This window comes from Adiantum capillus-veneris, chromosome 21 (genome assembly GCF_014529385.1).
Source record: "Adiantum capillus-veneris isolate H3 chromosome 21, ASM1452938v2, whole genome shotgun sequence".
Classification (NCBI taxonomy): Eukaryota; Viridiplantae; Streptophyta; class Polypodiopsida; order Polypodiales; family Pteridaceae; genus Adiantum; species Adiantum capillus-veneris.
The window spans coordinates 85,069,547-85,141,635 of NC_140951.1; the positions used below are offsets into that span (position 1 = coordinate 85,069,547).

Sequence of the window (72,089 nt, forward strand, 5' to 3'; positions counted from 1 at the left end):
GAACCTTATGGTGTAGGGAAAGGTCTTTGACTGATCTTTCCCTGGAATGAGGGCGACCACCTAGTGACCGGCGAAAGCCAGGAGCTAGTGGTGGGAGCTCTTATTCCAAGGGAAAGGTTAGTCAAAGACCTTTCTCGGCTGTCAAGTGTCCTCGGGAGGGGGGCTAGACCTAGACACTGTCGCTCAGAGGTAAAGACTAGAACTACACTACAGGATTGTAGTATAGGCGAGCATTTATACAATATAGCGCAACATGTTCAGGAGTCACCGACAAGATTAGGACAACTGAGATGGCAGCACCTTAATGCATTCCACCCACTTATTTGGCACCATTGAATTGGAGAGGGCGGAAACTGCATTTCGATTTGCTGACGTGCTTGAAGTCTCATGGTGCATGCAAAATTTTTGGTGAGAAATGGAATGTGGATGAAGGGCCAAGATGCTTAGTCCCCCGACCAATATTCACAGAAAACTGGCCTAAAGTGTATTTATAAAGGAAAAAAATTGAAAACTCTCGACTAATTTGGAGGGTCGTCTTAATGGAAACCAACTAAATTTGGAGGATTTTAGCGTAAAAACCGATAAAACCCCTAAAAGCTGAGAGATTTACACTGCCCCGACCGAGGACCTTGACGGAAGCCGAGTGAGATATTTGATGCCTTTTGGGGTGGTGGGGGCAACTTGGGATTGTTAGCACAAAACAAAACAAAGCTTCTGGAGACAAACGTTGGCACTGCCTTTCACTTGGACTGGAGAGAGAGAGAGAGAGAGAGAGAGAGAGAGAGAGAGAGAGAGAGAAGGCAACAAAGAATAAGAGAGACTATAGATTATAGAGGAGAAAAATAAAACAAATTGAAAGGGGTGCTCCATTGTACAAGGGCTGAAATTCCCTCGCATTTACCCTCCCTTTCTGTCAAAAAGCAGTGCCAACAAGGGTCGTCACTAACGCGCAAACGGCGGCACTTCCTGTTGTGAGAGAGAGAGAGAGAGAGAGAGAGAGAGAGAGAGAGAGAGAGAGAACCAATTAGCTCGCTCTTGTCTCTGCAATCCTCGCACTGCTTCTATTGGCAAACTTTTTTTTACGCAAGCGCTATTTTTATTGCAAATCAGTCCTATTTTTATTACCAAGCATTGGAGAAGATGAAAATAGCCTAAAAGCCAAAAGGTGTGTACAAGATTTGATAGGCACCACGCCTATATCACTATTGCCTGCCAACAAATAGCCTAGGCCTAGGCCTACCAAGATTTAAACTTTGCATTCGAGGGAGCCCACATGTAGCCATCGTGATTTCAGCACAAGGGCAAGCTCGAAGACTCGAGCTACACTTGTGCCCCCACTTCCCCGTATCGTGGAATACCCAAATCTGGGTTTCTCTCTCTCACTCTCTCTCTCTCTCTCTCTCTCTCTCTCTCTCACACACACACACACACACACACACACACCTTGGAGATTTTGCAAGAGCACTAGCCTAGCTCTCTGACAAGAGAAGCAAATGTACCTCTTTTGTCCATCAGTTTGACTACCTTGGATTCATTGTGTCCAATGAGGGAATATATATTGACCCAAAAAAACTCAAAGACCAAGCAGAGTGGTCTCGACCAATGGAGATCCAAAAAAACTCAAAGACAAAGCGGAGTGGTCTCGACCAAAGATTGTCAAGAAGATCCATGGATTCCTTAGAATCACCCGGCGGTATAAAATATTCATCAAAGATTATGCTAATCTTGTTGCACCCCTAACTAAGCTCCTCAAAAAGAATAGCAAAGTGAACAAAGCCAAAGGTTTGAGAAGCTCAAGGTAGCACTGACAACCGCACCAATTCTCAGTCAAAATTTGAGTTAGTCACAAATGCAAGTGGGTTAACCATTGGAGCAGTGCTACAACATAAAGGGAGACATATAGCCTATTCTTCAAGAAAGTTGAAGGACTATGAAAAGAATTAAGCCACACATGATATTGAATTACTAGTTGTCATTCATGCCCTAAAGCTTTGGAGACAGTATTTATTTGGACAAAGGTTTGTGCTCAGCATAGACCATCAAAGCTTGAAATGGATTTCCGCCCAACCTAGCCTCAACATGAGGCAAATGAGATGGATGGTCACCCTAGTAGTATATGACTTTGAAATCAAGTACACAAAAGGAAAAGATAATATAGTAGCATATGCCCTAAGTAGGAAGTCCTTTTTTGGGGCCATCTCCATGACAGATGAGTTACTACTTCAAAAAGTCAAAAATCAACTCCCAAGGGATGAATATTTTAAATGGATCATCCAAATCATCTCTCAACCAAGACATTCAGAAAATCATTCATGAGTACCCACTCTCAAAGGGTTGCCTACTCTACCAATTTTGAATGTGTATTCTTGATTGCAAGAAGATCAAGCAAAAATCCTCTTTGAAGCCCATGATGCTCCATATGCAGGTCACCCCGATTATGCAAAAATGCTAAATTCGATCCAATAAATTTTCTTTTGGCTTGTTTTGAAAAGGAAAGTACTCTAATACTTGACTCAATGCCTAATTTGTTAGAAAGCTAAAGCTGAAAGGGTCAAGTTGCTCGGTCAGTTACACCATTAGACATCCCACAAAATAAATGGGAATGTATTGGCATGACTCTTGTAGCAAGCGTAGCTATTGTTCAAGGTGGTTATGATTCCATCATGGTGGTGGATCAACTAACCAAAGTAGCGCATTTGATCCCTATCAAGAAGATTGCTAGGGTCTCCATCAAAGATTTTTTTTTGACTTCATGAACTTCCTAAGAGGATAGTAAGTGATAGAAACACCAAATTCACTTCAAAATTTTGGACAAGTTTCTTTGAAGGCATAGGGAAAAGGAAGGCGAGAATTGCGAGTGAGATATTTGATGCCTTTTGGGGTGGTGGGGCCTACCACGGTTTAAACTTTGCATTCGAGGGAGCCCTCGTGCAGCCATGGTGATTTGAACACAAGGGTAGCTCGAACTTGCCTCGAAGACTCGAGCACCACCTACAGTGTTAGGATTTGATAGGCAACTCAAAATGTCAAAAGACAGGTATGTAAGAAGTATGCTCTTCTGGATAGAAGGGAAAAATTTAACATTGCCTTTCCAATGACAGAAGAGTAAAAAATGTCCCCTTACTTAGCACATAAAACTTAAAGAACAAGCATTTTTTCAGCACTACCAAATACTTGTTCATGACAAAGGCCAACAAAGATTCATAGCAACATTCATTTGTACAAATGCAAATTGAACGTCAAGGCATCCATCTTCCATACAAGAAACAAGTAGACTCTATTGGAGAAACTAATCAATTCTTACACTATCCGAGGCTAAAGCTTAATAGGGGGCAGACTGAGAGCCTTAGAAGAGTCCGAAGGTTGCTCGCAAGTCTCTGCTCATGAGTCTTCGTCTTGTCACAAGACCTTCCAACTCTCTCATGCGTTGACGTAGCAAATCCCACATTTCTTTCCCCTCTTTTACTGCAGTTTCTTGTGACCATCGACACTCGATATCTTTCCAAATCCCTACAGGCACCTACACAAAGAGGCTGAGAGAAAAAGTTACACTCCTGGTGCTCGCGCCACGGCTTTGGAGTCTGGCTCGTTCAAAATTTTGGGTGAGCACTAAGTCGCCCATTTCCCATTAGGTTAAGTTAGAACTTAGCAGTGGCCACTGGCCCATTTCCCAATAGAATTTAGAAAATTACCAAATTATGAATGGCTTAACCACACACCCTGATCCCCCTCATCTACTTTTAATTCCTGTCAATATGTAAAAATGCGAATGTGAAAGCAAATGTCTCCACTCCTACCTTTGGTGGGCCTTGACCTCAATTCAAGTCCAGGAAGGGATTTCCTAAGGGTTGCCCTTCTAATGACACGAGAGTGGGATTAGCATCCTTCCATGAGGATGGGCATATTTTGCCTTCTCCCTTCAAAACACCGGTGTTGCCTTAAAGTGGCCTTCATACGAAGGGCTCGAGAGTCAAAGAAGGGAAGAAGGGCGTCAAATCCTAACACTGACTGGTCCACCTGTGTCCCCACTACCCCGTATCATGGAAGACCCAAATCTCGGTCGCTCGTCCTCTCTCTCTCTCTCTCTCTCTCTCTCTCTCTCTCTCTCTCTCTCTCTCTCTCTCTCTCTCACACACACACACACACACACACACACACACACACACACACACACACACACACACACACACACAGAGCTCGCCAGATCTGTTCTGCTTCCCCTATTCCCTCAGCAAAAACCCTTATGCAAGAATGCCCGCCAGGAATGTGCGTAAACTGCATGACGCTTTTGTTGTGTGTGTGTGTGTGTGTGTGTGTGTGTGTGTGTGTGTGTGTGTGTGTGTGTGTGTGTGTGAGAGAGAGAGAGAGAGAGAGAGAGAGAGAGAGAGCCTCTTGATTCAAGTTCTCTGAGGAGCTAATGTGCTTGCTTGTGTGTGTATGTATTCCTGCCCTCCAGGGTTTCTTCAGTCAAGAAATGGAAGCTATGTGTGGAAAAGCAGACCATGTCGCACATAGATGACATGTGGGAGATAGCAAGCAAGTTCTGTGGGTTAAAGCTATGGATGCCAGAGCTTCTAGTGTGAGTGGATGGGAATGAGAGCGAGCCGGGGTGCATACGCTTCTGTGCAGGCACTAAGTCAAGCACCAATGGCAGAAGTTTAGTGTGGGTGAAGGAGCAGCTCTTGGAATGGGACCCTCATTTAAGAGAGTTCTCTTACTCCATTTTGGACAGTAATTTGGGTTTTGAGAACTACACCGCGTCTTTCTCGGTGTCGGATCCTTGCAACAATGGGCATGCTTTGGTCACATGGAAGGTGGAGCTAAGTCCTGTGCTTGGCTATGATGAGGAGGAGTTCTTGCTCTATATGGGAAGAGAAACATCATAAATCTCGAACGTGTCTCCTGCTTGCTATCTTCCCATGAGAGTAAGTGAAGGGAGAAATATGGTACAGCTATGCTTGGATGTGTGTTTTTTATGTGTTGTGCATGCTAGTCCTTGTTTGAACTCTTTGTCAAGGCCACCTCCGTGTGCGCATGCACGTGCGCGCATGTGTGAGTGTGTGAGCTAGAGTGGTTGTCATCATGGTTTTCTTTAGAGGAAGGTAGAACAAGAGAGTGGTAGCCTTCTTAGTTTTTTGCCATGAAGATGCTACCCCTTTGTTAGAAATTAATGTAAAGGATTGTAAAAATACAGCATTCAGCGTTTTGCATCAGGTTAAAATCGCCAAATCACATTGGGGTGATTGATATGGGGGAGTCTTGTGTTGCCTTGGTCGGTGCTCTAAAGCACTACACAAATATAAATTATACAAATCTTGCGAGGACTTTTGTTAGCTATCTAATGTGTGTCCTTGTGGTAGGTAGTTACTGCCCAAATTGATGCTTTATCCATGTAGCATCCTCCATTGAATGGTGTTTATGTTTACCACATTTATCATATTTTTGTTGAGCGTGGTGGTAGTCACATTATGATACAAAACTTTTTCTAGGTTTACATCATCTTCTAGGAGGAGGAATATCAATCTTGTGCTATGGAAAGATTGCATCTAAATGGGTGCGGTATATTTATGTAAAAAATAAATTAGAGTACCTCCCCCCCCCCCCCCCCCCCCAAAAAAAAAAAAAACACATCACTGATTAACACCTCAATTTTAGAGGGGATCTATAGTTATAAATTTGCATCACTTGCTTACGATGATCACAACCGTTGATCTTGAATGTGAACTTGATGTAAATTAGGTGTAAGCTTGTACAATTATGAACTTGCATGTAAACTAGATGTGAACTCTCCATGCTTTGTGTACTATATTATGGTGGTGTGAACTTGATGTGAACTCGTTGTAAACTCCAAGTGAACTCAGTGTAAACTAGGATCGTGGCAAGCCAAAACTACGCAATATAATGCTACCATTTTTCTTGCTTAACAAAACGCATGCACAAGTGTAGTGGTAAAGGCATTCGTTACGCGACGAGAAGGTCGTGAGGTCAAGTTTCACCCAACTCATATTTTTTCCTCCAAATATATTGAACGGCCCACTATCAACAAATGATTAGGGATCTACGCCCTCCAAAAAAGGAGGTGTCAAATAGTGCCCCAACCCCCCCTTTGCTTTCTTTGGGGTGTTTGATTTAGTTCAAACTCTCTAGACAAAAGAGTGTAAGTGCGTTTCGGTGAAAGGGTAGTCCTTTTGAGGACTTAAATTACCCTTTCTCTTGCTTTCTTTGGTAGGCTATCAACTAGTGTGACCTCGCTCTATCTACCTTGCACTTTAGAACAGTGGGTCCTTGCTACTTCTTGCAACCCACAGAAGTCAGCTGCGCACGCACACACAAGCATTTTCTCTCCTCTTCCACCGTCCGCTCTCTCTCCTAGAGGCCTCTCTCTCTCTCTCTCTCTCTCTCTCTCTCTCTCTCTCTCTCCCCCCCCCCCCTCCCCAAAAAAAAAAAAAAAAAAAAAGACTTCTTGCACTCTCTCTTTGTCCATGTTCTCTTCTCAACCTTCAAACTTGTGTCTAGAATTCCAAGTAAATCCTGGACGTCTTTTGGGAGTGATCCTCCAACTTTGACTTCTAATCCGAGATGCAATTTTTGTGACTTTTTTCTTTTCTACAGTTGAACTTTGACCATTGACCATCCATTTTACAATGCAATGGAAAACCCCATGCCTAAACTTGCAATGTAAAATAGTTTTCTTTTGAATAAACCAAAAGCCCATTTCGTTATAAATTTGGTTCAAATCCACTCTTTTCCCTCGTGCGGGGAAGAAGAATGTTTCTATGTCCACACTCCTTTTACACAAGTGGAGAATGAGATTCCAAACCCTCATTTTCCTATAAAAAGAGGTTGCCTTCTTGCACTTGAGGGCATGTAGAGAGCTTCCAAGCTAACCCTACCCACATGCTACATATTCACCATGTTTTCACTTGGTCATTGTTTGATTTGGATTCTTCTACCCACATGCTACATATTCACCATGTTTTCACTTGGTCATTGTTTGATTTGGATTCTTTTGTTGTGAATGATTGGCACACTCTTTATGTCGGCATGACATGACGGGACCAAAAATAAATGGATGGTAATGTTTTATTTGGTATAAAATTTTGCTAACAATGATTGTTAAAGGATTTTCAGTTTAATGTTGTAATAACCCAAGATTGTTGAAAGTAACTTTTTTGGCATGGGGGCCAAGTGGGTAACTGTGGGCTTATCTTCATCATCCCACAGGGTAACCAATGTCAATCGGGGTAGTTGCTTAGGATTGGGCCCAACTCCTAAGTAGGGAATATGATTCCTATCTCAAGATGCACAGTGGTGCTAGGGGTTCACTAGCAGTCTATGACAGAGTGTGGGGGGACGCCTCCTTGCGGCGTGCACCATGAACTCTTGTAGTGAGGATGTTGTACTCCTCTACGGAGGAATAACTCGGTGCATTAAGGGCAACTCAATTGGGCCTGTCATCAATGGAGGGACTGTGATTTGTATTTATATTTTCTAATGATGACTATGGTTTGCTTTGTATATAATTCTATGATGCAAATAAACTCTTTTAAATGTCTGCACTGCATAAAGGGTAAATGAATATGTTTTAAGGTATTGTGAGAATTGAGTCACTTAAGGAATTTATTGCCGTATTCTACATATGTGCAAACCTATGGTAGTTTAAAGACTCACAGCTACCTTTTTCTCATTGGAAAGCGGGTGGTAGGGTGGACCCAAGCACAAGGTGCTTTCCTTTAAACAATTTTCGTGAGGCAGAATCTTCATACGAGAGAACTAGCTTGTATTCGCTCAAGTCTAGGAAAGATCGGGGATAGACATTCCCTACAATGTATGCGGATGGACTACCACTGGGATACTTTCCCGACTGGGGCTTGTGGGGTATGAAGAGGTATCTTATAGGTGGTATCAGAGCCTAAGGTTTAAAAGAGACAAGTATAACACTTACGAAATAAATTTGCACTACCTTTGTTCGTTTTGTGCTTAGATTGCAATCACCTCCAAATGAGTGAAGAGATGCTCAAACTAGAATTTGATCACTTTGCTACTAGGCCATTCGAGATCTGTAGGAGTGTAGCTCAAAAACTAATTAAAACTTACCTATCATTGGCTTCCAAAGGCATCCATTCGAGATCTGTACGAATGTAGCTCAAAAACTAATAAAACCCTGCCTATCATTGGATTCCAAAGGTATCCATTTCTTTTGGTCTCCCTCTGGTCAACAATATATATTTGCAAACACTTTTTATTGCTACGATGCAGACTTGTGTATGTTTCAAATCCTAGAAAAACTTAGATTTGTGCATCACTATGTATTCCTTGACTTTGAGACCTAAGGAAACGTCTTTGAGATTGTTTTTCAGGACATTTTTGGGCTCTGTTGTTTTCTTTGCTGCAGACAGCTTACCCGTGCACACTGCAGATAGCAGTCACATATGAGGTGTTACAAGATCGGGTTTGACTCCCATGTACAGGTTGAGTCTAGTACTCCCACAGGTGTTGCCAGTTGCAGTTGAGTGGTTCTTCTGCAGTATTGTGGCTTGCATACATGGTCTTTGAGCAGGTAATGCTCTATGTATGCTTATGTGGTGAGAAGTAGATTTTGTGAGCAAGTGCAGAGGTTGGTTGTGGATGACATGTATGGTCACCTGTGGTACTCTTTGTGAGCATTTGTTGGACACAGGTTTGCAAAGCTTATGCATGTATGTTGAGTGTAGTTTGATGCGCATTGATTGCTCATTGTATTGAGCTTGCAGGACAATGGTTATTTTGTGTTGATAGCCATTGTGCATCGAAACTCTGGCGAAATTTTCCCAGGAGTTTTATGCACATCATTTATGCGATCTAGGTAGAGATTGCGGGTTGCACTCAGCATTTGCGTGCGGTGTTCTCTGCAGGTGGGAGATTTGTGCGTGTGTATGCATCGATACCGCACAGTGTGGGCTTGGTGATTAGCTCACGGTTTGACAGGCGTACAGTTATCTTGGCACACTCACAGGAGTGAATATTGTGATGTATGCTTGTGTCACTACGAGCTAGGTAGCCGGATTCGAGTCATATTGACGTGATTTTGTGCAAGGTTTTGCACGGTTATTGGTGCAATTTTGCATCAGGTTTTGAGCCATATTTGCAGACTTTTGTTGATGCGATTCGAGCCAGTTTATGGCTGATTTGGTTGACATTTGCTACTTATTGTTAGTTGCTCTTTTGCGAGCATTATGGCTGATTTTTCATTTGACTTCCAGCGTTATGATCTGACACAGTTTGATGGTGCAGATTTTGTTGCTTGGAAGGAGCATATGCTTGTTGCATTGGAGGATTTGGGGCAGGATAAACCCTTGCGTGGTTTATCAGCGAAGCCCAAGTCTATGCGTGATGATGATTGGCAGGATCTTGATGAGTTAGCCATGTCTACGATTCATTTGCATCTGGTTGAGTCTGTTTACTGGCAAGTCTCGAGGGAGACTACAACTCATGCTTTATGGCAGACTTTACATGCTATGTACGCAACATCCATGTCTACAGGGGAGTCTAGTCCCACTTCTATGTCCATGGGAGAGATTGGTCCCACACGCAAGTCTCGACGGCATAGAGACTTGACATGTTGGCATTGTGGACATAGAGGGCACATTAGGCATCGATGTTTCAGGCATTTGAGACAACGGAGGCGACAAATGCGTGATGCAGATTTGGGCATGACAGATGCTAGTGAGATCAGTACGGTGGTTACTGAGTATGCTTGTGACGGCGATGTCACATTTACATCTAGCTTGTCTTCAGATGAGCGATGTCACATTTACATCTATCTTGTCTTCAGACGATCTTATGTCTACGGATTGCATATCGGATTGCACATTGTCTTCACATTGGTTACTAGATTCAGAGGCTACTTTCCATATCACGTCGCATCGTGAGTGGTTTAGCATGTTTTCTAGTGGGAGACTTGGTTGTGTGCACATGGCTGGTGGTGTTGTGTATGACATTGAGGTTGCACGAGACGTATGTTTGTCCTTGCCCAGTGGTATGAGATTTACCCTGCGTCAAGTGTGTTACGTGCCAGATCTGAGATGAGATTTGATCTCAGTCAGACAGTTACGGGATAGTGGATGTCGAGTATCGCTGCTTGAGCGATCTTTTGCGTTGCATTGGGTTCGCTGGTGATTGCGAGAGGTGCTAGAGTTGGCACATGGTACCCATTGCACGTAGTACTGGTGCGAGATGGTCGAGTCTCAATCTTGTTACAGCCATGCAGAGAGCGAGAGACTCGGATAATATCTTTTGCTCATGGGTTGCAGGGTGCTTTGCATGGAGTGCAGAGTAGTGAGCTCGTTGTGCACACTGTTGGGGCACGACTTGAGCAGTCACACAGAGAGGTGACAGAGTCAGACATGCGTGCTTTGCTAGTGGTGGTTGAGCAAAGCAGAGAGTCAGTTGTGCCAGATACTTCTATGCAGGATAGACAGGTAGAGCGATCTTGCTCTAGTGAGTCACGATAGGAGGAAGTTGTGCAAGAGTCTATGCATAACAAGTTAGAACATGAGAGCTCTAGTGAGTCACAGTAGATTGAGTGTTCATGTTTGCAGTGGATGATTGCAAAGGAGGCTGAGACGTCAACGATTATCCAATCATTCCTTTCTATGCTCGACAGTGAGCATGGGGATATAGTTGTGCAGGATATGTCTTCCAGCAGACACCTAGAGCAGCTGGTTTGCAATGAGGTTGCACGACAGGTTGGTGCGTCTCTTGCGGACAGACAGAAGATGCATGTGGCTGACACGCCTTGTCAGTCAGAGATGCCTATTGCCAGGGATATATATGTTGATGCATGCTCCTTAGAGCTAGCAGGGCCCGCTAGCATTGCATCGGCATTCGGTGGTCTCATGTATGAGATGCTGATCTTGAGACCGGATATCGCAGCTGCAGTGGGAGCATTTGCAGTTGGGGTTGTCAATCATTTGTTGACTGATTATGGCATAGTGCACGAGGGAGATATGCAGGTATTGTGTACATACTTACAGTACGTGTGCGGTATGTCTGGTGGTGTATGGACTTACATGGGAGCAGGACAGCCGGATGCACGCGATCAGAGCCAGCCAGTGGTCATTGGTTGAGAGCAATTTTCTCTTGCCTTTTGTAGTCTTTAGACTATCTTCCCTTGCTTAAAGGCACAGTCGCCTTTAAGTGGGAGGTTGTTGGGGTATAGGCGCCTGTGCCTTGCCCGACCGCCTAGAGTCTGGGCACCCACTGACTTGTATACCTTATACATAGCATAAGTGTATAGGGAGCTGCTCACTCTTTGAGTCTCCCCACCCATATCTGTGTGTCTTGTGTCTCCTTCTCTCTCTCACTCTCCGTCTGTGGTTCTCTCCGATCCCCTTCACATACATGGGTCCACGGGTTTCAAAGCACAACTTATTTACAACCGTGTTTCAAAATCCATTCTTAGGGTTAGGATTATTTGTCATGAGAATTGTCACCTTGGATTCACAGGGATGGATTACTGATAGGTCCAAGATTTATGCCTTGAACATATGTAATAACCCTCCTCGCTTTTATGAAATGGATCAATAATGCACCTCCTTTAATGAATTAATTCAACTTCTTAATTGATTCTTTTTCCAAGATATCCACCTAGTCCATGTTTGTTTACCTCTATGATCTAAGATGTTGAAGCATGGATTGAAGACCTTGATGACTACTTTTTGTTTGTTTCTACAATGCCAAGAAACCAATCCATACTGGCTCACTATAGCTCACTAATGATGCCAAGCTTTGGTGGAAAGAGTGGTGTTGAGAACAAGGAGCTAAAGAAGCTTCAGTGACATGGGAAGTAGTCAAGGGGTGAAATCTCCCCTCGGATCATGAAATGATAAAGACGAATGAGTTCTATAAGCTCACCCAATGTAGCCTCACTGTGGGGTGCTTATTATTCCCAGTTCTCATCAAGCTCAAGAAGTATACCCCTCCCATGACTAATAAGCAAGTTGTTAGCCTTTTTGTACAAGGGTTAAAATCTCCCTTTAACCATAGGTTGGAATCCATGAGGCCCTCAACTCTTCAAGATGTAGTGTTTAGGGACAAATCATTTGAATTTGAATTAAGGGGCCAACCTAATGCATGGAGAATACCCCTTGAGTCCTACCAAATAAGCCTCAAGGTACTTCAAGAGTACCACCTCCACTTCCACAACAACAACAACAACAATCACCTCAGTTACCTAGACCTCAACTTAGCAATGCCACCCATGATCTAGCCTGATAAAATGAATGTGTTACAACCGATCTCAACCAAGCCATAGGAGGGAAAATTTCCCCGAACCATGAAACTTGACTCTTGCTCGAGGACCACCCATGGGTCAGCCTTGCAATGCTAGACCCAACAATGTGCATCATTTCTCTCTCATCAAGGCCCTCCAAGAAACCATGCTACAAGAGGAAGAGGAATATCTAGAGGCTGTATCCATGGAATGGAGGTCGCTATTCATGGTGAAGAAGCTACCCTTGAAGACAAGGAGGAAGAACGAGCCCAAATCCATGCTTCTATCAAACACCAATAGTGTAAAGCCCTGGGACTGCCTTGCTCGATCCTCCGCCTAACCTCCCTTTATAGGCCTTGTCCCTAGGATCCCGTCTCCATTAGCAACCGACCCTTGGCCCAGCTCCTTGACCTCTAGGATGGCCTTTGGCCTGACATTACTCCCCCCTTGGAGAAGCGTTTTCATCCTCGAAAACAAGAGTGATGATACACTAATGTTTTCCACAGTGGGATCCTTCATGGATCCAACTATTTGCTTGACCGGAACATGGTTCAATAGGAGGTTCAATGAAACCTCTTGATTTTCCACATTGTTGTCCATTTGCAACCATCTTATGTTAATGGTTCCCTATCCAATCATAGTGTGTAGACTCCATTTAGAATGCACATGAGCATGCTAAACGAGTTATCACAACAAAGATGTACCCGAAATAGCACCTCTACTTACTTTCCATGAAAGGAACTTGCTGACATAACTCGTCAGCCAAGTTTAAGTCCTTGACTTGTTCTCAAATTTTATCAGTAAACAACCCCACTAGAACTAGTATTCAAGGTTGAGAACCCGACTTACATGAAGAGACCAATCCTAGTCACAAACATGCTTTAACTTAAGGTAAGAAAACATGCTTTAACTTAAGGTAAGAAAACTCCAAGTAGAGCAATAAATGCTTATTGAATGAATTGTTAGGTGCTAACGTACGCACTTTGCATATTCTTTAGCACATGATTACACTTTGTAATCTGCCTATCCCCTTGGATAACTGATAGTACTGAGGTGTGTTTCCCCCATGGTTTACAGACAGCCTTCCCAGATGACTCGTAAACGGGGAGCACAATATCGTAAAATATTGTTGAGGAATCAAAAATGACATTCATAACCATCTTGGTGAGTGTGAAAGATCCACAAGCACTCAAACCGAGTCATGACCTCTATTGGTGATTGATAGATCAAAACATAATCTCATAGAGATATTGCATATAGAGTGAAAAAATGCTTCATAAGCAACAACTTGATGAATACGCATGCCGTTCCAAATCAGCTTTTGCTAAACACTAGGGCCCATAACACCTAGTGTGCATGCATTTAGCAAAAAATAGATCAGAACCTGTATATCCATAATCATCCTTGCCAATACTTATGGCGAATGTGATGCTCCTAGCACACATTGAAGAGGAGTGTAAATAGTTGCAAAAAGAAACTAAATACTTTCTGTTGCAATTATTTGCAAGCCTTGCTGAAATGTTTGAACCATAATAGAAGGGAAACAGAAGTCACTGCTAGGTGCAAACAATGAAACTTTTTCATTAACAACTCATAGTCTTGCTATATGTATAAACAACCGTCTGTAATGTGTTAAGTATGGAGCCTGATTCACCCTCGTAATTTTCTGTGGTAAAACAAACATTTGTAAGGCCCACATTATGAGGAGAAGCCATCGTGCGTGAAGGAAAATCACTCGCTGGAAACCAAAATTTTCACGGGGCCAAAAATCAAGGGCAACTTTAGGGGCCTCAAATGCGGAAGCCCCTAAGACTTTTTTTTTTCCCACGCCGAAATATTATGGCTGGACAGCGGCGGGAAAGTGGTCGGAAAACAACCTTCGATTGGCCGGTTTGGCCGGTAGTCAATGGCCGGTGGCCGAATTGAAAAGCGGACTTGTCTTCTCAAGGACGGCCACACATGGGCAGATTGGAGGGTCCGATTTGAACTTATCTACACAAGGGCAGCTACACATGGCTGCCTCGCAGCCCTTTTGGCCTATAAAAGGAGGCCTTTTCTACACACATTTAATAGTGTGAAGTTGATGCAACAAGGTGAGTGTGAGGTGGTGAGAGTGAAGCAAGGCGGGAGCTCCATTAAGGGTATAATCCCTTTGTAAACTACTTCTTGTTTTGAAGTACTAAAGCCATTGAGTGGCTGCTTTCCTGTGAACGTAGCCCACATTGGGTGAATCACGTATATCGTGCGTACTCTCTCTCTCTCTCTTTATAATCTCGTGTATGTAAATCTGTCTCTCTCCATTAAGTAATCTACTCAATTATCTATTTAGCTACGTCTTATTTCCTAACAACTGGTATCAGAGCAAGGTTTGCTCGTAGCTAAATTATCTCAAGGAAAGGATTCCTTGAATTGAGTGGGAGTTATGGCGGAGGAAGGGAAGCTCAAGATTGAGAATTTCAACGGTAAAAACTACCAACATTGGAAGATGCAGATTGAAGACTATCTCTACCAGAAGGACCTCTATTTGCCACTGTTCTACAACTGAACCATTCTCTGCCATCTTTAGATTGAACAAGCGCTTCATAAGAATTACCTTATTGGATGCCGATGGTTGCTCGTAGAATTTGTCAAGTGACTTCATCAAGTCCTCCGTGGTCTTCATCTCCGAAACATTGAAGGCCACCGTTGACGCCAAGCTGCTTCTTTGCAAGACAGCTCTCCTTATACTATCATCTCTACCAGATAGTTGGGACAGCCTTGTGATGGCTGTAAGTAATTCTATTTTTGGCACAAATACTCTTAAGTTTGATGATGTTGTGGGTGTTCTCCTAAGCGAGGAAATACGAAGGAGAAGTATAGGAGAATCATCAAGTGCTGCACTATCAGTGGAAACAAGAGGAAGGCCTAAGGAAAGGTTCAAAAACCAAAAGGGTCGTGATCGCTCAAGGCTGAGCAAGTCACACACAAAGTCAGTTCTTGAATGTTGGAATTGCGGCAAGAAGGGCCAGGTCAAGAAGGATTGCTGGTCCAAGGAGAAGAGACAGAGTCTCAAGACAACAAACCAACATCGGAGGCCAATGTGGTAGGTAAAGTAGAGCAAGATGCTCTAATTATCTCATTAGACAATGTGTCTAATTCCTGGATAGTAGATTACGGGGCTTCATTCCATGCGACACCACACAAGCAACATTTCCAAGACTACACCAAAGGTAATTTTGGGTATGTATACTTGGGAGATGATGAAGCTTGTGAGATTTTTGGCAAAGGTACAGTTTCTGTCAAAACTGCTAAAACGGAAATGAATGGAAGCTTAAAGATGTTAGGTATGTTCCTTGTCTTTGCAAAAATCTGATCTCTATAGGACAATTGGACGATGAAGGTCACAACATTGCATTCGGAAACAAATGGTGGAAGATCTCAAAGGGATCTTTGGTGGTTGCCAAGGGAGAAAAGATCGGTACACTTTACTTGTGTACTGTTAGCACGCAACCTTCAGCTTGTGCAGCAACTACAAAAGTTGACAGTGCGGTGTGGCACTACCGACTTGGGCATATGAGTGCCAAAGGAATGCAAATCCTTCAAACAAAGAAGCTTCTACCAAGTTTGAAAGAAGTGGACTTAGAGTTCTGTGAAGATTGTGTTTATGGTAAACAAAAGAGGGTAAAATTTCAAAAATCAGGAAATGAAAGAAAAAATAAAAAACTTGAGTTGGTTCATTCTGATGTTTGGGGTCCTGCAAGTACACCATCACTTGGTGGCTCATTGTACTATGTAACATTCATAGACGATGCGACTAGAAAAACATGGGTTTATGTCATCAAGAATAAATCCGATGTATTTTTCATATTTCAAAGGTGGAAAGCCTTTGTGGAGAATGAAACAGGTACCAAGGTTAAATGCCTCAGATCCGACAATGGAGGCGAATATTGCAGCCAAGCTTTTGAAAGATTTTGTGCTATCAATGGCATTCAAAGGCAAAGGACAACCCCAAGGACACCTCAACAAAATGGGATTTTGGAAAGGATGAACATGACAATCATGGAGCGAGCGCACGAAGCATGCGGCTACATGCAGCCCTACCGCTTGAGCTTTGGGCGGAAGCTGTAAGTACTTCTGTGTACTTAATCAATCTGTCACTCTCAACGGCGTTGGATGGGGGAGTTCCAGAAGAGGCATGGATAGGTAACCGGTGAATTATGCATTTCTCAAAGTGTTTGGGTGTGAGGCTTTCATGCACATAGATAGAAGCCTAAGATCAAAGCTAGATGCAAAGTCCAAAAAGTGTTTCTTCATTGCTATGGAGAAGGTGACTTTGGGTATCGCCTATGGAATCCTGAAGATGGTAAAATCTTAAGAAGTAGGGATGTAATTTTTAACGAACAAAATATGTACAAAGACTACTTGGAAAGAAAACAAACAAAAGAAATAGGTGATGAGTACATGGAACTTGAGGACGGTGAAGACTCAAGGACTGCAAACGGTGACAATGTGCAACAACATCAACCAAATGAGGAGCCTCAACCTATTCCCCGAAGATCTACAAGAGCAAGTAGACCTCCAGAAAGGTTTGTTCCTTCCTTCAACCATCTCTTGATCTCAGATTCTGGAGAGCCGGAATCATACGAAGAAGCTATGCAACATGAATCCAAAGAAGAATGGACGAAGAGCATGCAAGTGGAGATGGACTCACTACATCTCAACCAAACATGGGAGTTGGTTGAGTTGCCTAAAGGTAAGCGGGCACTTCAAAACAAATGGGTATACAAGCTGAAGGAAGAAGAAGGTGGGAAGAAAAGGTACAAGTCTAGGCTTGTGGTAAAAGGGTTTTCTCAAAAGAAAGGTATTGACTTCAATGAAATATTTTCTCCTGTTGTAAAAATGAACTCAATTAAAAATGGTGACTTAGAGGAGGAAATATACATGCTTCAACCAAAGGGGTATGAAGTAAAAGGTAAGGAGAAAATGGTTTGCAGATTAAAGAAGATCTTGTATGGTTTAAAGCAAGCATAAAGACAATGGTACTTGAAGTTTGATCGATGGATGTTGGATCATGGATTCACAAGATGCAACTCGGATCACTGCGTCTACACGAAGAATTTGGGAGATGGGAAATTCATCATCCTAATGTTGTATGTTGATGACATGTTGATTGCAAGTGCTAACATGCAGGACATCAAAGACCTAAAAGAGGAGCTGTCTAAATCTTTTTCAATGAAAGATTTAGGTGCTGCAAAGAGGATACTTGGTATGAAAATATCAAGGGACAGGACGAAGAAGACAATAAAGCAATCTCAAGAAGATTACATCAAGAAGGTAGTAGAAAGGTTTGCAATGCAAAATGCAAAACCAGTTTCTACACCTTTGGCTAGTCACTTTAAACTAACAAAGGATATGTGTCCAAAGACACAAGAGATAGCCTATATGTCTAAAGTTCCATATGCTGCAGCGGTAGGTTCTCTAATGTATGCTATGGTCTAGATAAGGCCAGACATTGCACATGCAGTGGGAGTTGTGAGTAGGTTCAAGGACAACCCAGGTAAAGAGCATTGGCAAGTTGTGAAGTGGATACTTAGGTATCTAAAAGGGACAACAACAATGCTTTGTATTTTGGAGGAACTGATATTTTTATTCAAGGGTATGCTGATGCAGATATGGCAAGAGACAAAGATACTCGAAGGAGCACTACGGGCTATGTCTTGACAGTTGGAGGCACAGCAATAAGCTGGGCTTCAAAGATGCAGAAAGTGGTCTCACTTTCTACCACAGAAGCAGAGTATGTAGCAATGACGGAGGCAAGCAAAGAAATTCTGTGGCTTCACAGATTCTTAGAAGAGCTTGGGTTCAAACAAGACAATTGTGTCTTGTACAGTGATAGCCAAATCGCTATTCATCTTGCGAAGAACTTAGCCTTTCATTCAAGGACAAAGCACATTGAGGTGAGATATCACTTCATACGCACTCTTTTGGAAGAGGGACAGCTAAAGCTAGGAAAGGTGCATACAAGTGAAAATTCTGCAGACATGTTTACAAAGGTGTTCAACACGGAGAAGTTGAGCTTTTGCTCATCTTCAATCGGCATTCAAGGATAAGAAGCTAGGATGGAAAGCAATCACAAGTTTGGTTTGAAGATCAGTCTCCAAGTGGGAGATTGTTAAGTATGGAGCTTGATTTACCCTTGTAATTTTTTGTGGTAAAAGCGCACATTTGTAAGGCCCCCATTATGAGGAGAAGCCATCGTGCGTGAAGGAAAATCACTCGCCGAAAACCAAAATTTTCACAGCAAAAAATCAGGGGCAACTTTAGGGGCCTCGGATGCGGAAGCTCCCGAGACTTTTTTTTTCCCTCGCTGAAATATTGCTTTTCGCTGGAATATTATGGCCGGATAGCGGCCGGAAAGTGGTCGGAAAACAACCTTCGGTTGGCCGGTGGGGCCGGTGGCCGGTGGTCGAAAGTCAATGGCCGGTGGGCCGGTGGCCGAATTCAAAAGCGGACTTGTCTTCTCAAGGGCGGCCACACATGGGCAGATTGGAGGGTCCGATTTGGACTTATCTACACAAGGGCGGCTACACATGACTGCCTCTCATAAGAGAGGGCATCCCTTTTGGCCTATAAAAGGAGGCCTTTTCTACACATTTAATAGTGTGAAGTTGATGCAACAAGGTGAGTGTGAGGTGGTGAGAGTGAAGCAAGGCGGGAGCTCCATTAAGGGTATAATCCCTTTGTAAACTACTTCTTGTTTTGAAGTACTAAATCCATTGAGTGGTTGATTTCCTGTGGACGTAGCCCACATTGGGTGAACCACGTATATCGTGTGTACTCTCTCTCTCTCTCTCTCTCTCTACTCTATAATCTCGTGTATGTAAATCTGTCACTCTCCATTAAGTAATCTACTCAATTATCTATTTAGCTACGTCTTATTTCCTAACATAATGTTGTTTAGCAGCACTTGTACCTTAACAAGGCATTCTAAGTATCGGACAATTTCTGGCCACTAAAATTGCTCCTGATACATCGTGCTGAAAATGGTCTAGAAAATAGATTTAACCAGCACCTAGGGACTTTGTTCTGACACATACTTGAAATAGTGGCGCTAGTGTCTATCCCATAGACTCATATTCTCCACATGTGGAATATGTCTCATGTAAGGGTATCTTAAAAAAGAACATCCTTTAAGTACAAGATGATGTACTTGTGCATGGAGGTAACTGCAAACAATCTACGACGGGAGTGAGAGGGACCCTCATTAGCCTTGCTCCACACTGGCTAAACCGAGCTCCGTGAGTTCCTAGACCATGTTGCATCCCATGTGACAACATGTGCCAAATAAACCCTACAAGTGGGTCTATAACTTCATAATGCAGAAACTTAATTTGGACACTACAATCTAAATTTCTTGGCTCCTCGTACATGACCTTGTCATTTTTGTTAAGAGAAAAAATGGAGGATAACATAGTTTGCACATCCTGGCCAAATTTTCCGTCTGCAAAGGCCTAGGAACACTAATTGAAAAGTAGTGAAATGCAAGTAGTATTGTACATGTAACCTTGGGTGTTGCCTTTGCAATCCAGACCCCTTGGTTAAAGCAACACTATCAAATCCCTTGGTTAAACGCTTCATGAAAACTGCTCAACGAGCAACTGACCCTTGCCCTTTGTCCATGACCCCCCTTGGGTTTGCCCGTGGCATTTTACTTTTGAAGTTGAAATATTTCCACTACCCCTTGGCAATTTGTGGACTTCTTTCCTTGAAACTGCAAGTGTGAAGGTTCCGAGAATGGACCATCAACCCTTACTAAGTGATTTAGTACTCACGCACTGGGTCTTACCCCAAATTGGACTCATGTATGCACTCTTAGTGCTAATAGGAGCTCCACTGAAATTGGAGTTGTATACACAACTAGATCTTTGTCACACCCAAAACTCCATAATGTGGGGTTTTTGTGAGCAGTCGTGCGGTCTGAAATGCTGGCTTCATCTACACACCTTGGTAGAGATAAGCCCAGACGAGTTTAAGACATTCAAAAACTCAACTTGACTTGCACACTTAAAGTGTGGAGTGCGAAAATAATGTCCAAAAAATCACTAATGGAAAGACTCTTGCTTGTCCATTTACAAACACATGGCTCTTAGCCATGCCCAAATAGGTGGTAATAGATGGCTCTTAGCCCTTCCTGATACCGTATTGACATAGAAAGATTTCAAGCAAATCATGCCTAGTTTGATCATGCTTAGTTTCACTTTTCCCGGAGAGAAGCTAGGAAGAGAGAGAGAGAGAGAGAGAGAGAGAGAGAGAGAGAGAGAGAGAGAGAGAGAAAGAATGTTGGGCTGAGGAAAACCCCTTATTTGAATGTGATGTATGTCCCTTGCATAATGATGCCATGCAGACCATGTCTGTGTCTGAGCATAGCCTAGAAGCGTACAACTACACGCCCTCGTAGAGAGAGGCTGAGCTTATCCTATAAGCATATAAATGTGTACTTGTACCACGCCCTCATAACCCTCGCGGCTCACGGACACCCTATCGCCTACTATAGACGCCGTATTATTTATTTGGTAGAGTCAGGTACCGGGCTTGTCGGTCCCATGGAAAAGGGTACAGTGATCGCCGATGAGAGGCACACTCTAACTGCAACATTCAAGGGTTAGTTGGCTAAGCATGGGTGCCCAAGTGTGAATGGGACGAAGCTCATATAAAAGTCAACTAAACCTAAAATTCATTCATTCTTTCATTTGTGCAATAGAAGAGTGCTCTTGCTCCATCTCCATCTCCTTCTTCTTCTTCTTCTTCATCTTATTGTGTGTGTGTGTGTGTGTGTGTGTGTATGTGTGTGTGTGTGTGTGTGTGTGTGTGTGTGTGTGTGTGTGTGTGTGTGTGTGTGTGAGAGAGAGAGAGAGAGAGAGAGTGATCGAGCATTGCGACGACGGCACGGTGGCGGCGAAGTGGTTGAGTGCGGCACGATAGCGGCTCCTTCTTCTTCGCAACGAGGAATCCTCCACGAAGGCAAGCGTAGAGTTGTGAGTGACACACCCTTGCTCTCTTGAGCTTGCTAGATTAGTCTAGTTGCATGATTGGAGCCATTTGTGGCTCGCACACAGTGTATCGACAAGTTCCTTGCATTGACACGTGCGATAGACACGCATATTTTTGGCACCGTTGCTGGGGAAATGCCGTACATTAAGCTCGAGTAGCACTCTGTGCTTCTCCGTGGTGCAATTTCAATTGTAGGAAAGATAGGGAAGGAAGGTGTGGGTGTTGAGAAGAAGGATTTTGTGTTGCTACTGTGTATTTCTTTGTTAATGAAATTTTGAAAGGTTACTGTGTGTTCTCTGTGTTAAGGTGTTAGTATGAAGGTTGTTAGTTCTGTGTAATGTAAAGTACAATAAGTAGGAAATAGATATGTGAGAGCTAATGAAGTGTGTTAGTGTGTAACAGTAGGTGTATTAGTTGTAAGTAGGTAGGTAGAGTGTGTGTTTGTGCTCGCGCGCAAGCCACGGCGACTTTATTCAAAAAAAAAACTTATAATAATAATAATAATAATAAAATTTAAGGGTAGGACCGGGATCGGGAATATCTCCCAAACCCAAGCCCAAGCTCACGCTCAGGCCTCAGTCGCCCTTTAAAATTACGTATTTTAGCTTCACACGTAGCTAAAAATCGATTTTTTGAGGACCAACGGAGTTTTAGGTGACCGAACGTTGTGCTGTAAAGCACACCACGACCCTCCGAGTGAGACGCTCGTTTTGAGCTATTACACACTTTAATCAAAAAACCGATCATTAAAGAACATAAAAAAACGAGTGAAAACGGACGCCTAAAAAAGTAAGCGGTTAACCTTCGAGGTTATTCGCCAACGCTTGTAGGGTGCTCAAGGCACATGCATCTGCGCTCTGGTCGTGTGCTAGAGGCCGAGCAAATAGAGAGCATTTCGACTTACGCGAGTTCTTAATATCCACCTACCTTAGGTTCCGAGCCCTCGACAGGGACCCAAGGTAGTACAAACCAAGACCCGAACATAGTGGCTAGTGGCTCTTCCTCTGACTCCGACGTCATGGATGGTTACCCAATGCTTAATCCTGATAGCTCAAGCCAAGACATGCATGCCATGGGCCCACGGTCCGGGCCGAGCGTGCTTAGCCGCTTGAAGGAAACCTTTAGTAGAGCCACTCGCTTCGAACATGGAGTTAATGATGTAAATGAGGGGGGTGGGGAAGTAAATTCTCCATTCATGACCAACGTAGACCCTAAGTCTTTAGAGAGTGTGTCCGTGCATACTCCATTCACTGCACCTCCGGACTCTTCAGAGCTATTCCCCTCTGAGGTCATATTACCCGATGGTAGAAGCCTTGCCGAAGTGCAAGAGGTTGAGCGATATATCATTGCGGCTAGGGAAAAGGAAATTGAGAGCTTATGCAAGGCGGAGCAATGAAGAGAGCTAAAAGAGAAAGCTCCTATGTTAATATCATTGCTAGGAGAACAATCAAGTGCTCCTGAATTAGCGACCACTAAGGGTCAACCCATAGAGAGCCACATTGCATCTAGTTCAAAGGACACCCCTAGCACCTCTATCCTAGATGGAACGTTCTTAAATGAGAACAGGGAGTACGAACTACAAACGGAAACTCTAACCGACCTATACACAGGTCACACCTATCACGTGGGTTGGTTAAATGTCCTACAATCCACAACGGGTGCTACTAGCGTGGAGGATCAACAACAAAGAGTTTGTGAGGTCATCCATAGGGTTATTGAGTTAGAGAGACAGAACCAGGGGATCCACATGCCTTCAACGGGTCTCATGAGATTCTTGGATATAGGGAAGGCTAAACAACCAACCTTATCGCAAATGGAGACTCCCTCGGTAAGTCCAATGGATCCCCCATATGTTGTTTCGCTAGGGGTCTAAGTGCAATCTGAGCCCACAAGAGATAGCTTTACTTTCCCAAGTCTAGCTCATCTTTCCCTTGATGACACCACAGCTATCATGCCTACCCCAATGATGGGCATGCCAAGAAACATGCCATGGACCTCATTTGTTAGTAAAGCACCGCTACATGGTAGCTCAAAGCCTACAACAGTATCTACAAGTGTGTACCAATCGAATGCACCTAGGGATTCTTTATCACAAATCATGGCCTCCTTTTCCTCCCCTGCTTTTGTCTCTTCATTTTTCTTTGCATGTTTCTCACTCTCTTCCGCACTTGCTTCCCTAATAAGAACTTGATTGATGTCCCCTAGATTGGCCTCTTGCACTTTAGGATTGGTACTTACTTTAGCCTTCATGGGACATTCCTTGGCAAAGTGCCCAAATTTGTTACATTCAAAGCAAGCCTCGAAGTAGGTCCCAAACTTTGTTATGATTCCAGTCCCCACATCGATAATCGTACTCTTGGGTGGAGATCTTGACACGTTCCAACCTATACACACCCAATTGGAGGTCCTTCCTAGACACCTCTTGTTAGGAACAAAGAGCGGGTTCCGAGCTGACTGGCACGCATCTTGATGTTGTCCCAGAGCCAACTAGGCAACCCAACAAATTTGACCCAGCCGAGATGGATTCCCTGGAGAGACTCTGCTAAGTCAAATATTGGTGCCCATAGAACCACACACATTGTTGTCCTATTGAAAATGAGGGGACCGTTATCAAGAATCTTCAAGACATCAGAGTCATCCTTGAATCTAACTGAGCAGAATACCTTGGCAAGGTAGGTGGTACTTTCAATGGCATCGTCATGCCCGAGAAGTTGAGGACTTTGGATCCATTGGATCAATTTGTGTCTATTTGGGACTCTCTTGCTAAAGCTAAACACAAACGTGAGCTTAGCTTGCAAGGCAAGTTGCTTCTTGACAAGTGCCAGAGGGATCACAACAGTGACAGCCTCCGTAATCTCCACCTGTTCGAGAGGGAATTCTTGAGTGCATTAAAGGCATGATCCGCCATCCCTTGTTCAAAAATCTCATTGGTTTCGGCTTGGAAGCAAGTCCTTTTGCCACTATTAGGACCTATCTCCATCCATCTGTTAACCTCTTTCAGCTTCTATTCGAGCTGAGCCTTTTCGTTCCTCAGCTTTTCATGGCCCCCACCATTGGCAGTCAACACAGGAGCATTGCCCCTGGCCGAAACTTCAGAGCAAGGACCCTTTAATATGCTTGCAGAAGAGATGCCTGGCCTAAGTGCTATGGTATCGGCTGCCTCATTGCCATTGAATGCAAAAATTGCCCCCTGAGGTACGCCCGCTTTCAAGGTCTTCACTTCGAACTTAAAACTTTGGGTAGCCTAACTCTTGGTCGACCACTTTACCTTTGCCCTTATCACAAAAGATTTCAGTCGACGAGGTTCGATCACCTTCTTGGGCCAAATCTCTTGTCAAATTGTCTCCTTTGCTAAAGCCATAATAGCCCAGGCGTGGCTTGAGATTTCCCTCCTAGACTAGATGTGTTCGAGTCATTCCCTTCGTCCATCCTGACGTCCTCCCCTTTAGCTTCTTGGTCGCGAGGAGTTGTGAAAAAGTTTTAACATCGTCAGTCATAGGCACATCGATCAACTCCATGGCAAGCAAAACGTGGGCACAAGACCCTAAGCTGGAAAAAAGTAGGCTTAAGGAGATGCAAGCGAAGGTTTGCATGGAATGGCAGGAAAAAAAACGATTATTATCGTATGCAACAAGGCAATAATAAGAGGCCGTGCTAAAGTTCTAAACAAAGGTGGAACGGTTGATAAAACAACAACGATATTAATCGTTGTTTTAACAACGATTCAAAATGTGCAAGCTAGCGTGGGTGGAGCGAACCAAATTTTTTTTAGAAAAAAAAGATTATTATCATGCTGCTTCTACTGCGATGGCGTGCTAGGGTGCCAAGCTCCAGAAGCTAGTGTTGATCAATTGCAACTTGTACAGGATGCAATCAACGCCTAGTAATAGCCTACACAAGGGATGAAGCTTTTGAATCAAGCCACCCGCCACCCTGTGTTGGCGATGATTATCAATCGCACTTTGTGAATCTTAAAACCCTTGAGTGAGGCGATCAAAAGAGAAAATGTGGGATATTAATCGCGATTGTGGTTGGGTACAAATCAAGCAAGTGGGGAGTGAGAGGATAGCGCATTTGTTCCGTCTCCCCTGCTCCCCTGGGATGCAATCACATCACTCTCCAGCAGCAACAAATTGCCAAGCATCAGTTGACGGCTCCCGGCACTCACCCTTCTACTCCCACACAAGGCCCTTTGCTTCCCTCGTTTATAAGTGACACCAGTGTCACTCGAGGAATCAACGGCGGGGAACGCGATCGGCAAGGCAGTGGGGCTTTAGGCCGTCAGATTCACGCAGCAGGAGGGGCAGTGTTTTATAGTACTGTACTCGCATGCATTGCAAGCAAGCGCGACAAGCGGGTTGGATGGCGAGTGCGCGTCTCAAGGTACATGTGGTGAGGTTGAATCCTGGACTACGGAGGTAACCTTTTTTGCTATGCAAAGATTGGGATCAATGGTGGATTGAATATCCACAGTACATCCCTCGAGAAGGGCCCGTGTCACTTATGGACGAGGCTCTGCGTCCTCACACCTGCCAAGAGTCTTAGTCTCCCAACAACCCACCACATTCCCAGGCCGGCCTTAATACCCATGCACCATGGTCCATCACTCTCTTTCAACACATTGCCACGTACTTTAAAATTTGGGGAGGATTGTACAACCTCCACATGCATTTTTTTTTAACACACATAAAAAGGGAACAATGTTTAATTGAAAACTCATGCTACAAATGATTATCATTAATCTACGCCATTTGAGCATGCCCGTGCGATATAGCGATGAGGTACATACACTATAATCCTTCTTGTGCTTTTTTTATGTGATACACTTACTAGTCATGATTGCGCTTAGAGTCATCGAACCAAGTAAAAAAACAAGGTAACATGCTTTCACGAGAACACAGCACAAGCGCTCTCTCTCTCTCTCTCTCTCTCTTCTCGTTTAGGGATAAAATGCGTGTGTTGAATGTTGAAAAAATCCAAGCACAAATTATATAGGCACATTCGCACACATGGTTGGAAGGGGAAAGATGGCGTCACTCATTTTGGAAGTTTTTGCCAACGAAAAAGCATGTTGCACCTGTGCCTATGTCTTGTAGCTACAAAACGAAGCTTACCATTGCTAAATCTCTCTTTTTTTGGCAGAGTTGGACTAAACAAAGGTAGAGTTATAATAATAGCGACAAAGCACCTGATGTAAATTTAACCCCCGCCCTCTGTTGGGTGCGAAACAAGAACGCAAACACTACAATGGGATTGAGTTAGAGGAATAAAATTTTCTAAAATCCAAGAATAAATGTAGACGTGCTCTTTTTTAATTCATTTGGCTTCACTTGTTATTTCGTTAGCTACATACATCTCAATTCAAAATGTTGGTAGTTCCTTTCTCCACGTAGCATATGTTTTCAAACGGCTCCATCGTCTCACAGCAGCAGAGCTGACTCTCGCTTTTTTTATGGCATGTTTTTATTTTAACGAGCGGTCCTCCTCTTGGATGCTTTGTTGTGTGTGATATGAGGAAAACCATTGGAGCTATCAAGGTTGTTGAGAAGAAGTGAAAAGGTCACCAATTGTGTTGCCGCGAGGGTGTGGGAAACTCTCTGTCAACAATAGGCAAATGCTGCGATCTGGGAGAGAGGGTACTCAAAAAAGGTCTCCACAATCATTGGCTTGGTAGGAATCTTCACAAAACGAGTATCACCGTTCTTCAAAAACTTGGGCTCCTTCTCAAGCTCCTTTCTTGAGCGCCTATCAATCTTGGTAATTATCTCAGCAAACTTCATAGCAATGTGAGATGTATGGTAATCAAGAGCAAAGGCATAACCATTTTCAATATGTCCGTGGTGCAATGGGTACAGCTCCAATACCACCAATCTTGTAAACATCTTGAAGGGGAAGTTGAAGAAGCTTGTTAGAGGGTCTCTTAGGTTCTAAGAGCATATCAAGAGCCTCCACCATAGTGGGGCTCTTGTACCAATACAAGTTGGTAGAGCACTCAATCATATTGTCACCTTCAAACCCAAAGATGGGCACAAATGGGTTTTTATCCCACCTTCTTTAGATATGCAGATTCCTCCTTCATGATTTCATCATACCGGGCCTTGGAATACTTAGGTGTGGTGGCATCCATCTTATTACAACAATAAATCATTTGCGTCACAGGAAAACAATAGGCAATGCTAGCAGTTTATTGTAGTGTTGGTCGAATGCGGCTAATTGAGTATGCTGTCATGCACTTTTGTGTGGCTAGATGAACTTGTTATTGCTACAGATCCTCTAGATCAACTTCCTATCCTCGTGATCTCAGAGGACAAATCCATTTTTTGGTATTACTCTCTCAAGGTAGCATGGCAAACAAATTCAATACAAGCTTTAGAAAGAAACGTTAATTTTAACACAACTAGTCGGACAAGGCAACATTAGTATTTTGGCCTTATCCCTCCTTCTACACTTGTAATTCTTCTTCACCATGCTTATTAGCTAAAGCGGTTGATGCACCATCCACAAAAGCGGAGAGAGAATTTTTTGGTGTGCTTCAGTGAAGCCCAATTTCCCAAAAATATCACATTCTTAAAGGGCTTCGGCTATGGCCTCCATTGCATGGTTGTCCCGCAGTCTGATTGCCACTTCATAACTATTCCCAATAAGATTGGCATAGAGGTGCAAGATGATGATATGGGACAAAAATTCCGGCTGATCTTATTAGTCAAGGATTGTTGATGAAAAAAGATGTCGTGCTTGGCAATGCCTTGGTTGATATGTATGTTGAATGTGATGCACATTTCACAAGAAGGTCCAGATTCTCTATAAAGCTTTGAATTTAAAAATCTTTGTGTCATCATGCTCATGAGCACCCCAACCAAGGTATGCTCATGAAAGCATGAGAAGTTCTTGATCGGCTTCATGTCTAAACTGTCATCACACTATTACAGATAAGCCCAACATGGCTATTGCAAGAAAACACTATGTTGTTCTCATCGCATGAAGAGTGAAGGCCTCTTTCCAATTTTTCAAATGCAATCACTTATGCTTGCACCTTGAAAGTGTGTGGTCTTATACAAGACGTTGAAATGGGTGACAGAATTCACGATGAGAGTACTAGTCAAGGTATATTGCATAAAGGTATCGTGCTTGACAATGCTTTGCTCCATGTCCTCATGAAAGCACGAAGCACAGAAAGTGATTGAGGAGCTTCTTGTTTGGAATGTCACCTCTTGGAATGCACTAATTGAAGGATGTGTGCAACAAGAGCAGCGCTAGAAAGCTCTAGGTTGTTTTCAGTGGATGCAAAAGCAAGTGTATCTCTCAAAATTCAGCCACCTATACTTTCTTCTTGAATGTTACACTTACATCTTAAAGGCATGTGGCTCTACACAAGTGCTAAGGAACTTCCTGTCTAGAGTGTGGACTCTTGGAATGCACTAATTGCAAGATTTGTCCCACATGGGCAGGGGCAGAAAGCTCTAGTTTGTTTTCAACAAATGTGAAGTGAGGGCCTCTCTCTAGATGCAATCACCTACGCATTCATCTTGAAGGCATGTGGCTCTAAGCAAGATGTTGATATCGGCAAAAAAAATCACAATTGTATTGTTAGTTGGAGGCTGTTGAAAAACGATGTCGTGCTTGGCATTGTCTTGGTTGATAAGTATGCAAAGCGAGGGCCTCTCTCCAGAGTCAATCACCTCTGCATGTATCTTGAAGGCATGTCGCTCTACACAAGATGCTGATATGGGCACAAAAACTCAAAAGTATATTGTGAGTCAAAGGCTGTTGAAGAAATATTTCGTTCTTGGGAGCACTATCTTGGTGGATATGTATGTCAAATGTGGTACGCTTGAGAAAGCACAAAAAGTGCTTGAGGAGCTTCCTATCCGGAATTTCGTCTCTTGGAATGCACTGATTGCGAGATGTGCGCAACAAGAGCAGGGCCAGAAAGCCCTAGGTTGTTTCCAGTGGATGCAAAGCAAGCTCTCCCTATATCCTCATGCAAGGATCACTTGGAACTGCGTCTCTTGGAATACACTGGTCGCGGGATATTCACAACACGATGAGGGCCAAAAAAGCTCTAGGATGTTTTCAGCGAATGCAATGCAATTGTATTTCTCCAAATTCAGTCACCTATACTTTTTTCTTGAAGGCATGTGGCTCTATGCAAGTGCTCGAGCAACTTCCTATATGGAGTGTGCACTCTTCGCATTGATTGCAAGATTTGTCCCATGGGGGCATGGTTAAAAAGCTCTAGTTTGTTGTCAAAAGATGCGAAGCGTGGATCTCTCTCCAGATGCAATCACCTATGCATGCATCTCGAAGTCATGTGACTCTACGCAAGATACCTAACATTATTGATGCAAGGAAGTTCATCAACGATAGACATTCAAGTACGCGGTAAGTAAGCATTATCATTTTTTTTATTTTTGACACTGAGAACGCAGTTAATGAACGCACTGAAAATTGCACACTGCCATGGTAATGGCACGTTCCCTCGTATTATAAAATTAGGGAGGACTGTGAAAACTCCCCCATGCAAGGAGACTTGCATGTTTTCTTTTTTTTTGAAACATAAAAACGGAACAACAAACAATTAATAACAATGACATCTTGTATGATCACGAACATTGAGCTTGACAAAACTCTAACCCTCCTTGTGTTTTTTTGCGAGGTACCCCTCTGAAGCACAATTAAAAAAAAAAAAACATAAAAATGGAACAACAAACAATTAATAACATTGACATCTTGTATGATCATGAACATTGAGCTTGACAAAACTCTAACCCTCCTTGTGGTTTTTTGCGAGGTACCCCTCTGAAGCACTATGATCGGTATCCCATTTTGGCGAGGAACACCTCTAAACCACGACAATCGATATCCCAAACACTCTTGGGTAAAAAATTCTAACACGCTTTGGTGAAATCTCTCTCTCTCTCTCATTTTGATGTCTCTCCTCCCAATTAATAAATATCTCAGACATAATTAATAACATCAAATAATCAAATTTTTTTCATTTGAGAAGTTTTGAAATGGTATATATAGTTTCCAATATTTTGTTCAATCTTAATTCGATGCAATGCAGCTAACATGCAAATTCAAAAAACTAGAAGCACGTTCGTCCACATGGTCAGGGTTTTTTAACGGCTCCATTGTCAGCTCCCGCTCGCTTTTTTTGGCCTAGTCCAAAGGAATGAGGCCTTAGTGATGCCTCCCCTTTTTGCTAATGAAAAGCCTAAGTTATTTTTTAAAGCCAAAATTAATTTATGAGCTATTTTTATAAGGAAAATTTCTATTGGAGTAGCCGGTCCACGAGACTATTTGACACCAACTTTGTCAGGTGGGATCTACGGTCTAGCATCTTCGAACGATGTGGACCGTCCATTTATTCTCAAGAATAAAAGGATTTTGGCCGGTTGAGCCCTTGCGACTCGAACCCACCACCCACTCAACCAGAGGCCACAACTCTCCCATTAAGCTATCGCACGCCACTTGAAATGGAGGTGTGAACATAGAAAGAATCATATAGCAAAAATGACTGGGTGGAGATCACATGGTGTTCACTTGGAGATCACTTTGGGATGGACGGGGTCACACTGCAATCACTTTGGGATAGTCGGGGTCACACTGTAATCACTTGGTAATGGGTGGGGTCACAAGGTGATCACATGTCGATTGGGATTCACATGGGGATCACTTGGCGGTCACTTGATGTTCACATCAAATTTACTTGGAGTTCACTTTAATTGTGATCACATGGTGATCACTTGAAGATTAAACCGCCATCGGACGGTGCAAAACTGATCCCGCCGCCCCCAATTAATAGGGACCGTAGATCCCACCTGACAGAAGTGGTGTGAATTAGTCACGAGGCTAGCCAGTGCTTCACTCATTAGGAAGAAAGGTTGTACAAATTATGATGGGATAGATCATTATTAATGGTGGAATCCAAATCTTAATTATTGTTTGCTAGGTGTCCCACGAAGACGACCTGTGTGCCACGTGTTTGTGCAGACGACAAATGAAGCATGGGCATCGAAGTGGCTAATGCAGTGAGGGCGGTGGGGAGATGACATAGGACACTGGTGGAAATGCAAGGTTAGCAAGATAAGAGTGAAGGACTGCCATTTGATCAATTAGAGCATGGATGGTGTAGACGTCCATGGGACGGTGGCCGTTATTGATTGGGTGAGGTAGTGTGTAGGGCTATTGCAGGTGGCCACAAGGCGCTGATGGCAAATAGGGGTCGAGGACCTCGAGATGGTGATGATGAAGGCTCCAAGACATTTAGGGGGAAGGCCAAAGCAGTGAGTCTAAATTAGGTCATGGGGATTCTAACTTAGAGCTGTTGTGGGGAAGATAGCCAATAGACATCAAAATGCTATTCACCACTACAAAATCATGCAAAGGGATGACCATTGTGAACAAGATCCTGCACCACTACAACGCTTTCCATCCACAGCTTGATAAGTCTGGCTAAATACGACCATCGGATAACTCCCAAAATTCCATGGCCACCACTCAGACCTCAACTCTGTTTGTAATTATCCCATAACCATTGTGATGAAGATCCTGCAGCCACTACAAGTCTTGATTCCAACTACCACCGGAGATCTCTAGCACACGACGGTCAGATAACTTCGAGAATTCCATGGCCTCAGCTCAGACCTCACCTCTATTTGTCATGACTCCATAAGCATGTCCACTGGCTTATGCCAAGATAACAATCTTCAAAGAGGAGGGACTATCTGGCGGGCTGCCATGTCCAACCTTGAAAGTTGCCTTCAAATTCAAAATGACTTAGAAGTCTGAAAGCAGACCATTCTAGGCTGGCTAGTAGCATTTGCAAGTGATTAAAATCACGAGGCCGCCACTGCATACCTAGCTAGGTGCGATTGGGGGTAGGGGACCGCCGGCCGGCCCGGTGGTCCCTTGCCGCCAATCGTACCTAGCTAGGTATCCCGTGCTTCCCTCACAGAAGCTCATGATGTTGAGGTAAGTCATAATGTGCATCGTAAGTTCACCCGTTCCTCTGCTCTCCAATTCATAGAAAGGGAGGCTTAACCCCTCAAGGCTCGTGAGCTTGTTGTAAAGATAACTTCGGCGATGGCCTTGCCATGGCCAGACGCTTGAAGCCCATACTTCTGTCTAAAGAGGAGCAAGCAGTGAGGAGCCCTGCCCTACCTCTTCCAACCAAAACCATATCTCTTCTGTCCACGGAGAGGCAAGACAATCCTTTCTCCCTCAATTCTTTCCCATCTCCAACTTCGTGGGTCAGGCTTGGAAGAAGCTTCTCTGTCTCAATCTGCACATCTTGTACAGGAAAAGAGGGTCCCTCTTTGCAGCAAGAGATGGACATCGGCGATTCTCCATGTCCCGTTTCTTGGGGGTGCCCATCTATATCTTCTGCCCTAGGACCGCTGTTATCACCTCCACCATCACCATCCTCATCTTCTGCAGGCACAGTGGAGCCCCTCTCCGGACCACAACATGCATCAAATCGAATGTAGGCAACGAGGAATACCAAATAACCTGCAGTGCCAATCACAGCCATGATGAAATAGTCTGTGGGCAGAGTGCCAAGCGTAAAAGTGAAACATAACACCACCACATCTAGCAGCACATGGAGAAGAGAGATGACCAAGAGCTTCAGGTGGAAATTCCAACAGCCCAATTGGTGGGCATCACTTGCCAGGCTAGTCATAGGATACAATGGGCCCACTATCATGCTCATATAGCTGAATGAGAGAGAGCTAAGCAGGCGCCGCAGATTGCGCACATTTCTCATCATGTCTTTGGGTGAGTGAAGAAGCCAGTAATGAAGCAAGTATGAGACAATGCTGCATGTAATAACAAGCAGTGGCCCGAGGAGGTCAAACACATGAAGTTTTGCCTGCTGGCGCACTGTTCTTTTCCGGAAGGAGTATTCCCTGATGAATACTATGACATCTGTAAATGTTAAGGACCGCACCACTACTGCAAAGATTGTGAACCCAGCTCCAATGGCGCCTGCTGCTAATTTCTGTCTTGGTGTGATGGCATTCTTGGCAATGGACTGCACCGACGTTCCCCCATTGTAAGCTGCTGAGATGAGTGATGCAGCAACTGAGATCTTGAATGTGTTGGGCATGCTATGAAGGAAAACGCCTTCTTGACTTAGCACCAGATGGCCGCAAAACTGCACGATAAGCATAGGCACACCCTCCATAGCACTTCCCAAAATGCAATACAACCCATTCATTTCCGGGGATCTCAGGTCTTGAACCCTGCACATTCATCCAAAACTGCACTTAGTTATTACAAAGACAATCTGCCATACACGCAAGAATTAGTGAAAGTGATGAGATACTAAGTAGGGGAATACACAAACAAAGAGAGAAGGCATCTGGCTAAGCAGGAGCTCTGTTCGATGATTAGCCCTACTCTGGAGCTTATGTTAACTGCCATGAGCTAACACAGAGCCGTGCAGTGCTCCGCTAGTCTCATTCTGCTGTAGGATTGCCAAAATGCCAAAGTGAACCGAAGGTGAATGTTAGCCTCTGCTCCAGCAAAGCTCTATGAATGGAAGTAATTTGATCACCAAAACAACAAAGTAGGCAGCAATTGTTAACAGCATTTTCTACATCCATACACAGTTTCTCCGTAAGCACGGTATGAGCGCCACAACTCTGACCAATCATCTTGCAGGGCAACCAGCAAGCAAGACTACACAATTGGCTCTTCTTTAATTAGCCTAGCTCACAATTCTATCACATCTTTCTGAGAGCCAGAGAAATCTTCATTTTGTAAGAAAGTGAATGAAAAAATGGAATTGATCGAAGTCAAAAGAACATAAGTTACCCTTTACAGCTGAGAGTGCGCCAAATGAGGTTGGAGAGTCGGTAGAGATGGATTAAGGGCAGAAAATAAGCAGCACATAGTGGAGCATCACTATGAGTGAACTTGACCTTGAACAGAATGCCGTTTAGAGAGTGGTTGCATACCAAGGTGGCCAGCAGACCAAAGGAGTAGGCTGCAACATCAGCGGTCTGGAGTTGACAGGTTGCATCACAAGCCCGAACACCTCCTACCTTGCGCCGTGAAAGGCTCATGAAACGTTCGAAGTATTCTACCAACACAACCAGATTGCTGCCAAAGTCGAAGAGATAGGTGCCAGCAGACAGCAAAATGCTATTCACCACTACAAAATCATGCAAAGGGATGGCCATTGTGAACAAGATCCTGCACCACTACAACGCTTTCCATCCACAGCTTGATAAGTCTGGCTAAATACGACCATCGGATAACTACCATTCAGACCTCACCTCTGTTTGTAATTACCCCATAACCATTGTGATGAAGATCCTGCAGCCACTACAAGTCTTGATTCCAACTACCACCGGAGATCTCTGGCACACGACGGTCAGATAACTTCGAGAATTCCATGGCCTCAGCTCAGACCTCACCTCTATTTGTCATGACTCCATAAGCATGTCCCTGGCGAATCTTCAAAGAGGAGGGACTACCTGGCGGGCTGTCATTTCCAACCTTGTCAAATTCAAAATGACGTAGAAGTCTGAAAGGAGACCATTCTAGGCTGGCTTTAAACGCCGTAGGAAGACGGCCTAAAGTGAAGGGATGACGGCTAGGGGCGACTGGGAGGATCCAAGTCCTTGGATTGCCGCAAGGGGGGAGGGCCTCGTCACTATATGGCACGCTCTGGCCAGGGGGGATCTAGGGCCCAAATTTGAAGGCGCCAGGCGGCTTTGATCTCGGCTGTTCGATCACGCAGTGAATTGGGGGTGAACTAGGGGTGAACTCGGGGCAAAAATGGCGCCTCGAGTTCACTCCTAGTTCACCCCTAGTTCACCCGCCTCGCGGGGTGTGGGTCGAACTTGGGACGTCTCGGTTGCTACACGAATGTCCTACCACCATGCTAGCGCGCGTCGTTGTCCATGTTGGCATGGCACATGATCATACGTTGGTTTAAGCACCCTTAGTTCACCCCCAGTTCACCCACTACTAGCTTACCCGCCCCCAATTCACCGTTAGTTCACCCTTAGTTCACTCCCAATTCACCCACCCCTAGTTTATCCCTAGTTCACCCGGTGATCCGACGGTTGAGATTAAAGCTGACTCGCACCCCAAATTTTGGCCCTAGATCCCCTCTGACCCAAAGCCGTGCCATATAGTGACGAGGGGGGCATGTCACTATCTTACGCGGGGTCAACCGGGGGATCTAGGGCCCAATTTTGCGGGTGGGGAGAGACTTTGAGCTACGCCGTCCGATCACCTGATGAACCAGGGACAAAAACAGTGCCTCGAGTTCAGTCGCCTCGCGGGGTGTGGGTCAAACCCGAGACCTCCCGATTGCCACACGAAAGCCTTTCCATCACGCTAGTGCGCATTGTTGCCCATGTTGACATGACAGATGATCACACCTTAGTTTAACCGTCCCTAGTTCACCCTAGTTCATTGGACAATCCGATGGCTAAGATTAAAGCCACTTCACTTGCCCCCAAATTTGGGCTCTACATCCCCTGTGAGCCATACCCCCGTGTCATATAGTGACGAGGGGCTGATCCAGTCAAAGTGTTTTGAAAGTTTCATGATCGGTGAGGTGGTCAAGGCGTTGGACTTGGGAGGCGGGGGGGATTGGAGAAAGTGAACAAGTTGTTGAGAAAGTCTCCAAAGAGGGCATGGTGGAAAGGTGTTGTGAAGAGGAGGAAGAAGGCTCCCATAGTGGTTCATACCCAAATTTTCAACAGACTAGACTCCATGACCTTGAACTTTGACTTTGACCACAATAAGGTAATCTCTCCTCTTTACCTCCAATTTTCAACAGATTCGACTCCATGACCTTGAACTTTGACTTTGACCACAATAAGGTAATCTCTCCTCTTTACCTCCAATTTTTCAACCAATGAATAATACTTGCCTCTCTTTTTCTTCGTGTTCTTGTGCTTTTGTTGATATAGGTGTCTTGAGTGCACAATGGAAGGAAGTTGTCCATCTAGTCCAGCATGAAAATACATGTTTTCTTTGATGTCTCTATGCCGCATGGTGCCTCCATTGATACTCCCTGTCTCTAGATTTTACCGTTAAAAAAAAGTTGAGGTGGCAATTATTGAGGAAGGAGATGATAGGGTTGTCACAATGTGGACAAACATTTATGCTACCTAGTGTGTACATGTGGCAAGTGTCAATAGGGAGATGACAGGGTTGTCACAATGTGGACAAACATTTATGCTACCTAGTGTGTATATGTTACAAGTGTCACTCCTTTTTTTGGCTTATTTGACAAAGGACACTCTTGTTTTTTATTTGCTAAGTCTTGCATTTCTGGTTGCCACAAGCTAGGATCTATCGTAGCTATTATATTTAGCTCCCAGAGATTCAGGTTGTTTGTAGATGGTTGAGACAGTCTCACTGGGTGGGAACCGGCTCCTGTGAGACGGGCAGTGGATCAGCCAGTAATTACTACGGTAGTTACCACGGTAAACCCAAAGCATATAAATAGGACCCATTACATTGTAATCAGGTTGGGCATAAGTTACAGGCATGAATTGAGCCATTTGTCGGCTGTTCCTTTATTAAGCTTTTGATCCATAATCCTAAGTTGTTCTTGATCTACATCATCTTCATTGTAATCTTTCATCTGTAATCCCAATTACAGCAGTACAGTATATTCCAGTTATACATACTTTGTACTCATTCTCTCTGAGTCTGACTTTGAACCTGAATCTGAATATGAATATCATTCTCAGTACTTGTTGGACGGATACGTCGCGACGGACGTCAGCACAGCGAGAACTCACCTAACAAGATTTGTCAGCTAAGGACGAAGCTCGACCCGCAGGCGCGTGGAAGCAAGCATAGGGTGTCAATCTACACTCGATCCACTCTCGACTAATTCCTACAGAGATCTCTACCCAATGTCTAAGCTACAGCCTTCAAGAGTGCATAAGAGGAGATTTCCTACAACGCTTCCAAGAGCCAAACACCCATCAAACGGTCTCGAAACGCCATAGAACTTGAAGGAGACCCTACTAACACCAATAGGTCGCTCTCCCTAAGGTCCATGAACCAAAATCCCAACCCAAAACATCTGGTGCAAGATCACGTAGGATGTCTGGCCGAAATTGCACTTAATCGTTTTCGAAAACTAAAGTGCCTAATGTGTAGCTCTACTCAATGCGAACGCGTGGATATGCTGAAATGAGAAAACGGATAACGTATGCTCACCGAATCATCAGATGAAGTTCGTAGGTCGAGCTCGCAAAATCGAACCATACGCGTGCAATGCAGGTATTGGCGCGTAGCTCTCGTTGGGGGCAACACGCTGCACTTCTCCACACTCGATTCCGACCACCGGTGCGCACGTAGCGTGAAGATGAAGCTTTCACTGTCTCTCGTACAGAGTACGCTCACTCACAGACTTCACTTTTTTAAAATGACAAAGGTTTTTCATTACGGTCAAAAAGTGGTATAAACACCTTACAATCTCAAACCCTAATGTTCCAATTTAACCATCTACTCAATCTAAATGTCAAAACTGGGATACAATCTAGAAACTTTTGTACGTCCCAATATTTACAAAAGTGAATTGCCGGGTTTTCTCAATAAATGAATAATTACAAAAAATTATAATCCGCCGAGCAGTCATTTTTCGTAGGGTGTGTCCAGCTTCTAACACTCCCCCCCTCCTTGTTCATGTCGTCCCCGACATGGCTGTTGAGCTGCTTCTTCAGCGTAGGCTTTCTCTCATCTTGAGAAGTGACTCATATCTTGCATGATGAGCTAGTAGCGTCGGGCCAAATATATATGTGCTGATTGTGAAGAAGCTGGTGTAGAAGGCTTCTTCAAAGGCCTGGAGGTGATAGGATGGCAAAAACATGATCCTTTGATACAATGCATGTATCACCTCGAGGAAGGCTGACCAGACAGATCATATGCACATCTGTATGTATCTTGAAAGAAGAAGATATTGTCTGTCGCCTGGCCTAGTTTGAATGTCTCGAAGACTGCCAAAAGTGTTTTGCAAATCTTTCTCATCATAATGCAAGATAGGTCAGGCGAGCCAGTGAACAATTTGATGGTGCCCGTTAGGGTTTTCATCATGTATTGCTCACTTATTCTCTCACCTGCCTTCGAGCCTGGCAGCTTCGGGTAATTCAGCCAAGTGGGTTGGCTTCTTTGCAATAGCTCATGGGCCTTCCACATCCGCATCCTTGGTAAAGGGCAGAAACTTAGGCTATCTCTGATGACTTTAGGTGCCTCTACCAGATGGATTAGATACTATGGATACTTTGTCAGCCATGCCTTTCTCCACCTGGGTTGAGAATTGACTATCAACTTTACCCCTTCAGGCTTGGAGATGTTTGCTTTGTATATTGGCACTGTTGGCTCCTCTCTGATCCGCTTGTTGATTGTGGCAGCTTCATATTTTAGCAGAGGATATGGGAGAGAGGGCTGTAGCCATTCACGCCGAAGGTTGCTGGCATCTATCTTCTGAATAGTCATTGATTTAAAGACCCTCTGCTCCCATTCCAAAGCTTCTCTGGCTGTGTCTTTGACTGCTGCTTCTATTGCCTTTTGCAGCTTCTCTTCTTCTTTTTGTGTCAGATCTTGTGGCTCTTGAGAGAGTCCTACCAGGATCTCCTCTTTCATGGTGGTGTCCACTGGACCTGCTACATTCTCTATGTCTATTCCCTCCATGCTGCTGACCCGGTGCTAAACTGCTCTTCTGTTGCTGCTGGCCTCTCAGCTCTTCTATTTGCTTCTGAAATGTCTTCTTTTCTGCTTCAGCTTGTTCTCCCATATTCACAAGGAGGTCGTTTAGATCTGCGTTTATCTTTTCCGACTCCTCGAGCTTTCTCTCGATGGCTTCTAGCTCATTCTTCATGGCTGTGTTTTTTTTCTTCCATGCAGTTTTGCATAACCATTGAGCCCTCAGACAACATCAGTCTTTGCCGCTTCTCCAGGGTTAACTCCTTTTGGAGCTCCTTCATTTGCTCTTCATATAAATCCGTCACAGAAGTAGTGTGAGTCGAGCTAGTAGCTCTGACTCTGGCAGGAGATGCCCGTAGCCGTTGGATGGTTTGATCTTTGACTTTCATCTGGTCTTTAAGCTCTATTACCTCATCCTGGCTCGCCTCATTCTCTAGCTCTACCTTTTCCTTGGCATTTCTCAGTGTTTCCACTTCCTTGGATTCTTCAGCAAGTTGTAGGGTTAGGTTGTCCATTTCCCTCTCTGCATCTGTCAATGCCTTGCTGAGTTTTCTGTATTCTTCTTCAGCTCCTTGCAGTCTTTGAGCTGCTACCTGATTTTCTCGTTCCATCTCCTGGAATCTTTGCAATGCCGTGGCCAGACTGGCTTGCAGCTCTGCTTGTTTCTCTATCTGCTCTTGGCTCTGTCTTTGTAGTGTGTCTACTTTAGATTTGATCAGAAATTCATTGGCTTTGAGATTGTCAATCTCAATTTCCGTGGCCAATGATTTTGCCTTGAGCCCGGTTAGCTTGTGCATCACCACGTCCCAGTCATTGGTGGGTGGCTCTAGGTCCACTGTATCAGTGGCCATCTCTTTCAGTTTCACTAACCGCAGGCTCTGCTTCTGTTCCTTGGGCTGTGTGCTTGCTAACTCAAAGGCCATTGTAGCTGCCTCTTCTCGTGAATACCCCGCAACTAGTAGATCAAGGAATGTGCTGAAATTATTTTCTTCCGGATCTATCTTTTCCTCTTTCTGTTCATCTTCTTCTTTCTCCTCTTGCTCTTGTCTCTGTTCTTGCCTTGAATCTTCTTGATCATCAGATTTGTCTAGCTCCTCCTTTTGTTGGGTTTGTGGAGGGCTACGAGGAGGTGGTGATGGCGGTGGGCTGGACTCCCTGCTTAATGGTGGAGTGGTTGGCTTGAAGTCCCGGTCTGCCTTGGTCTTCAGCTCTCTTTCCTGGTCTTCCTGCTCTTCTAGCAGTTTCCGTCGTACTTCATCCACTTCTTCTTCTGTAAATGGGATGTTAGGGATGTTTTCTGTCGAAGCATCCAGGATCTCAAAATTTTTGATGTAATCTTCAAACCTATCTCGGTGCGACCTTCGAGATGATCCCGACATTGCTTCTAGTGAGGGCTTCCACAGCTCGCTCAAATCTCCTTTCAGTGCTCTCTCGGCTCTGAAGCTTTCCATTAATCTTTTGAGCCGTGCCACTTTCTGTGATTTTGTCTCTTTGATCGGCACTTGTACAGTTTCCTTCTTTCCCTTCTTCAACTCTGGCTGCTCCTCTTGCACGGTCTCTAACCGGCGCTTCAATTGTGTGGCAACTCTGGGTGCTTTGGGCGGTTCTTCTTTATCTTCTTTGAGCCTTAGCCAGTCATTCTGTGATGGAGGGTCAGGCCAGTTTCCTTTGGCGTGCAATGCTCCATAAACCACTTTCGTTATCAACTCACTTGGCACAATGTAGGTTGGATTCTTGTTGCCCATCTTCACCAGATTGTCATGGATGTAAGCAGCATAATTTATCACCTTTGGCTTGCTCTTTTGCATTGCCCAGGTGAAGGTGGTAGAAATGGCTCCACGCGGAATCTTGTACTTCTGTGGCCGCTTTGTACACATGTGGAAATACTGGTTGTAAAGCTGGCTCATGATAGCCACTTTAGGGTTTGCAATGTCTTCAAAGGTGTAGTTTCTCTTCTTTTCAGAGTACACCTTGACTTCATCTCTTCTCTTGGTTACACTATCCCCTTTGTTGGAGAGGTCTAGTGCAGCTGCCACTACTCTCTGTGTGATTACAATCATAGTGTCCGGCTTGCCCTGCAGATTAGTGACTTTGGCCACTCCATCTTCTTTGATAGTAGTTACAAACTCCCACACTCTTTTGATGTCAATTCCTGCTAGCAGAGCTTCAAAGTAGTTATGGAGATCTATCTTCTCCAGGTACTCTCCCATCTTGATTCTGACAAACTCATTGAGCTCCCGAGGTAGCATGGGTAGCTCTATCGCATTTCCTTCAGTATCTTTGAACACGCCTTGGTAGATCTTTAAGTCATTGGACTCTAGCAAGTCCTCCTGAATCCACGTGCTGCTTGGCTTCACTGTTCCTTCTGGGATGACAAACGGCTCTACTTCTTCCAAGTAGTCTTTTATTGTCATTCTCTTCTTCTTTGCCGGTGATTTTGCGGCTGCCATGGATCCTATTGCACTCAGTAGTCCGAAGTTAGCGTTTTTTCCATATCAGCTGAGAAACCGAGTTTTAACTATTCAAATGACTTGAAAATTGAAAATAAAACTTAAAAGGAACTTGGGAAACCCTGCATGTGCTCACATTGGCTTTTTGGCTAAAATTTATCATTTAGACATCCTACGCGTAGGATGTCTATTTCATTAGTTTTTGGTGAAACTTGGCATGCTGGTGGTCCTTGACCTGTTGAACATGGCTATGTAATTGGAATTGGGTTTAGGCATCAAAAAGTGCATTTCTGGGCAAATTCAAGCTTTACGCTCACAAATTGGTAGGATGCCCCCGACAGATGGCAAATGATATTCAAATGGGTTGAAATTTAACATATGAGCTCCTTGCACCATGGTAATGGCTCTCATGATGTCATTTCTTGCACAGAAGGTCAAAATTGAGCTGGAGACATCCTATGTGTAGGATGTCTTTTTCATCAAAATTACTTGAGATTTGTTCTGTGGGTAGCTCTTGGCATGTGGAACATGGTCCTGCTCTTGGATTTTGATTTGGACAAGAATTGGTGTTGGTAAGACCATGTGTAGTGTTTTTGGGCTCAAAAAGTGTATCTTGGATGTGTTGGGGGCCAAAAGTGATGGGAATGGCTTGAAACTTGATATATGAGCTCTCGAAGGTGATATAAAGAGATCTGGAATTGAAAAACACCATATGTGGGCCAAAAATGTCATTTAGACATCCTACACGTAGGATGTCTATTTCATCATTTTTTGCATGTGACCACACAAATAGGTTGGCAATGTGCTCATGAATGTATTGTGCAAGTTTCATGTGATTTGGACAAGTTTTGGTAGGTCTATGGCCCATTATTGCCTCTATGCCATGACTTTGTGTTTTTTTGGTGCACATGAGGTCAATTTTTTGTCCAAATGTGATGAAACTTGGTGGCTAGCTTGTACAGGCTATTCAAAAACTTTGTGTGATGAGAGATGTTGGGGTTGGTTCCCAGAAATGGCCTCGCGTAGGATGTCTCCTGATGAAATTTTCATGGTGACTGCTTCTGGTACCTGCCCTTAGTCCCCCTGAGTCCCTTTTAAGCCCTATTTCAAGATAAAAGTCAAATAGATAGAAAGTAACTCCCTGTGTGGATTTCAGAGCCTCAGAGCCGTTTTCTGACTTTTGGAGTGCTTTTCGGCGATGAAATTTCTTGATGTTGGTCTCCATAGCTTCCCGATCCCTTGGGGATCCTTGCCGTATGGTTTTTGTCAACTTTGGTTTCATTGGAGCTCCGTTTGGCAATTTGTCACTCTGGAAGCATCCGTTGTTGCATTTACATGCCGTCGATGACTTGCGGTGGTCTATCACCATAGGATTTGGTTGTTGATGGTGTAGGAAAGCCGCTCGTGAAGTTTGGTAGCAAACGGACATGCGGTTTCTCCGCGAGAGCTATTTGACGCTTTTTGTGTATGATGCCGTTTCTGAAGTTTAGTACCGCTTTGGGTCACCGTATAGCCATGTGGGCTATATAGACTTGTTGAGCATGTCGAGATGCTCCTACCCATGAGTTTTGGTAGCATTTGGGCGCCTTTCCGCCGATTTCCCATTTGGTGACCTCTTGCGGGGTTCTAGGAATTAGGGTTTTTCCCGATGGTTTTCTACTGCTTTTGGTCATCCAAAAGTGGTCTCGTAAGCTGCCGATGAAGTCTCATTGCTTTTGGGTTAGCCGTTAGGTGGTCACTTCTACCTGTAGGTTTCTACTGCCCGCTTTCTATGTGAACCCTACGCTAGTTTTCGCGACAAAACAACAAACATGCGCAAAAAGATCAAGGTGGTGAGCCTACCTCTCATGTCTGGAGCCTATTGGGTAGTCGTGCGCGTCGTAGAAGCTGCTGGAAGTTCCGTTCACTCTAGGTGGTAGAAGCTCTCTCTCAAAAGTCAATAGTGGAAATGAGCTTAAAATGAAGTGAAAATTTCTTATAATAGGGGTCCCCGAACCACTTTCCGTGAAATTTGACATGTGCTCCTAACTTCTTGCGAGATGCGGTTTAGGCTCAAAAATTTCTTGATTTGGACTCCATTTGCCCAGTTTCCGAGAAATTTGCCGTTTCAGTCAAAATCTGGCCAAAACACGCTTTCCGCTCCATTCACATAATTGCACCCCCATTATACCATAGGTTTTTCTATAGTCACTGATCATCCCCCCATATTTTTTGTTTCTCATTACGATCGTTTTTCACCTGCTTTTTGTATTTTTGAAGTTTTTCTGCTGAAAATTAGTAAAATTAAAAGGAAAAAACAAAATTAAACCCAAAAAATATCCAAAAATCATAGTAAATCAAAAACATCACCGCAAAACACTATATACACTCATATGCAATTTTTATGGCCGGATTTCTCTGTTTTTTCAATATTTTGCCCGAAAAATGGCTATTTTTATTAATACACACACGCCTAGGGGCTTGATTTGGCGTTTGGCCCATATACTTGTCTAATCATGATGTATAAGGGTATATGTACTTGGGTTAGTTCAAAAAAATTTGCAATCAAACGACAACCCTTAAAATAGTCGAAAACCATGCCCTTTTTTGCTCTTTTTGCCATTGGGTCCGCATTTGAGAATGTCTCCCCCCCTCCTAGCCGGAGTCCTCCCGGACGATAAGGTATCTCCTCGGAGTGTGTGCCGTGCATGGGTGAAAACTCGTGCTAATGCTTGGCCGTGTAATGTGGCCGTATATGATGCATACTCGGTCAATGCATGAAAAAAATTAATGCTGTGCAAGAGGAAGGTATAAGCAATATGCTTATTGGCATTCGCCGTCGAGGTTTCCTGTTTGTTGTTGATTTGGTTGGCGGAGTTTCTTTGCAAGTAAAATTTGTAACTCTACCGCTCTTTGCTTGATCATCTTTCTTGCAAAAGTCGCTTGGTTGGCCGCTATTGTCGATATGGCCGTAGTCGTATCCTTGGAGAGAATTTTCGTGGCAGAATTGGCCATAGACTTTGTCTCTTTTGCTTTCCATTTGTAGCTTTGATTTGCCGGTATTTGTAGGTTTATTGCTACTTCTGCGGTTGTCATTGTTTTGTTGTTGATTGGCACCCACATAAATCGATTTGCCGGTTCCATATGTTGTGTGTCTTTGCCTTCCAATGTTGCTTGTACTGAAGGGAGTTCCTTTTGCTTCGGTTTTGGGATCCTAATGCGAATCACATTTAAGTTGTTGCTGAGTATTTTCTTTGGGATCCATATCTGTTTTATTCCCTTGGTTTTTGGTTGAACTGGCTGCTTCTGTTGACTTCTTCTGTTGTATTGTGGTTTGTTTGCCATGTCACCTCTATCCTTCCGCACCCATACTTGTTTTTCTCGTGTTGCTACCTTGATCTTGGTACTTCGGTCTGTGTTGTTTTATGTTTATAGTGAACATGGTTGACAGTTCCCTGTTTGTTAGCATTGGGTATCATGTTGTTCTTTAGTGGCACCCTTCCTTTTGGCTCTTTATCCAGTGATTGCATTGCTGGCAGACAGCTGATTCTTCCGGGGTTGCTGAGCAAAGGCTACCACCTGTTGTTCTTGTGCATGCTGAATTTTGACTGCATCCGCATTCCAATCTATCTGTACATTGTACTCTTTTTGCCAAGGTTGTCCCAACAACATGGGGTGTTGTGTGCTTTCATCCTCGACCACATAAAACTTTTGTGGGTAAATATATTGATGTACTTGTACATGCAATATAATCCAACCCAATGTTTTTAGCGAATGTGATGTACTACTTTCCAACACATGTGGAGTAGGATGTAGTTGACCTGTGGGCTTGAGCTGTTTGTATAATTTGTAAGAGATTAGGTTTGCTTGAGCTCCAGAATAAAGCAATGCCGTCGATTCAACTTGATTGCTACCCACTTTGACTGCAATTATTGGCTCCATTGTGTCTTCATCAAAATTCGTTAATCGAATAGCATTTATTCGCAACGGTGATCCACATTGTTGTTGTTGTCGTAGAAGCCGTCTTTTTGCAATGCGTTCTTTTGCTTCTTCTTGGGCTTCTTCTTGGACCCTTTGTTTCTCCTTCATCCATTGTTTTTCTTGATGGATTTGTTGAAACATATCTTGTGTTAGTGGTAAATGATATTTCTTTAATCGACGCCCACTAATCCAATTTGGCATTTCTTCTCATGCTAATGTAGTAAGCTTGACAGCTCCGCTTTGTGATAGGTCACTAATCACAAAGGGTCCCATCCCTTGCTTCTTAAGTTTCTTGGCATGTTGCTTCAAGGTATAAACAAGTACATAATCACCTGTTTTGAACTCTTTTGTGCGTACATGCTTGTCAAAAAGCTCTTTTTGTCTTCTCTTTTTAGCATAGATCGAAGCTACAGCTCGTAAGCAAAGTTCATCTAGCTTTTCAAGCTCATCTATTCTTGAAGAGAGCTCATGCCCTGTCCATGCTAAGCGTTTCGCTACTCGTAGAGTTGGAATTAAAAACTCTATGGGTAATATAGCATTTAGGCCAAACATCATGTTGTATGGTGTCGTTCCTATTGATGTTTTGTAAGCTACCCTATATGCCCATAGTGTTGAGTGTAGTTGCTGATCCCAGTCTGTTCTTAACTCTGATACAATTTTAGTGAGAACCGTACATAGTGTTTTATTTGTGGCCTTAGCTTGTCCATTTTCCTGTGGATGATATGGAGCAGATTTTCTATGTATGACCATAAATTTCTCTAGCAGATATTCAATGACTTCATTAAGAAAATGTGTTCCTCGATCACTGATAATTTCTATTGGTAAACCGTATCATACAAAGACATTCTCATATAGAAATTGTGTAGTGGTTCGTGCATCTGCATTTTGTGTTGCCTTGGCTTCCACCCATTTTGTGAGATAGTCCGTAGCCACAATGATATATTGGGTATGGGTGCGATATGCAGGGGGTGAAATAGGCCCCACAAAATCAATGCCCCATTTTGCAAATGCCCTTGCTCCCATCATTGGTCGTAGTGGCATCTCATCTCTCTTTATCGGCACCTTGGTGCGCTGACATGCGTCACAACGCTTTACAAATTCTTCAGCATCCATATGTAATGTAGGCCACCATATTCCTGCGGCGGTTAAGACAATTTTTGCCGTCTTATCTCCTGAAAAATGGCCTCCACTTATGCCTTCATGTGCGTGTTCTAGAATTAGTAGGTATTCACTTTCACTTGCACAGATTCTAAGTTGATTGTCTTTTCCTCGCTTATAGAGTTGGTTCCCAATTAAATTATAGTCGCGAGCCTCCAGATCTATAGCCCTTTTCCATGCTTTTGTTATGTTTTTTGGAAACATCCTTGTGGTTAGGAAATCAATGATATATTGACTGCATGCAGGTGCAATGTTTACCTGAAACAATATCGCATGATCCACTGGTCGTTTGGCATTACATACAGTACAATTGTTAACATAAGCATGTGTGTCAGCGTACATAGTTGGCCAATAAACTCCCAATTGTTTCAGTCTCTGGTGTATTTTCATTATTGAACAATGAAATGTACAATCCTGGACATGTGCTTCTTCAAGATAACACTCGAATTCCTCTAGATTTATACATAATCGTAGAATCTGGTCCGATCCAAGATGATACAGCCGTCCTGCAATCTGCTGGAAGTTTTTTGTTTGTCGAATTGTTTGTTGTTTGGATCTGTCTTCCTTGTCATCAAATCTACCTCCAAAGGAAAGAATGCTAACAATTTCCTGAGACCATTTGGGTATCATTTCAATATTGAAAAGATACGCATCAGGTATGTCGTCATCTACTCCTTCAGGAGCTTCCCCGTTTTGTACCCTTGAAAGATGATCCGCCTGTAGATGAGTTTTTCCCTTTTTGGCCACCACTGTGAAATCAAACTCTAGCAATATAATAAACCAGCGTACAATTCTCCCAGTATTGCATGGTTTATTTACCAGATACAAAAGAGCTTGATGATCTGTGAAGAACACAAATTTGTTTGCGAGCAAATAATGCCAAAATTTCTTTACAACATAAATCATTCCTAACCCCTCTCTTTCGGTGGTTGTGTAGTTCTATTTTGCACTATTTAACTGTCGGCTTGCATAACAAACTGGAAAATCCATCGTTCTGTCTCCAGGTTAAGCCAAAATACTCCCAATTGCATATGCAGAAGCATCAATGTGAACATGGAATATCTTTTCCCAATCTGGTGCTTTAAGTATAGGTGCTGATACAAGGTTTTCCTTCAGCTTTTGGAATGAAGTTTCACACTCCTCGGTCCAGTCGAAACTGACTAACAAACGATACAGAGGTTGTGCAATGACTGCATACAGATATATGAATCTTCGATAATATTTGCAGTGTCCCATGAAGGATTGCACTTGTTTCACATTAGTAGGCCTGGGCAGGTCTACTATGACTTTGATTTTATCTAGGTCAGTGGTTATGCCATTTCTTGAGACAATGTGTCCTAAGATGCGGCCTTGCCTAACCATAAAAATACACTTTTCTGGGTTAAGACAGATTCGATATGTTCTGCACTTCTCAAATACCTTTTGTAAATGGTCAATATGTTCCTCTCGTAGAAGAGAGTGTACACAAAGATCATCCATATATATTTCTAAGAATATTCTCAGGTATTCTTTGAACGCGTGCGTCATTAACCTTTGGAAGGTAGCTGGGACATTAGTTAAGCCAAAAGGCATAACTCGATACACATAAATTCCCCATTCTGTAGCAAACGTTGTTTTGTGTTGATTCTCTATTGCAATTGCCAGTTGGTTATAACCTGAAAACCCATCTAGAAAGGAATAAGCCCGTTTCCCGGGCACCCTCTCAAGTACATGTTCTGTGATCGGCAAGGGATAATTATCCCTTATGGTGGCTGCGTTTACCTTTTTGAGGTTCACACACACTCGTAGATTTCCATTCTTTTTGGGGATAACCACAATGGGTGACACCCAATCTGTACGTTCGATTCCATAGATGAATTCAACATCCATCAGCTTATCAATCTCCTCTTTGATTCGTTTAGCAAATGTGTCATTATATGTATAAGGACGTTGTTTTCTAGGTTTGGCATCTGATTTCAAAGAAATTGTATGTTGGCATATCGATGGATCAACTCCTTTGAGGTCTTTGTAGGACCATGTAAACACATCTTTCTACTTCTTGAGAAGTTGTGTTAACCGTTCTTCTTCTTCAAGCTCTCAATCAGTTGCTATATAGACCGGCTGAGGCTTCTGACTTGGTTCAGCGAGGTCTATCCGTTTTGCATTTTCTGTCCCATCATAAGATTCTTGGTTTATTCTTTCCTTGACTCATGGTGTCATTATGATTTTTCTGTCCTGGATGGTGAATTTCCGATAGTGTGATGGTACATTCGTGTTTCCTTTTTTTGACTCCTCCTTACCATCACTTTCTCCCTCACTAGTCCATACCTCTCGTAAAGACCGTTTCAGTTCTTGGTATTTCTTTTTACGCTCCAATTTGGTCCATTCTGGGTCTTTTGTTGTTTCTTGTTTTGATTTTTGAGATTTTTTTGATTTTGTTTCTGTTTTAGCTTTACGTACTTGTTTTATTTCCTCTTGCGTTCTTTCCCTTCAAACTTTTGAGAATCTTCCTGATATTTGGTCTTTTACACAATCCACTGCTTTGACAAGCATTAGATAGTGAGTTTCATCCTTTATTCTGGGCATCAAGTTCTCTCTCATTTTGTTTTCTAATCGTTTTCTCCTATAGCGTTCTTGGCGTCTAGGGTGCTGATTGGAAAAATCATAAAACTTGGTATTCTTTGTTTTCTCCCCACACTCGCTTGAGCTGTCTGAACACTCATTATCTGCATCGTTATTTATCTCCAGATGCTCAGAGGAGTTATAAAACTCTTCTTGTTTTGGTGGTTCTACAATCTCATCTCCTCCTAGTATAAGGCTTACCATGTAATAGGGTAGCACATCATAGCCATCCTTATCGTAAAATTTTGTCGTTGGGTTATCTGTAATGGTACAGACATCCAATGTTGCTAGTATGTGTTCCCATTCCAAAGGTTCCAAGGCATCTTTAGGAAAAGGTTCCGGAATATACTCCTTGTCCTCAAGAGCTCTTTCTAAGATGCATTCCTCTCTTTTTAAGCTCCCACAATGTGGAGCTCTGCACATCCATAGCTCTTTTTGTTGTCCTAACCATGCTGTGAGTTCGGACCGTGCCAATGTAGCTGAATCAAACTCTTCCATTGGTGTCTGGTTCACATCTTTGTAACTATGGTCTTTTAGGTGAATTTTGGTTGTAGTCTCGCCATGTCTGAGGTATATGTGGTCGTAACCCCAATCCTAGACCATCTTTAATTGTCTCATGAATGGTCTTCCCAAGATGATCTCATAATTGTTCTTTTTGTCGAAATCGACTATTGCAAATGTATGCTCATACTTGATTCTGCACGAAGTGAAAATTACTTTTTCTAAGAGTCCTAGAGGCTTTTCCATGAACCCATCTGCCAATTGCAATTTCATTCTGGTAGCTCTTAAAGCTGGTTTTTCCTATTTTTCTAGATTTCCTTGGTGGCGATAGTGACTCCTGCTCCACTGTCAAGAATAGCTTTGGAAACTACTCCTTGGAATTCTACTGGTAGCGTGGTGTTTCCATCTTCTCCCTCGCAATACTCTCCAACTTTGTTTAATGGTACTGGCCTATTGTTTAGTTGAGGCCTGTCCAATTCTCTGATCCCTTCCTGAAGCTTCAAGGTGGGGTCTTTCACTCCAAATTTTTCTAAGCATTTGCCTACTGTGGTCCACATGTTTGTTCGTAACCTCAGGAGTTCTGCTAATGTGATTGTGCATGCCACCGGGGTGGACAATAACTCAATCAACCCTTGTGAATCATCACTCTGTTAGAAGAAAGTCTTTGAGATGGGATTCAACTCTCACCTCAGACTTGGCTTCATAATCTCCTAGGTAAGAGGGTAGAGTTTTTAGTGAGTTTGGTTGGCTGTGCCCCGAACTAATTGATCCTTGGTCTCCCTCACAAAGGCTGCTACATGATCTCTAGGATCTCTGTTTCTCGTGTATTTCTTGTTTACCCATTTTTGCACCTGAGAAGGTCTAATTCTACGATGGTCTACAAATCTCATCATTGGATCTCCACGTCCTAATCGATATACCTACTCTCCCCTTCGGTAGTGGGCTGGTTCCTCTCCCAGTGGTGCTCCTAAGCCGTAATTTCTAACGGTTCTTGCAAGAGATGGTTCATCTCTTCGAACTCGTTCTATGGGTGGTCTTCCAGGCTCTGTTGACCCTTGAGTTTTTGGCTTACTCTCACCATGATACCGTGAATGGAGTGGTGGTTCTTGTAAATCCCTTAGCCCTCGTGAGGCTTGATAACCATTTCAGTTTCGGTCGTGTTCTAATGTTGCACTCTGTCGAAGCCATGCCTGCAATGATGGCTGTGTTGCTGGTTGGTTTTGGTTGTTGAATTTCTGCGGTCGGGTATAAGAATGTGAGGTCGCGTCATACTCTTCTGAAAAGGGATTTGTCGACTTGCTAGGGGTGTAGGTGGCTCTTGGCACTTATTCGGGGGCATATGTTGATGCTCCTGGAACTGTTGCCTTTTCTACCTCCTCTGGGAGAATACGTTTGTATTCTCGCCCGTACCTATCAACAAAAACAATATCCTTTCCCATAGCAATTTCATAAGAGAATAAGTAAAGAACCTTGTCTTTGCTTAATTCGTTTGGATAGGGTTCTTTGCAATGAGAGTAAGAGACTATTCCCTCGCTCTCATGCTTGTAAATTCCCACATTCTCATTATAGGTTGAGACCTTGGTTGTTTTCTTATCATACATAAAAAGCGCTCCAGGTCGATCAATGTTCGGTGGCGGTTCTTGAGTTTCTAAAACCATTTTTCCTTTCGCCACGTTATCTCCATATCTATTGTAATCCTCAGGGTTACTAACTATCAGATAGTGGTTTCCCTTTTCGTCTCGGAATCTATCTCCATAATCATAGACTCGAATTATTTCCAGTCTCTGAGTGGGTCTTTCTTCAATACAAATACACTTGCGTCCTCGATAGTCAGAATAGACTAGGGCTCCCCTCAAGTTTGTTCCTTCTAAGAATATTACAATGAACTTGGAATCGTTCAAAGGATTTAGGGAGGTGCTTCCTCCTGGCATTGGTCTGTCATAGGTGAAACCTCCTGGCTGTTGACTACCCATCATGAAGACGGATTTATCTGATGAAGTGTCAGTATCACTACCCTCCTCAATAATCGGTGCTAGTGGATCTAGCCTTGCCTGAGTTACACTCTCCTCGTGGACACTAAGCTACCCTGATCACCTGCCACCTTTTGGTCTCTAAAAATGTGTCTTCTTGATCTTAAATTCATCAAACTTAGCAATGCGACTTAACACAAATCCAACCACTCACCTGGCAAAGGATCAGTTTCCGCACAACTTCTTGCTTTGCCGCTGAATATACCTGTACACAAGCGTTTAATTTCGGCAATTGAATCAAAGCATCTAACCGCTAGAGGTGATCTTAGTAATGATTGGTATAACTAGAGAGTTAAACTCAACCACTACTGTATTTTATACACTTCTGATGTTCTGGATTAGGTCTGCTAATCTGGAACTGTACTTCCCTCGGATGTTGGTCAATTTACCTGAAAAGTCGTCTTTGCTCCGTCATAAGGTCAAACAAGGTCCAAATTCACTTCTGAAAGAAGTTCTGGAATCCTCAAGTCAATTGGAACTTCACTGTATGTCCTCAGTCAAATTTTCACTTCACTAAGCCCCAGTAGACATCCTACGCGTAGGATGTCTCCTGCTCTGTTTTGCCTGGATTTTTTGCACTATGGATTCCTCTTGATTCCCCTGTTTTTACTTTTTGATTTGGACACCTATAAGGTGCTCAATGGATTAGAAATTTGTTCCGACAGATGTTGGTCTGACCAATCAAATCAACTCCAATTTGGACCAAAATTGACTAGGAGGCTTGCCTCAGGCTATACAACACCCTGCTATGCCTACAGTCAGTTTCTGGCTTCAATTTCATGCATTAGACATTCTACGTGTAGCATGTCTTTTTGCTCAAAATGGCTTCAAATGCAAAGCCTAGACTCCTCTTGAGGTGCTGATCACTTTGGTATGCTCAAATCTGGATTTGGAGTGCGAGATCACCCAAAACACATCCTACGCGTAGGATGTCTTTTTGACCTATTTAACCCCAGACTTGTGCCACACCTTCCCCTTGATGTCAGCAACCCAGTGCTATGCTTAGTTTTTGGTTTGGATTTCAAAAGACCCCAATTTTAGCTGTCTTAGCCCTTTTCAGTCAAAAGTGCTAAAGTCTGCTTAAAACCCAATTTTCTCACCCAATTGAGATGAAACCTTTCTCAGTCACTCAATATATCATGCAGATCATGCTCATGCAACCATCCTATGGTTTTGGTCTTAAAATAATGCCTTGGCACAATTTGGGTAGGATGTCTAGCAATTTCTGTCTATCTGGCCTTATCCTGTCAAGATATGGCCAAATCTCCACTTTCCAGGTGAAAATAGGATAAACCCTACCTTCTGAACACACTGGTCAACTCAAAATTTCAAAATTCCCACCAGATCAGCCTGTAGACATCCTACACGTAGGATGTCTCTTGGCTTAAAATGTAATTTTTTCCTGACAGAAATGCTACTGATGCTCTGCAGCTCTATCAAAAACACTCACAACAACTTTTGAACTTCACTTCAGCTTTCAAACACTCTTTTGCATCTTTTACAACCTTGTGATGAACCTAACAAGCAAGTATACATGCATGAAGTGTTCTAGATCATGAATCATGATGTCCTACTTACCCTACTCCTACTCATCATGTGAAATGGTGATAATGGTGTTTTGGTTGCTTCCTGGCCTCTCCAGACTCTCAAGCTCTCCTCTCACCGCTTCTACCACTCCAACTCCTACTCTCTACACCACAACTCAACTAAAAACTAAAAACTATCTAAGTCTACCTAAGTCTACCTAAGTTGAAGGATCTAGGCCAGACACACGCTCCCTAGACTCCCTCTAAGACCTAGAGAGTCCTCCACCCTCTGATCCTATCTAAATGTAAAACGAGACTCTGGAAAGCCATAGAATCCCTATCCTCAAGGATTAGTCTCGGTCACCTACCTAGGGTTTTTGTCCCCGGCAGCGGCGCCAATGTTGGACGCATACGCCGCGACGGACATCAGCACAGCGAGAAATCACCTAACAAGATTTGTCAGCTAAGGACAAAGCTCGACCCGCAGGCGTCTGGAAGCAAACATAGGGTATAAATCTACACTCAACCGACTCTCGACTAATTCCTACAGAGGTCTCTACCCAATGTCTAAGCTACAGCCTTCAGGAGTGCATAAGAGGAGATTTCTTACAACACTTCCAAGAGCCAAACACCTATCAAACGGTCTCGAAACGCCATAGAACTTGAAGGAGACCCTACTAACACCAATAGGTTGCTCTCCCTAAGGTCCATGAACCAAAATCCCAACCCAAAACACTTGGTGCAAAATCATGTAGAATGTCTGGCCGAAATTTGCAGGTCGTCGTTTCCGAAAGCTAAAGTGTCTAATGTGTAGCTCTACTCAATGCGAGCGCGTGGATGTGCTGAAATGAGAAAACGGATAACGTATGCTCATCGAATCAGCAGATGAAGCTCGTAGGCCGAGCTCGCAAAACCGGACTGTACGCGCGCAATGTAGGTATTGGCGTGTAGCTCTCGTCGAGGGAAACACGTTGCACTTCTCCACACTCGATTCCGACCACCGGTGCGCGCATAGCGTCAAGATGAAGCTCTCACTCTCTCTCTCTCGTACACAGTACGCTCACTCACAGACTTCACTTTTTTTAAATGACAGGTTTTAAGACCATATTAGGTAAAGTGGGAAAATCCCAATTCCCAGGTTGGACAACTTTCAATATATCATGTATAAAATATAGAGATTTTGTCAAAAATTTGAGTTTTCTTAAGGTCTCATTCCACTTTATGCACATACAATACACAATGAAAACAACTAAAATATCATGGTTTCAATCAATTGGATTATTAGGAGAGGAGTATATTGCATCCATTATCGTTGTCTATGTTCTACTGTCCTACCTACAACTTATCTCAACATGGAGAGCTTGGTTTCTAGGTCCACCACTTGTCCAAGTTAATGTAAAAGTGACTCAAGGTTCACAACTTGTGAAAGCAAGGATCCATTGAGGAATACAATCCACTTGGCTATTTTTCCTTAATTTATTGCATGTGACATTTAAGCAAGGTCCACTTCTAATCTATAACTTCTTAATTTGAGGCATGGGGCATACATAAAATATGTAGCATATGCTCTATTGCCTCATAGGAAGGTTGGTTTCAAGGTGCACTTATCCATGCTAGCCTATCTTGGAGAAATGATGGAGCTTGCTTCTCTCCTTGTTTCAATGGAGACTAGCTTGGACAAGTGGTGGACCTTTGCTTCTCTCTATGTTTCAATAGAGTTAGCTTGGACAAGTGGTGATCTTGGAACAAAACCCCCATGTAAAACATATCATGGGTATTCCAAGTGATTAGAAAGATTACCATTTAAGATATAACCTTATAGGTTGGACAACTAGATCTTGGCTTGGAGAAATGGTGGACCTTTGATTCATTCCATGTTTCAATGGAGTCTATCTTGGAGAAATGGTGGAGCTTGCTTCTGTCCATGTTTCAATGGAGCCTAGCTTGAATAGTTGGTGGACCTTTGCTTCTCTCTATGTTTCAATAGAGTTAGCTTAAACACGTGGTGGATCTTCAAAATAAACCAACTACTATCAATGTTGCCTAGCTTGGACAAGTGGTGGAGTGTTTCTCTACTCCATGTTTCAATGGATCTTAACTTGGACAAGTGTTGGACCTTAAAACAAAAACCCCATGTACAACATAGAATGGATTTTCTAGATTTCAATGGAGTCTAGATTTAACAAATGGTGGAGCTTGTCTTCATCCATGTTTCAATGAAACTAGCTTGGACAAGTGGTGGACCTTGTAACAAACCCTCCCATGCACAACATATCATTGGTTTTCTAAGTGATGGGAAGGAATACCATTCAAGATATAAACTTATAGCTTGGATAAGTAGTTGACTTTAAAACCAAATTCATCATAATACAATGAAATACAGGTCAGCCAATTCCTAAATCTTGAGACCAAACCTCCCATGCTATTAGAGATAATATATTGGATAAGTGGTGGACCTTCTATTATTTTCCCATGCCTAGTTTAGACAACCGGTACACTTTGCAGCTATAAAGGTTGGACGAGTTGTGGAGCCTTGTTTCTATCCATGTTTTAATGGATCTTAGCTTGGACAAGTGGTGGACCTTGGAAAAAAGCTTCCATGTACAACATATATGAGGTTTTCCATGTTTTAATGGAACCTATCTTGGACAAATGGTGAAGCTTTCTTCTCTCCATGTTGATTTTGGAACTACCTTAGACAAGTGGTGGAGCTTTTCTTTTCTACTCTTCATAATACAATGAAGTATATGTTGGTTACATGGTGAATCTTAAGGCCAAACCTCCCATTTTACTAGAGATGATAGGTTGGACAAGTGGATCAACCTTCTATCATTTCTCCATGACTATATTGGACAATTAGTAGACATAACATCTCTCTATGTTGTCTAGAGATGAGCTTGGACAAGTGATGGACCCTGCTTCTCTCTTCCCTTGGTTTACTAGTTTGAAACTCAGTATATATACTTTCTTAGATCTAGCTTGAACAAGTGGTGGACCTTGCATCCACAATCTTAATTCAGTACAAAAAAGTATATGAAAAAATAACATAGGAATCTTGGTTTGAAGGTCAAGCAATTAGGTTCCAAATGCACATAATAATATATTTTCCACCCATATTAAAAGAAAGTTAAATATGTTATTACCAAATTGACAAAGGTAACGTCCAAGAATTATATCTTTCCATCTTGTCATATCTAAATCTTCATCAAGGCGACATGCATGTATACATCAACTTTCAAGCCATTCAAGAATACATGCACTTAGATTCCATAGTTTTGTTTTCAAAGTCTTTTAGGTTCTAAAACTCTTTCACATAAAGTATGTAATGACAAAATTCTTGAAGCAAACATTTGTGCCCAAGAAAAAGATCCCTCTCACATATTTAAAGTCCATGAATTCTCTGATCCACACTTACAAGTTTTATTTTGACATCAAACATCAATTCTTTCATAGTTCCAAATAAATGCAACCTCGATATGAATTGACAAAAAATGAATTTCTTTTACTATATGACCCAACATAGGCCCCAATCAAATAAAAAATGAGTCCCCAAAAATTTGGGTGCACTCTAGCAATACATCAGAGTCCCCTTACAATAGGATGCACTCCAATAGTACATTGAAGTCCCCTTAGAGTAGGGTGCACTCCATTCAAGTGTTCATAAAATTGACACACCTTTTTAAAAAAAAAAAAGACTATATCAAATTATACAAATGTTGAAAGATACACACTAGAATAAAAAAAGCATCTTATAGCCATATTTATTCAATGCTTTCGTGTTGACAAGTACACACCAAGGACATAATTTGTCTCAGAATCACTATACTGATTTACAATTGTGTTGTATGTATAGACTCTCTTATCTCTTGCATACAACCATCCTACCAACCATGGAATTATGGTTCTCTGCAAGAAGTTTTGAAGTTGCTCGGAAGTTTACCTCCACATCTTTGGAAATATAAGATATGTCCCTGGCATGTTCCACATCACCCTATATGGAGTGTCATCAAAAATTAAGGTATTGTTTGCATCCAAATACTCAAATATCTTCCAAATATCACTCAAATTTTTGTGATAAACCCTTGTAAATCCTAACATGATATTTGGATTTTGGCAATTTTTGTTACTCATAAACACCTTGAACTTGGTATACTGCTCAGGAAAACACTTTTGTGTGATGCGTTGCACCCTTGTTAAGTTATAGCAACTCCATATCCATAGCTCAAAGTATTCAGCACAAAAATCCAAAAAACTTTGTACGTCTGGTCGCACCACATGATAAACTTCATCTTTGTCCTCCACAAGTCGCATGTGTTGAGCCCAAGATGGCATAGAATCTCCATGTTTCATTTCAACTGTCTTGAGAAGTAACCCCTCTAGATCCAAGATAAGTACTCTTTTGATGTCCTTGAAAGCAAGTGGTAGGTGATAAGGAGGTGATTCATTCCTTGGACAAGGTCTTGGAGGAGGTTGGATGGGTAATTCAATAGTTTTCTTCAATTTATGCCAGCATATAGCCAATCCATTTTTCTGTAATGGTTCTGAAATTAAAGAACAAGAACACTTAATGCAAACACAACAATAGACATGAGTTTTACATTGTCTACCCTAAGGTTTTATTAGATACCAAAATCCATCTATGATCTACTCATTAATAGAAAGAAAGTCAAATTAAAATCCTGACTCTTTTTTATGCTACACTCTCTCTTAGTCTCAATACCATGGAGTTCAACTAGACTTAAGTCAACTAATAACTACTACTTGTTGTTAAAGGTATTCTTGAAGTGTATAAGGCTTAACCAATGCTCTAGTGTAGAATGGGTATTTAGGTCTCAAGGTCTACCACTTATCCAAGCAAAGATCCATTTAGATATGGAAACCCAATTTTTCTTAATATAATGATATAGAGTGGACAAGTGGTGAATCCTGAGACCAAGCCACTCATGCTACTAGGGATAATAGGTTGGACAAGTGGTGGACCTTGAATGTAAACCCCCCATGTACAAAGTATCAGGGGTTTTGGGTATTTCAATGGACTCTAGCATCTTGGAAACATGGTGGAGCTTACTTCTCTCCATGTTTCAATGGAGTCTATCTTGGATAAATGGTGGAGCATCATTCTCTCCATGTTTCAATGGAGCCTACCTTGGACAAGTGGTGCACGTTTGTTTCTCTCTATGTTTGAACAGATTTAGCTTGGACAAGTGGTGGACCTTGGAACAAAATCCCCATGTAAAACATATCATGGACATTACAAGTGGTGAGAAAAAATACCATTCAATATATAACCTTATAGGTTGGAAAAGTGGTGGACCTTAACACCCAATTATTATTAATATAATGACATAGAGTGGACAAGTGGTGAATCTTGCGACCAAACCTACTAGGAAAAGTACGTTGGACAAGTGGTGGACCTTGAATGCAAACCCCCCATGTACAAAATATTACTCATGCTACTAGGAATAATTTGGTATTAAGGTCCATGTTTCAATGGAGCCTAGCTTGGAAAAGTGGTGGACCTTTGTTTCTCTCTATGTTTCAATAGAATTTGCTTGGACAAGTGGTGAACCTTGGAACAAAACCCCCATGTAAAGCATGTCATGGGCATTACAAGTGGTGAGAAAAAATACCATTCAAGGTATAACCTTATAGGCTGGACAAGTGGTGGACCTTAGCACCCAATTCCTCTTATTATAATGACATATAGTGGAAAAGTGGTGAATTGTGAGACCAAACCTACTAGGGATAATAGGTTGGAGAAATGGTTGACCTTGAATGTAAATCACCCATGTACAAAATATCATGGGTTTTGCGTATTTCAATGGAGCCTAGCATCTTGGAGACATGGTGGAACTTACTTCTCTCCATGTTTTAATGGAGCCTATCTAGGAGAAATGGTGGAGGTTCCTTCTCTCCATGTTTCAATGGAGCCTAGCTTGGACAAGTCGTGGACCTTTGTTTCTCTCTATGTTTGAATATGGTTAGCTTGGACAAGTGGTGGATCTTGGAATGAAACTCCCATGTAAAACATATCATGGGCATTTCAAGTGGCGAGAAAGGATACCATTTAAGATATAACCTTATAGGTTGGACAAGTGGTGGACCTTAACACAATATAATGACATAGAGTGTACAAGTGGTGAATCTTGAAACCAAACCACTCATGCTACTAGGGATAATAGGTTAAACAAGTGGTGGGCCTTGAAATAAAACCCCCTAGAGTGTTTCAATGGAGCCTAGCTTGGAAACATGGTAAAGCTTGCTTCTCTCCATGTTTCAATGCAGCCTATCTTGGATAAATGGTGCAGCATCATTCTCTCCATGTTTCAATGGAGCCTAGCTTGGACAAGTGGTGGACCTTTGTTTCTCTCTATGTTTGAATAGAGTTATCTTGGAAAAGTGGTGGACCTTGGAACAAAAACCCCATGTAAAACATATCATGGGCATTACAAGTGGTGAGAAAAAATACCATTCAATATATAACCTTATAGGTTGGACAAGTGGTGGACCTTAACACCCAATTATTCTTAATATAATGACATAGAGTGGATAAGTGGTGAAATTGGGACCAAACCTACTAGGGAAATAGGTTGGACAAGTGGTGGACCTTGAATGTAAACGCCCCATGTACAAAATATCACTCATGCTACTAGAAATAATTTGGTATTAAGGTCCATGTTTCAATGCAGCCTAGCTTGGAAAAGTGGTGGACCTTTGTTTCTCTCTATGTTTCAATAGATTTATCTTGGACAAGTGGTGTACCTTGGAACAAAACCCCCATGTAAATCATGTCATGGGCATTACAAGTGGTGAGAAAAAATACCATTCAAGCTATAACATTATAGGTTGGACAAGTGGTGGACCTTAACACCTAATTCCTCTTAATATAATGACATAGAGTGGACAAGTGGTGAATCATGAGACCAAACCTACTAGGGATAATAGGTTGGACAAGTGGTGAACCTTGAATGTAAACCCCCCATGTACAAAAAATTATGGGTATTGGGTATTTCAATGGAGCCTAGCAACTTGGAGACATGGTGGAGCTTATTTCTCTCCATGTTTCAATGGAGCCTATCTAGGAGAAACAGTGGAGGTTCCTTCTCTCCATGTTTCAATGAGCCTAGCTTGGACAAGTGGTGGACCTTTCTTTCTCTATATGTTTTAATAGAGTTAGCTTGGACAAGTGGTGGACCTTGGAATGAAACCCCCATGTAAAACATATCATGGGCATTTCAAGTGGTGAGAAAGGATACTATTTAAAATATAACCTTATAGGCTGGACAAGTGGTGGACTTTAACACATATTTCTTCTTAATATAATGACATAGAGTGTACAAGTGGTGAATCTTGAGACCAAACCACTCTTGCTACTAGGGATAATAGGTTGGACAAGTGGTGGACCTTGAATGTAAACCCCTCATGTACAAAATTATGGGTTTAGGGTATTTCAATGGAGCCTAGCTTGGAGACATGGTGGAGATTGCTTCTCTCAATGTTTCAATGGAACCTATCTTGGAGAAATGGTGGATCATCCTTCTCTCCATGTTTCAATGGAGCCTATCTTGGACAAGTGGTGGACCTTTGCTTCTCTCTATGTTTTAATGGAGTTAGCTTGGACAAGTGGTGGGTCTTGGAACAAAACCCCTTTGTAAAACATAGCATGGACATTACAAGTGATGAGGAAAAATATCATTCAAGATATAACCTTATAGGTTGGAAAAGTGGTGATGGACCTTGACAAGTGGTGAAGGATACCATTTAAGATATACCCTTATAGGTTGGACAAGTGGTGGACCTTAACACCCAGTTATTCTTAATATAATGACATAGAGTGGATAAGTGGTGAATCTTAAGACCAAATCACTCATGCTACTAGGTATAATACGTTAGAGAAGTGGTAGACCTTGAATGTAAACACCCCATGTACAAAATATCATGGTTTTAGGGTGTTTCAATGGAGCCTAGAATCTCGGAGACATGGTAGATCTTGATTCTTTCCATGTTTGAATGGCACCTATCTTGGAAAAATGATGGAGGTTACTTCTCTCCATACTTCAACGGAGCCTAGCTTTGACAAGTGGTGAACCTTTGCTTCTCTCTATGTTTGAATAGAGTTAGCTTGGACAAGTGGTGGACCTTTGCTTCTCTCTATGTTTGAATAGAGTTAGCTTGGACAAGTGGTGGACCTTGGAATGAAACCCCCGTGTAAAACATATCATGGGCATTTCAAGTGGTGAGAAAGGATACCATTTAAGATATAACCTTATAGGTTGGACAAGTGGTGGACCTTAATACATAGTTCTTCTTAATATAATGACATAGAGTGTACAAGTGGTGTATCTTGAGACCAAACCACTCGTGCTACTAGGGATCCTAGCTTGGACAAGTGGTGGACCTTGGAAAAAAGTCCCCCTGTACAACATAGATGAGTTTTTTCATGTTTTAATGGAAGAGAGATTCGACAAATGGTGGAGCTTGCTTATCTCCATGTGGATTTTAGAACTAGCTTGGACAAGTGGTGGAGCTTTGCTTTTTTACTCTTCATAATACAATGATGTATAGGTTGGTTACATGGTGAATCTTAAGGCCAAACCTCCCATCTTACTAGAGATGATAGGTTGGACAAGTGGTCAACCTTCTATCATTTCTCCATGCCTATAATTAGACAATTAGTAGAACTAGCATCTTTCTATGTTGTCTAGAGCTGAGCTTGGACAAGTAGTGGACCTTGCTACTCTCTTCCCTTGGATTATTAGTTTGAAGACTCATTATATATACTTGCTTAGATCTATATAATTACTCATTAGTTAGGTTACAAGTGGGTATGTAATTTGTTAGCCTCAAGGGACTTTGAATATTGAATAGTAAGAAAGTCAAGTGCTGGTTTGAAGATCTTTTGCTTATCTAAACTAGACTCTAACTCAATAATAAGTTTCATAAGTTCCACGAATTGTCCTATCTAGGCTCCAAAAGAGTCTTAATTGGTTTGTGCTAGATTCTAACTTCCTTGATGGGGTAGAATCCTAGAAAAATGAGGCACTATAAGTTTTACCTTAGCTCAAATGGATTTTTCACTTAAACTCGACTGCAATTTGGCTATCTAGTCTTTGTCTCGATGGAGTTTAACACTAGATACATAGTAGTGATATTTAAGCTTCATGTCTCTTCACTTGATCGAGATATGAGACCATACTTTCAAGGTCACCACTTGTCTTACCTAAAGACCAATGTGAGACATGGGAGCAAGAAAGCCATCCGATATTGTTTTAAGGACTATTACATAGGCAATCAATAACTTAAGTAAAGCAAAAAGACTTGGATCTTTCACAATTAATAACTTAAGTAAAGCCAAAAAGACTTGGATCTTTGACAGTTTTTTTCAAACTAAAAAAGCACAATCTCATGCTAACAAAACTATAAATCACAATTGAAAGGTTTGAACAAGAAAAAGATCAACAATCTTAATAAGAAGGATACTTTTCATTTCATTTGATGATTACAAACTAAAATAAAGTCTCTCAAGAAATTGATAAACAAAAAATGTAGGTGACTGCTTCATTATTTTGAGCAAAAATATCAAAATCTCTATTGATTGAGCTCCATCTAGTAGTATCCTTTGTAAGATCCTGCAAGAAGGAATAAAAAGAAAGATTTGTTAGATACCATGCACATGAGTGTTCAAGCATGTGTATCAAGAATATATGACATGTCACTAGTACCTTAGGGTTGCTTTCTATCCAGCCTTAGAAGATTGTTCTCAGCTTTCACCTTATTTATATAAGCCTTTGCTGTGGTTGCCTTCAAAACTCCTTTTGTGTTACAACCCAATTGCCTAGCTAAAGTGGTCAATTGTGACGCCTTCATGCTTTCAATGGGTGTACGCTCCTTTGCCAAGATCTCTTGTATTTGGGCTCTTCTCATTTCATTGCGGTGGCTTGTGTCACTTGCATCTTCAATGATAGTTTCATCTCTGTCACCTTTTGCAGGTGGTATTCTTCTTGTAAAGAACACCTTAGCTGACCAAACATCATTTTTCTGCTTCCAATACTCCATGATTTGTTTGTATTCACTATCATTTGTCACTATAGGTTGTCCATAACGATTAGAAGCAATTAAATCACGCACATCCCTTCTCTCATCAAGCTGAATCAAGTATGGCAGTAGCTCCTCCAAGAGCATATTGTCAACCATCTTCTCAGCATCAAATTGTGGTGGAAAAATGCAATTGTTTGCTGGTGAAATACATCCCTTGTAAGGAGAGTCATCAATAAGCACTGTTCTTTGTGGATCACATTCAAACCCCATGGCAATTTTGGCTAGAGGCTTGAACATTGCCTCAACGTTTGGATTGTCGGGTCTAAACAATTTTTGAGTTTGAGCGGTGTAGCAAACATCTTGCGACCAAATTGCAAAGAAAGGCAATGTATCCTCAGCTAAGTTGTTTAGTGCTGCAAGGATTTGATACACATTATTCCTAGTAGCTGTCGACCAAATTGCAACATTAAACCTTTGTAAAATAGTCTTCAAGAATTGGATGCAACCTGGCCTGAGTATAATATATCTTTTTGAATCCATTTGCACTGAGTTGTGGTGTGAGGATGGTTGAGGGGAACGTTTCAACAATAGACCATTTAAATCCAATATAATTGTAAGCATGGATTTCTCAACATCTACGCTACATGACGTAGTACCAATTGGCAATAGCTCGTGAGTGGACTTTTCAGTCTCTTTTGATGTATGTTGCATTTTTGAAGCATCGATTTCTTGGTTCTCATTATTGGAAGCTTGCTCAAGTTGCACAACACTAGACTCTAGTATAGAAATATCATCCATCTTGGGCACTTTAGAAACCATAGAATCTATGGATTCTATAGTTGTTGACTGAACCATAGGAGCATTATCCATCCCAGTTTGTGAATCTAAGAAAACACACACACAAATGGTATCTCAAAACCACTAGAATTTTATTCACCATATTTATATGTAGAACTCCTAGTAAGAAATTTATTTAAGGTAAAGTCGTTGTTAGAATCCTTGCAACCATTTTCAGCATTCGTACACCAAACACCACTTGTCTAAAATACAATCTACTAACTCAACATTTTCCATCCTACACTTTATTAAAGATGAGTACTTAAAGTGAAAACTAAAAGCCACCCTTGTTGAGGAAACATGGATACAAGGTCCACCAAATGTCCAACCTAGACTACAAGAAAATAATTAGAGATTTGGCTTAGATTTGGATTCAAAGGCCACCACTTATTCAAGTAAGATAACTCCACTTGTTTAAGACAGTAATGTTTGAAGCCCCACCACTTGTCCAACCTAGACATTGATTAAATTTTGGTAAGATTTATCACAAATCTAGAGTAGAATCAAGATTCTATGGCCAAGGTAGTCAAATATGTTAGACAACACACAAAGCATAAGAGCACTCTAGATTCTCGTTGAGCATAAACTAAACAATAATCAAATGTTATATTTACTTGAGATTTCATCCATGAAAAATGAAAATGATGCATGTACTTGAGATTTCCATCCATGTACAATACTTTACAATGTCAAGTAAAGTTATAGTCAGCAAACAACTCTTCTCCTGCTTCAACTTGACAAATAGTCTCAATGCATACATGGCCATATTCTTCTGACTTGATGTGTGAAGAGGTGCATTTATGCCAAGGTGGCAAATTTGGATCAAATGTATAGCGTACGTTGGGACAGACATTTGTACTGTGAGAACTATTTATATAGCCCGACACGTTTCCTTCTTCTACACAACCAATAATGTATGATTGATCTTCCTCTTCTTCTATGTTTGGATCCTCTAGAAGAGAATATTTATAAGCTCTTGGAAATATTTTGCATATCTTTTTCCAGTCTTGAAATCTATACTTATGCCCTCCATAGTTTAGAATAGTCAAACCACTTTCCAGGGTAGTATGCACAAATAGCCCATAACCAGCTCCTTCAATACATGAAAGTCGCACTTCAAAATCCACACCGTTAATATGGAAAATTACATCTTTGGGAATAGGAAAAGTTGGTGTCCCAAAAGGATCTTCATGCCAATCATAGTGTGAAATACATCTAGTTTTTATATCACTTAACTCCTTTGTGTCTGCAAAAAGAAGAAAATATTATGCATAAAATAATGACAATATCAAAGAAAGATATCATTATTTTATAGTCCAATAGGTCCATTGTATGGAAGACTTAGAGTGCCTCTTACATGGTGCCTCCAAGGTTTCCAAAAAATAAAATCATTGGAAAAAAAAGGCCACTGTGTCTCCAATCTATTGCCCATTTGAAGCATAGAGAGAACCAAGGTCCACCACTTGTCCAAGCTAGACATGGAGCATTGACACAAGATCCAACACTTATCCAAGAACCCTATAGTATATGTGGTAACATGGGATGCATTGATGCAACAAAAGTAGTCTAGCCTCCTCATCCATCTCTTTTTTCTTGTAGCCTAGAGGGATTAGTTTCAAGGTCTATCACTAGTCAAAAACTACACATAGAACATTGATACAAGGTTCCACCACATGTGAAACCTATCATCTCTAGTAGCATGGATGGTTTGATATCAAGGTTCATCGCGTGTCCTACCTATACTCTATTGTAGCATATAGATTCTGGTTTGGTGGTACTACACTTGTCCAAACTTGGCTTGTTGTTGATATCTGGAGGTAATCAAGGGTCCTCCACTTGTCCAAGTTAGGCATATAAAACAATTGCAAGGTCCACCATGTGTACAACATATGATTGATTATAGCATGCATGGTCTTATTTCATGGGCAACCATCTTCTCTCCAACATGTGTCCAACCTCGGCTCCATTGAAGCATGGAGAGAAGCAAGGTCCACCACTTATCAAAGCTATTATTTTCTCCCAGTGCTTTCAAAACCCATAATACGTTGTACATGGGGGGGGGGGGGATTCTTGTTTCAAGGTCCACCACTTGGCTAAGATTGGATCCATTGAAACATAAAGAGAAGCAAGCTCTACCATTTGTCCAAGCTAGGAGCCATTGAAACATGAAAACCCCATAATATGTTGTATACGGGGGGTGTTTTTCAAGGTCTACCACTTGTCTAAGCTATGGTCCATTGGAACATGGAGAGAAGCAAAGCTCCACCACTTTTCTAAGCTAGGATCCATTGAAACATGGAGAGAAGCAAGCTCCATTGTTTGTCTAAGCTAGGCTCCATTGGAACATGGAGAAAACAAGCTCCACCACTTGCCTATTATTGCATAGAGATTCTGGTTTGAAGGTCCACCACTTGTCCAACCTTGCCTTCATGTATGGAGATAATCAAGAGTGCAATGCTTCTCTAAGCTAGGGACATAAAAGAGTTTCAAGGTCCACTACATATACGATCTATGATGGGTTGTAGCATGGGAGGTTTCATTTTAAGGTTGACCACTTCTCCAGCTCCGCTTGTCCAACCTCAGATCCATTGAAGAATGGAGAATAAAGGTGTACCAACTCTCCAAAATAGGCAAGACAATCTCTATAAAACCCATGAATTGTTAATATATGCTATGCTGTGGAGTTTTGTTTGAAGTTCCACTCCTTATCCAAGCTACAATCCATTGAAGCATGGAACTAAGTAAGATATATCTCTAGTCCAAGATAGGATCCATTGAAACATAGAGAGAATCAAGGTCCACCACTTGTCCAAGCTATGCATGGGTAATTGATATAAGGACCACTACGTTTTCACCTATACTATGCTCTATCATGGATGGTTTCATATCCCACCAATTTTCCAACCTATTTAGTAGGTTGTATTATGGGGGTTTGGTTTCAAGGTACTTCACTTGTCTAAGGTGGGTTCCATTGAACCATGGAGAGAAACTATGTCTACCACTTGTCCGAAATATGCTCCTTTAAAACATAAAAACAAGGTCCACCACTTGTCCAAGCTAAAGTTTCTCTCCATTGAAGCATGGAGAGAAACAAGGTCTACCACCTGTCCAAAATATGCTCCATTGAAACATAAAAGCAAGGTCCACCACTTGTCCAAGCTAATATAACAAATGGGTGTTGGTTACAAGGTGTACCACACTTGTCTAAACTAGTCTTCATGCAAGGTCTACCACATGTCCAAGCTATATGAGCTTGTTTTGAAGGTCTACCACACCTCTTGAAATTAGGATCCATGTAAGGTCCACCTTTTGTCAAGCTATGCATTTAATGAGTACTAAAACTAAGTAAATTGCAGTACTTAAATACCTTTCCAAGCTCATTAAGATTTTGGTCTCTAAGGCCGGCCACCACCACATGTCTAATCTATGCTCTAATTGATTACTTATGCTAGTTCTCAAAGTCCAAACATAAGCTCCCTTCTAGCAAGGTTAGTTTAAATTTAGGCTCCAGCACCTGTCTAAGCTAGGTTCAATTTATGAAGCATCACCATTTAACCATGCTACGATCTAATGTATCATATCAAGGGGGTATTGATAAAAGGTCCAAAACTTATTGAGTTCAAGCTCTTAAGTAATTAAGTCTTTGTGAGTATTAAATGTTATAGTTTTAGTCTACAGATCCACCATTCAAAAACTCAAGTAATTTACTATTTACATTCAAACCTTGAATGCTTGAGATACAAAATACAAACTCAATCAATACTATATAAAGCAAAATCTAACATTAAGAGTATCAAATCAGTAACAAGAAACACTAACATGCACAAGAAACTCAAAACATACGTGTCTCCATTTCCAAAAAGTCCTCCATTGACAGAGGATGGTGTTGTTGTTGTTCTTCTTCTCTTTGTGGAGAGCACTCCTCTGTAACAGGCACAATGTCGCCTGATTGCGAAGTGGATTGTTGAAGTCCAGCCCATTTTTCTATATCTTCATGAGACTTAACAAAGTCTAGCAGCATGGTCTCCACGCTTTTTGCCTCCTCCACACTATCAATTAAGCAGATAACTTCTTTTTTCTGTTGTATTCCTTCTTGTGCAACCAAGGAGCCATCACCAAAAACATCAACAAGCTTGCGGTCTTCAAAACAATATGTACGAATGTAGTGCTTGACCAAAGCTCTTTTTTTGGCCTCCAAATATTGCAAATCTGACATATCGTTATCTGCTACTTGAAGAAGAGAACAATCAATTGGCATGGGATGTTCCTCTGATCTTCTTCTCAGGTCTTCAAATGCATTGCCTTGTCCCAAGAAGGCAATAACTGTTAGGAATTGAATTGCTCCTTTGCAAGGAGCTGATGGAAAGTGATGCAATGCACCACAACAATGGTAGCTCAGATTATCTCCCATGGCGTGAAAGGCACATTGCAATTTTGTGAAGTTAGTGAAATCCACAAATGCAAGAAAGACAAATCCAGGATCTGTTGACCCTCCAGCAATAGCCAAGATCCCATCCAAAGCATTGTTAAATGTCTCCTCACTCCACTTCAAATTGCCTCCAACGTTTTTTGTCATATCTAAAACACATAAGCCAATAGGCACTTTATTATTGAAGTGGCGCATCAAGTAGAGATTGCCTTCCATTTGTAGGCTCACCACATAGATTGACCATGGCAAATCTCTAGGCTCAGTTTTCTCCTTTTGAAGGTGAATTGCCCATTGCATGTATTTTATTGCTCCATCTGGAAAAGCCATTTTCTTTGTTCCACGCGTCAAACTAGATCTGATCCATTCCTCGCATAGCATTAAAATTGTTTTATAAACAACATCATTGATGTTATACATTTTGACCACCTCCTCCCAGTCTTTACATGGTGAAGACTCATTCAAATTGTTGAAGCCTTCAAGAAGTGCATCTTGAATCAATTTGTCTTGCTTCAACTGCTTGATTCGATCATACATGTCAGTTGCATCACCATCCTTTGCACTCTTTGACAGTAAAATCTTCTCATCTCTAATCTCTTCTTGAATAGTCTTTACCTCTGATTCCTCAAGGCCACAAAGGTATCTAAATACAGTTGTTGGGGGTTTCTTATTCTCCTCTTCTAGATTTTCAATGATTTCTATCCAGCAATCATAAACTAAATCAGAGTACGTGACCATGTGTGCCTGTTTAGCAATCCAACTTGCTGCTGCACTCATTCTTGCCAATCGAAGAAAAGCCTAAAAAGAAATAGAGAAATAATTAAACTATTGAGCAAGATTTGTTAATTAAACACTATCAAAAAGACAAAGAAAATAACTTACATCCCATCCGGCACGAGATGCATGTCCCTCTGCAATTCCACTTGCTGCCTTTGGTGGTCGTCCTGAGAAGATCCATTGACTCCGTAAATGTCTCAATATTTGGCTGTAAGGTTGCTTGACATACAATGCCTGAGCCTCCTCATTTGCAATGGCAGATATAGCAGTTGCAACAAATGGAGGAGCATTCACAACAATGCGAGCCTTTCTAAATTTATACACGCTAATCAGTCTTTCAAAGATCTCTTTGTTGTTTTGTTCATTGTGAAGCAAAACTTTTGCAGCATAGATTGAATGCTGCCCATCAAGAATCCAATAATGATAATCTTTAATTTTTTGCTCCTCTACCTCTTCTACTGCCAAAGGAGTCCCCTTCTTTGATTTTGCATTTCGAACAGGCATCAAATATGCACATGCTGCAGGCTTGGTCGTACTCCGTGAAAATCCAAATAACACACTTTCAGCGTGTTTTTTATCCATAATACGTGCATTATAGTGATCAGGAGCAAGCCAACAATTTTGAATAGGGATATCAAATTCCCTATATTGGAAAGGAAAATAATTTATGTACTTATTCATTCCACCTGTATCTTTTTCTTGTCCTTTCATGGCCTCAGCTTCTAAAACATCTGGATCCACAATTCTCATCTTTGACATTGAACCCTCTGTTGATGAGGATGCCAAAGATGCCTTGTCTACATCCAAAATGGAACTAGTTCGCTTAGCTTCTACTTTCTGCACTTTTGCTTGCTTCTTTGTGGATGGTGGTCGTGAAGCTTTCACCTTTTTTCGTTGTAGTGTGGCAATGATGGAGCTTTGAAGTTGATCTGCTGTGATATTTGGATTTGATTCTGCAAACTTCCATCCTCGAGAAAACATTGTCTCTTCTTTGTTTCTAGACATGCGCTCCAATGCATATGCTCCTGGAGATAGTTGAAATTCTAGATTCATTGGAACTAGAATGTCAATGCATTCCACCTCTGGATGACTATCAACTACAGAGACAGATGCTTCCACAACTTGTCCAACATCTTCAAACAAGCTGTCATTCTCCTTTTTGGCAATAAATAGATGCACCTTATGAAATTGTGCACCCTCTATACCATGTATGTCCAAATACCATTTCCTAAGATCATTGCAAGTATAGTCAACTGAGACAGCAACCCTTGCAACCTGTTTTTTTGGAGCCATCTTTCCTGAAACAAAAAAAACCAAATGTTATTTTAACATATACTTTTTTGTAATGGATTAAGTTTGTGTGAATACAAGTTCCACCACTTGTTCAAGCTAGATCTAAGCAAGTATACATAGTGATCATTTAAGCTAGTAAACTAAGGGAAGGGAGAAGTAAGGTCCACCACTTGTCCAAGCTCAGCTCTAGACAACATGGAGAGATTCGAGGTCTACTAATTGTCTAATATAGGCTAACTATATTGAAACATAGAGAGAAGCAAAGGTCCACCACTTGTCCAATCTAGGGTCCATTGAAACATGGAGAGAAGGATGCTCCACCATTTGTCCAAAATAGGCTCCATTGAAACATGAAGAGAAGCAAGATGCACCATGTCTTTGAGATGCTAGGCTCCATTGAAATACCTTAAACCCATGATATTTTGTATATGTGGGGTTTAAATTCAAGGTCCACCACTTGTCCAACCTATTATCCCTAGTAGCATGAGTGGTTTGGTCTCAAGATTCACCACTTTTCCACTCTATGTCATTATATTAAGAAGATCTGGGTGTTAAGGTCCACCACTTGTCCAACCTATAAGGCATATCTTAAATGGTATTATTTACCACCACTTGGAATGCACATGATGGGTTTTACATAGGGGTATGGTTCCAAGGTCCACCACTTGTCCAAGCTAACTCTATTGAAACATAGAGAGAATCAAAGGTCCACCACTTGTCCAAGCTAGGCTCCATTGAAACATGGAGAGAAGGATGCTCCACCATTTGTCCAAGCCAGGTTTGATTGAAACATGAAGAGAAGCAAGCTGCACCATGTCTCCAAAATGCTAGGCTCCATTGAAATATCTTAAACCCATGATATTTCGTACATGGGGGGTTTACATTCAAGGTCCACCACTTGTCCAACCTATTATCACTAGTAGCATGAGTGGTTTGATGTCAAGATTCACCACTTTTCCACTCTATGTCATTATATTAAGAAGATCTGGGTGTTAAGGTCCACCACTTGTCCAACCTATAAGGCTATATCTTAAAGGGTATTCTTTCTCACCACTTGGAATGACCATGATAGGTTTTACATGGGGGTTTGGTTCCAAGTTCCACCACTTGTCCAAGCTAACTCTATTGAAACATAGAGAGAAGCAAAGGTCCACCACTTGTCTAAGCTAGGGTCCATTGAAACATGGAGAGAAGGATGCTCCACCATTTTTCCAAGATAGGCTCCATTGAAACATGAAGAGAAGCAAGCTGCACCATGTCTCCAAGATGCTAAGATCCATTGAAATACCTTAAACCCACGATATTTTGTACATGGGGAGTTTACATTCAAGGTCCACCACTTGTCCAACCTATTATCTCTAGTAGCATGAGTGGTTTGGTCTCAAGATTCACCACTTTTCCACTCTATGTCATTACGTTAAGAAGATCTGGGTGTTAAGGTCGACCACTTGTCCAACCTATAAGGGTATATCTTAAAGGGTATTCTTTCTCACCACTTGAAATGTCCATGATATGTTT

The 72,089-nt window shown here is 42.2% G+C and overlaps 1 protein-coding gene and 1 pseudogene across 2 annotated transcripts; one reads left to right on the forward strand and one right to left on the reverse strand.

Moving 5' to 3' along the window:
• The first annotated feature begins 4,243 nt into the window (after positions 1 to 4,243).
• Positions 4,244 to 4,933, forward strand: LOC147431274 (lachrymatory-factor synthase-like; annotated as a pseudogene).
• Positions 4,934 to 30,817: 25,884 nt separating this feature from the next.
• On the reverse strand, positions 30,818 to 34,769 carry LOC147431275 (uncharacterized). 2 transcript variants are annotated; one of them, XM_086494558.1, is made up of 2 exons: positions 34,106 to 34,769; positions 30,818 to 33,531 (listed from the first exon to the last, which is right to left on the reverse strand). In XM_086494558.1, exons 1-2 carry the CDS (start codon positions 34,471 to 34,473, stop codon positions 32,334 to 32,336), a joined length of 1,566 nt encoding a protein of 521 aa, XP_086350684.1. In that variant the 5' UTR covers positions 34,474 to 34,769; the 3' UTR covers positions 30,818 to 32,333. The 2 variants fall into 2 exon arrangements, with proteins under 2 accessions (XP_086350684.1, XP_086350685.1); XM_086494559.1 differs by having other exon boundaries at positions 33,630 to 34,246.
• Between the last annotated feature and the right edge of the window lie 37,320 nt (positions 34,770 to 72,089).

Coding starts and splice junctions, on each gene's coding strand:
- LOC147431275 (XM_086494558.1), bottom strand. CDS start 34,473: ATGGCCATCCCTTTGCATGATTTTGTAGTGGTGAATAGCATTTTGCTG. Junction 33,532..34,105: donor CGCACTCTCAGCTGTAAAGG/GTAACTTATGTT, acceptor ATGAATGTGCAG/GGTTCAAGACCTGAGATCCC.